Source organism: Helianthus annuus, chromosome 9 (assembly GCF_002127325.2).
Source record: "Helianthus annuus cultivar XRQ/B chromosome 9, HanXRQr2.0-SUNRISE, whole genome shotgun sequence".
NCBI classification, from domain to species: domain Eukaryota; kingdom Viridiplantae; phylum Streptophyta; class Magnoliopsida; order Asterales; family Asteraceae; genus Helianthus; species Helianthus annuus.
The window spans coordinates 178,413,812-178,485,900 of record NC_035441.2 but is presented as its reverse complement, the minus strand read 5'-3'; the positions used below and the strand labels follow the sequence as shown (position 1 = coordinate 178,485,900).

Below are 72,089 nucleotides of genomic sequence, written 5' to 3'. Positions count from 1 at the left end.
TAAAGAATTGGGTTTTTTCTTGTAAAAATCACAAATTTCTAAAAAATGAAACTAAAAAACTGCAATTCTAACTAATCTTATTCAAATCAGTGGGTGCCTTTTTCTACAATATTATATAGTCAAAGAAAAATAGTTAAATAGGTGGGGTGGATCAAACCGGTTAAAATTCATCTTAAAATTCGTCTAAAGTTTATTTTTAATCTAAATAAAATTTTTAGTTAATTATGTTATTAGTATCATATTAATGTATTTTTAATCATAATTTATGTGCTAATTATTTATAAATAATTGGAAAAGGGTTTTTTAAATCAACCCAGCCCGACTCGTTTTAAATCTTACTAAAAAACGACCCGTTGGAACATGTTACCCGCCCCACGTTGTCCGTTTCGCCACCTCTACAAACGTTATATCCGGAAAATGTAAATGTATTTCTTTTGGTTGCATGCAGCTGGATGATCTTGTGCCATCAAACTGTTCATCTGGAGAAATTTCTTACACTGAATTGCGAGACGGGAACCATACGTTTGAAGTGTGCAGCAACGGGTCTCATCTGACCCGTTGTGCTACTTATGACTGGACCATTGGTTAGTTAAGATTACCTCTCCTTCATCATATTAGTTTATTTTAGTAACTGTAATCATGAACAAAACTTTAACAAAATATACTCATTGGCCCTGCAGACACTGTTCCCCCGACAGCATACGTTACAGCATCAACATCCTTTACAAACGCTTCAATCGTTTCTGCGTTTATAATTTTTAGTGAATCCTGCAGTGGCAGTGGTGGTTTTGGGTGTTCATCTGCAAATGACTGCAGCGTAAGTAGGTGCTTCCTAGCGGTTTCGTTAGGTAAATAATCTGTATCTATAGGTTATACATTTTTCAACTAAAAGGTTCTTTTTTTTTGCACTTGCAGCTTCTTGTTTATGGTCAAGGCCAAGTTATTCCAAACACTCTAAAAACCATAAAGCCGAATCTTGAATATTCTATTTCAGTTAATTTATCTACAAACGTTGATTACGGAAGAGTAGTGTTAGTAACAGACAGATATTTGTGTAGAGATGCTGCTGGAAATCAGTTTACACGAACTACGGGTTCCAGTTTCTTGGTTCATTTTGGTAAGTAAAAAGTAGGTAGTTTGACTCAAAAAGTCAACTGTACTCACTTGTTGACTGATTTTGCAGACAGAAGACCTGTATATGTTGACCTGAGGACTCATATACCTGAGCAACTACTTCAACTCGATAACAATGTTAGATCGGTTCAAGTGACTAACAAACACAAGAACTTGAAACTGTATCTATATTTTTCCGAACCCATAGTCAACACATCAACCGAGGTCTTTAATTCACTCAAAGTTAGTCAAGGATCACTTGTTCCAGCCACCAGCAATAACGAAAGCCTCGGAAACCGACGATTCGGGTTTGAGTTTGTAGATATTCACGATATCGCCATTGTCACCACCACGCTCGATTCAGGATCACTCATAAGCAGACAAGGCACCCCGGTTTCACCCGTTGCACCAGTTACATTTCTTTTTGGTACATTTGAGAATTTAGTTTTAAAACATGGTAGCTTCAACTTAAAACGTTGAGCTTGTTTTAACGGATTTATCTTTTGTTGGAAACATGTGTAGATTCTCAACGGCCTTATGTGAGATTAAGCACGACGACCCATATGAGGACACAAGAGGAGCTTATCCCCGTCATGATAAAGTTCATGAAGCCTGTTTTCGGATTTAACTCGTCTCAGTTATCTGTTTCCGGAGGACATATGCAAGGGTGAGTCTTTCTTCTTTGAGTAATGTACACAGATGGTCCCTGTGGTTTACTAAAATTTTGGATTAGGTTCTTAGCTTTTTAAAAGCACACAGATGGTTCCTGTGGTTTGTACTCTGTAACACAGTTAGTCCCCAGGTTTTTCCAAAAGTACATGGATGGTCCCTGTGGTTTGCACTTTGTCACTCATTTAGTCCCTAACTCGGACATGCTAAAACCTTTGGATTTGTTGGCTGGGGACTAAATACGTTACAAAGTGCAAACCACAGGGACCATCCGTGTACTTTTGAAAAGCTAGGGACCAAATCCAAAATTTTGGTAAACCACAGGGACCATCCGTGTACCTTACTCTTCTTCTGTAAATTTGTATTTTGAAATTGATTATACGATCTCTTGTAACTTCTGTATTACATATTTTGTGCAGATTTCATGAAATAAGTAAGAGTGTCTACAAAGTCGACATTAAACCGACTGAAGAATGGGTGATAGTGCAAGTTCCAGAGAACGTAACAACAGATGTTGCCGGAAACAAGAATCTAGCATCAAACGTCTTACGGTTTTTTCATTGTATGAACCATCGGTTCTTGAATCTTTATACAGTTCTTGTTCTACATTATCAATATACACGACTAATAAACCTGTCACAGATTCTGTACCGGCTGCATCGTTGGCGCTTTCCACCTCCGCAACCGCTGCTTTCGTGTTGACTGCTGTGGTTGCCACCCTGCTGACCGTTTCCACCGCTTCCCTCCAGAATCACGGAGCATTTGCAACTCCGTCACCATTGTTAACTACGAGTCCCGCAAGGATTCTTTTTGTAAGTTGGTTTTTTAACTACTGTACACTTTTACTTTTAAAAAAGATGATGCTAATTGGTTTGTTGGCCACATGAAACCAGCGAATTGTATGCCACATTCAAATCTTTGCGTTATCCGGATGGTTAGCGGTACCTTTACCTGTCGAGTATAGTGAATTTGTAAAGGGTTTAAGATGGAGTATCCCGTATTTCAAACTCCCGTGGGAATGTGGTTACGTGAAGCCCGTTTGGCCTATGAATCCACATTCTTATGGTCCTAGAACTGGTGAATTTACGCGAAATAAAGCCAAGAATATTGACAAAGTTGACTCGGTTTTTGGATTGCCACTCACTGCAATGGAGTATAAGTCATTTTTTGAGGTTTGATGGTTCTTGTTTCTCAACATTGTTAGTTGTTTTTTTTTTTTGTTTGTCAAGGTTTCTAATGGATGTTTGTAAACGCAGAGCCAAAATGTGTTACCAGAGGCCGAATATATAGGAGATTTAAATGATTCACACGGGTAGGTTAGATTAAATTATATATATCAAGTCAACTTGTTTTATACCTTTTTATCTATTTTTTTTTCTCTTACGGCGACTCATTTCAAATGATCCATTTTTGTCACAACCTGTATTCACCCGACCACTTGTCTGTTTTGCCGCGCTTAATTAAATTGCTTACAAGTATCGCTTTGAGTATATCAATTGAACTTGGCTTATTTATTCAGGTGGACAGATTTCAAACGGAGTATGTTTTGGCTGGCGGTCATGAGCGGCAGCTTGATTATTCTGCATATATTGTTCCTCCTCATACTTAAACTTAGAAAGAAAAAAGAGAAAGAAAACACTTACGTCTCGGTCATTTTCCCAAGATTTGAAATCTTTCTGGTAATTCTTGCGGTTCCATGTGTTTCTGCAGCCTCAGCATCCCTACTCAAAGGTAATTTTGTACAGTCAAAGTTTTCACCTTTCAATTCCAAAATTTACATAGTTTTGTAACTACCTTACAGTGGTAACTTTCCAACTTGCTTATGTTTGCTATACGATATTTAAACACTCTCTTATAATTTCCTGAAACACTGGATTTGGTACCAATTTTTCGGTTTCGAAGATTAGTCTGTTTGACCACAAAAGTCAAAACTTTATATTCGTTTTTTTTCAGGAGGATCTGCTTTAGCGATTACAGTTGGTGCTCTAATACTAGGAACCGTAATTTTCCTAATACTAGCATTGTTCATGTTCCTTTCTGTCGGAATCTCACTCGGTAAGCTACTTCAATACAAAGAAGTTCATCACGAAGATCAAAAAATGCATTGGTACCAAGCACTGGTCAAGGTAACGTTAGGCCCCGGAAAACGCGGCCAATGGACCTGGATCGACCCGTCAAATTCCAAATGGCTAACCATCTTAGGCCCACTATTTGAAGACCTAAGAGGCCCACCAAAATACATGCTCTCCCAGATTTCTGGAGCATTAGATTTCAACACAACCCGAAGCAGCATAATCGCATCAGACGACGAAAACGAAGACGCAGAAGCACCCTTTGTCCAAAAAGTATTCGGGATCCTAAGAATCTACTACATTTTCCTTGAATCAATCAAACGGGTCATTTTAGGAATCTTGGTGGGTATATATGCAAGAAACGGTTATTCAGAAACACCCACGAAAACCTTACTATGTGTCACTTCATTCCAACTGTTTTTCATGGTCCTCAAGAAACCCTTCATCAAGAAAAAGGTTCAACTGGTAGAGATCATATCAGTTTCAAGTCAAGTTGCAATCTTTATCATTTGTTTGGTTCTTTTAAGGAAAAATCTCTCAACCCATGATCAAACCAACGTCGGGATCACCATGCTGTGCTTGTTTCTACTCGCATTCGTTGCACAAATCTTGAATGAGTGGAACTCATTGATCTGTCAAATAAAACAACTTGACCCAGATAATAAATCTTTATGTACAGGTTTAAAAATAGCGTCTTGGGGGATTCTTTTGCTTTTTGTCCCAATGAAAAGCATTGAAGGTAAGTTTCCGTTGAAAGGGCAGAGATATGACGGTGCTCCAGCGGCAGAGGCGGTGCTGGCGCGGAGGTTTACGGGGTTGGGTACACCGGAGCGGCCGTGGATGAAGCAGTTGAGGGATTTGGCTAAGGGTAGTTTTAGTAGAGATGGTACGACGGATCCGTCGAGTAGTCAGACAAAGTGGAGCGGGTTTTGGAGTGGGAAGAGAAGTGGGAGTTCTTCGCAGGCGAGTGGGACATCCATGGATATGAAGGCGAAACCGAAAGCGATGTATAAAGATTTTGAAGCTATTTTTGGGTTGAATAAGTGATTTTTATGTGTTTTGATGATCATACTTTGGTGCTTAATTGGATTGTAAATATGATTGGTTATGAAAGAGAGGTTGGTTAACATGTAACAACAATTTGAAAGTTTGTTAATTAATTTTTGGATAATTGTCGGTTTTCCTTATAACTTTATGTAAAGTTTTTGTGTTAGAATATAAATTTCATAACTTTTATACACAGTTGGAACTTGGAACTAAATGTGGGGTTATAATCAACAATACAAAGTGGGAATTTTAGAGAGAATCATACTAACTTCATACTTTAATTACATACAAATGATTCAGGTTACATCGGTATTTATAAAGTGGGATTCCTTGGGGAACAAGGCACCATAACCACCATTAAATAACTAACTTAGGATATAACTAAACTACTTCTACCACTAAAAGAGCTCTACTTACAACTTAGGATAGCAACTTCTGATTTTTTATGAAAAGTTAGGAAAATTATTATTATTATTATTATTATTATTATTATTATTATTATTATTATTATTATTATTATTATTATTATTATTATTATTATTATTATTATTATTATTATTATTATTATTATTATTATTATTATTATTGTTATTATTATTTTGCCAATGACCCTTTGGTGGAGTGGTGGAAAGGACTTGGGCCATGTGAGTGGTCTCAGGTTCGATCCCCATCTCCATCAAAGGTGAGGCATTGGGGTTATTCCCAACCCAAGGATGGCAAGGACCCCGGTTCAAGCCCGAGGGAACCCGAGTTTTCTATTACGGCGCATTTACTCCAGCGGGTCGCTCTGTCACAACAAGCGATCGATTCGTGTGGAGGGTGCAACTCCTATCAAGTGGCAGGGGGTCGGAAATTTTCTCGGGGAAAGCTATGTCCCATTTCTACTGAGGCGTGGGCCCCGTTAAAACAACATAGTCCTTGGGACAGAAATGGGGCGGGCCTGCATCTTACGGGTGTGTATTAACTGTCTGTTGTGAAGTACACCTTTAAAAAAAAAAGAATATTATTTTTAACTGGAAATTTTCCGTGTTTGATAAATACCACTTGTCAACTACGATAAATCCCCTCTCCCTTATGTTATATTTTACCAAATATTTACAAGTTAGATGAGTTTATGGTCCAACTAAAACCAAGTTGTGTCCATTTATAATCGATTATCTTATTGAAATTGATAGATACATACACTAACTTTTTGAATATAGTGCACATCTAGCACTGAAATCAATAGAGACATCAACTATGTAAGGCCAGGAGCTTTTATGACTTTTAAGTTTTTGATTTTATTTAAAAACTAAAATTATATAAAAAGAAGTTGTCAAGTAATTCTAGGGAGTTTAAAAAAAAACAATTAATTCCAACACAATCTCTTTAATCTGGACCTTTATCTTTTTCGTACATTGCTTATTTATTTTTGACAGTCATGTCCTAGTTGTTTCAATGTATTGTCCTTAATTGAAAGTAAAAGTTGAGAGAAAGAGAAATTGAATACTTTTTTTTTTTGATGTCTCTAATCGAGATCGATGAACACAAAATAAACCAAGATGAACACACGAACAATTGACAAAATAAAAAATCGTATTGATGATTATGTATATGAACGGATTACAAATGTGATGTCGTCAACCCTATTTATACATTGCCGGAGCATATGATTGAATCAACGCGGCACAAACTATAAACTAAATTTAGGCCCTAGCTATACTAAATGAGGTTAGTAATAAACTTAACGCACTAACAAGATCGGGATTAATTCCAACATTTTCATATCTTAACAAGTGAATCAAAATCCTAGTTATATAAGTTTTGTGATATTCTAAATAAAAAAAAATCTAATTAAATCTCTTGAGCATAGAGATACATTGGCTCTTTGATTACAACTTTGTTTAAGTTGTTTCTTCAATATTATCAACTTGTACCATTAACTTTTGCAATTCATCTTATGAAACAATGATGATCAAGTTGAAATGTATGCTTTCAAAAGCTCTGAAGTGGTAGGGTTCTTGAACTATTTGAATGGGTTCTTGGCTCAGAAATAGATGAATAAGAAACTGAGAAAAGTGTAAAGTTCCCAATTTTACATCAATCACTTTGACCAGGGTCCTAAGAACAACCCATGTTTTTAAAATGGAATTGATCAAAAAGTGAATCATGGGGTTTTTAGGTAACTTTTTGCATGTGTTTATGTATATATATGCCACTTTAACTTGTTACACTAAATCATCCAATAATGCATCAACTTAGGGGTGGAGTCCATTGACCCACTAAACTTTCTATTTATACAAGTATTTTAATTTTCTAAATTATCGTTAAAGAATAATTAAAAAAAGTTAAAGAAAAAAAAATCTATTATAACCCCATATCATAAAACATAAGGTACTAGGTATAACAACAACAACAAAAAAAAAGTTTAAAAAATAAGAAAACACTTCTTTTATAATGCTATAAGCTTGTATACAATATATAATTACATCAAACAGTTATATTCCTAATTTTCTAGGAATGCTATTAACATTCTAACATTTGTATCAGTCTCACAAGAAATCTCGGGTGTTCGGTCAGCCTCTATGTTTGTCACCACTCGTCTTTATAAAGAAGACTTTCCTTTTTTAGCAAGAAAATCTATGTAACGTTTCTTTTGTGGTTATAATATATATCGGTTAGAATCCGGGAACCATTTTGACAAGAGACAATGCTTCAGTTTTATAACTAAAGCAAAAACTCCATAGCATGGTAAGTGCAACAATGCCAGCAATAAGTACCTGCAAACATACCATATGTCAAAAGGTTTAGAAGCAATTTCTTGATGAAAACACATACAACATGTGTAGTCTTGTAAGAGAACATACCATATTGGAGAGAATGGGGATGACAGATCAAGAAAAGGATAAGGCCACCTATTAAGATTACCATCAATTTGTTAATAAAGCTAATCTTATAAATTTTTTGTAAATATAAAATGTTTCAAAGTATATAGAAATAGAAAGACAGACAGTATACCAAAGTGCTATGCATGCGTGAACGATCCATTGGAAAATGACGAAAATACATGTCCACAGGGTAAAGTATGCAATTCGAAACCACGGAAATCGCTGCAAATTTCGCATTTATAAGGGTCATTGTCATGAATAAGATGTCACAATTTGTGTTAAAAAATAAAAATACAAAAATAACTTACCAAGCTATTTAAGGCAGTGTCACCAACTAAAAACACAGCATTGATGGAGTGCATGTTTATAATCAACTGCATCATATAACACCCAAAAAAAAAAACATAAACGAAAGATAACGTTGTTTAATCGAATTGAACAAAGTATATGTCGTACTTACAAAATTCAAATTATAATCTTTAATGGTTAGAAATGGAACCATGATTAACCAGAAAACACAGTCTGTAAGCACAACCGCGCCTGCCAGCGTCTGAAACATGATCTGAAAAACATAGCCCCAAATGCCAGCGACTTGGCGAGGGTGTTTATGATCATTAGGACCCGCAAATTTAGCAGCATTGGGTAAATTGGTAATTTCAGCTTGTTCTTCATCTAATCCCTCACTTCTGTCACCACCAACTTTGTTGTGGTGTTGATAGCATCCATACATTGACAATAAAGATCCTATCTGTGGCAAGAAAGACACCAAGAACAATAGAACATAAATCAAGAAACTTAAAATTTATAAAAATAGTAGCTTTAATAAAGAAAGATAAAGAAAAAAAGGAATGAAACATATTACATACCCCAAAATATATAGTAACCAATGTAAATGTCCACCTGTGATAACCACCCAAAAGAACAAAAGGTGAGATTTCAGAATCATGATTGTAAAAACCATAAATCTAAAAAACAAATGCATGAAATTGAAGAATCAGAATAAAGCCATTCTGATATTAAGCTTTCAAAAAGTTATCTAGTTTTAATAAATAATAAATTAATATTAAGAGTTTGAACACCATAGGATTTTAAAAGGTGAAATTAAGCCAATTGTGATTCTTTCAATGAACATCTAAGGTAACCGGTTCCAGTTTCTTGCTGACCCTTTTTCTATTTTACGTAAAAGTTTCACCGTTCACAAAAATATAAGGTAACCAAATATCTAAAATACCCTTAAAAAATATTTTTACACAACCAATTATGTAATTGTGACATGGGTAAATTGAGGAAATCTTTAAAATCAAGTGAAGAAAATAAAGATTGATTTCATAATGGAAGATTTAAAAAAAAACTTACTGTGTGTAGTAGTAAAATATGCTACCTCCATCAACAATGGCATTTAGGATAATAAGAATCAAGAGCACAATAAAAGCTAATATTCTATAACTCATCAACCAAGCTGGATGTATTCCTTCCAAACATGGCTTCCAAATTTCATCATCATACAACACCCCTCCATAATCATCCACCTCATCTTCATTTTCTCTTTTTCTTGATTTTCGATTTGAAGCTCCTTCATATTTTGTTATAAGATATGAAGCTATACCCATTGCTGTCAATATCCATACACAACATAACAACCCTCTCCAGTTCAACCAATAACTTGAGGTGGTTGTATCAGGCCCCATCACAGGCTGCCACGTGTTCTTCGACCCTCCTGTCAAGAAATCCATTTTGTGACCAAAAAATGTGTTCTAACTTGTATCTTCTAACAAATGATGTTACAAAGTTACAAAGCTATGAACATGAAATAGATGTTTGAAGTTTCATATGAATTAGTTTATGGGAAAGTGAAAAGTTTAGCAAAGATTGTGTTGATGAAAGGAGATGATGATGATGATCATGTGATATATAGCAATGCAGGGGTTCCAAGAAAGGACAAAAAAAACAGCTCCCCATGCATTTTCAACTTCATTAATGGTTGAAATCATGAAGCATAACTCAAGATTCCAAACTTTAGATTTGAATTTCCACTAAAAGATAGATAGATAGATTAAATATGGGAAGACTATGAAAGAGGATGAAAAGATTTCTAGTTGTTAATTGTAAGCAAAGGAAAGTTGAGATACTCACAGGAGGAGGTTTTCAAGAACAAGAGTCAAGAGATGCTTTGCTTCTTTGGTTCAGTTATTTTTTTGTATTTATATACACATTAAAATAAAGGGTAAGGTTAAGGTACCCTCTTCAAGATTTAAAAATAAAAATTGGAGAATAATAATAATAATAAGTTGTGCTTGGAGCATAAGCTTTCTCCTTTCAAGGTTTTTTACATGAGAAGATTTTGGGGAACAGAGAGCTCTGTTTTGTGGGTGGTCTTATGTCACAATCTCAATATAAAAATATGCTTTTTCTCATGCAATTATTTTATTCTTTTACATAGAGGGGTTTTTTCTTTTTTGTCATCTGTGTTTTCTTCCATGAAAATGAAGAGAGAGTGTGTGTGTGTGTGTGTGGGGGGGGGGGGGGGGCAGGGGCATCATAAGAATGCTTTTGAATGTGGAGTTGATGGTCTACACCATATCTTCATTTTGTAATACCAACTATTTTTTAACAATTTAAACCTTACAATGTTTAATTATACAATCTTAATAAAAAGGTATGAGTTTAATAAACATTAATAATCTGTAATGAGCAAGTGATATTGTTACTCGTTAGAAGAAATTGACCTTTCAGTCAATGTTTTAAAAACCTACCGGCCGGTTGAACCCGTTAAGTTGGCCGACACGAATCATACCGGTAAACTAAGGGAATGGCAAAGAAGTTGTACCACCAGCAAATCGGGTTATACCGGTTTAAACTGATATACCGGTACCGGGTCAAAGGTTAAAATTTGGACTTTTAATTTTTTATGAGCCCAAAAAGGTAACAATTTACCTTCTTAATAAAACCTAGCGTCCAAAAAGCTACCAATAGTGACTTTTTTGATTATGGATTAACTTTTGAAATATTTTTTATGATAAAATGATGTATTTTTTGATTATTTTTTGAGTAAAAATTGTATTTTATGGATTTATAGGGTTAATTAAACCCAGTTGAACCGTCCGGTATAACCCTGTTCAACCGGTTAAATCATTTCTGAGCCTAACCCGGTACAATTTATAAAACTGGTTTTTAAAACATTGCCATTCAGCAGCAAGTTATAAAAATTATGATTTGATCCGAAAAGTTTTACAATTATTGTTTGAGACTTTTTATTGAAAATAATAATTTCCTTTTTCTAGCAATCTTTTTGTGCTATAGTTATATCCGATATTAAACATCGTAGATTTAGTTTCTAAGGGTGAAGGGGGTGCTCACCTAATAGGTGAGTCCCCTCTCTTACGCCAAACCAATCCCCGTGTGCCACGTCAAGTCCCCTCTTAAACTCCCCTAACACCCCAATTTGATGGCGCCACTCCCCTCTTAGGTGAATTGGTTTTTTTTTTTTTTTTTTAAAAAAAAAAAAGGAAAGCTGTGATTGGACAAGGCCTCTCTCTCTCCTCCCTCTCTCCTCTCCTCTCTTCGGTAAGCCGCCACCCATTTCACTCCCCTCACCCACTCACCTAAGGGATGGCGGCGGTGTTCCCCTTAGGTGAATGGGGTCACCGATTACATTCCCCGCTTACACCCCGTATACCCTAAATTAGTCAAGTACTTTAGCTAGAAATAAAAAAATATTGTTTCATGAAAAGTCTAAAATAATAATAATTCTAATTATCAGTCTTTATAAAGAAAATCACAAATTTTAAGATGGTACAGAAAGTTTCGAATAAACATTCATTGATTATATTGCAATTTAAGTTAAGTGTTTATGGTGTTATGTATTCAATTTTTTTATTTGTTTTAGAAAAAGAAATCCTTAACCGGCTAAGATGGTCTTGACTCTTGAGGCTGCTCGGTATGGTCTCCGGCTTTCCTCCGGCGCCGCCACGTCACCACCGTCCTCCCACGCCGCCCCCCCCTCCGTCCCCCTCCGTCCCGTCCTCCCCGTCGGAGTTGTGCCATTTGCGATGGACCAAACAGGTGGGCCTCCCCCCCGCGACGCCAGTCCTCCCACGCCGCCCCCTCCGTCTTCATCCCGTCGCCGGCTTCCCTCCGTCACCATACCCACCAGCCTGACGGATAACTGGAAAGATGACCAGCTGTTGATATATAAAAGGTCATTTACATCTAATCTAACAATACATTAAAAAATAAGACTGCGTGCACTTTTTTTCTCTAGTAAATTTCTTCATTATTTTGTTCTTATCATTATTTGGGGTTTTCTAAGTGAATTTAGAAACTACGTCTTTAAAAAAAGTGCTAGCCAATATTCTTAAGAGTTTAAGATTTACCTATATAGGTTTTTTTTTTGGTCCTAAACCGGCCAGTCAATCGAGGAGCAAAATTAAAGTTCGTTTGGCTATTCAAAAAAAAAAAATCGAGGAGCAATTATGGGGTCAAGAAGCTTTCTTAACTTACAAAACTACATATTCACTAAGAAGGCTTTTTTTTTCATGTAAGAAAACAAAATAATGTATAAAATCAGAAGGTAAGATATTACACATAACCAATATAAAAAAAGCAGTTGAACTTACAACAAAGAAAAATGTTATTACAAATAACATTGTTTAGCTATTAGAGTGCAGGGAGTGGAGTCAAGATGGTTAGGGGTAGGATGTCACGAGGTTGAGAGGGGCTGAGGTAGATAGTGAGAGACGATGACATGGGGTTGTATTGTTTAGCTATTAGAGTGCAGGGAGTAGAGTCGAGATGGTTAGGGGCAGGATGCCACGAGGTTGAGAGGGGCTGAGGTGGATAGTGAGAGACGATGACATGGGGTTGTGGTGCCATAGTGGAGAAGAAACAAAGAAAGGGAAAGGGAAAGGGAACCGGGAAGGAGGCTCGGGATTGAGGTTGATGTGGTTGGTTGGGATGAGCGGGAACATCACCTAACTCTCTTTAGTGACGTAGCGAGTGATCACACCCCAGAGATGGATGTGGTATGATTGAGCCTTTCTAACTCATTGTTTTAAAAATCAAACCCGCGACTTTGATCGTTGAATTTGTCAACTGGAAAAGCGAAAATACCATACTGGCGGTTTTACTTTTCGATAGGTTTTCTTTAGTTCAATCAAAGCCAACTAATTTGTATATGCCTGATTCATTAATTAGAAACGAAATCAATTGTAAATAATTTTCGGTTCAACTATCATATAGTTCTATGAAGTGAAAGGAAAACACAATTGCTACTTATAGATAAAAGTGGTGTGCTTACTATGTTGATCACAAAAATAACCCATCTTTTATCATTTACGTGTATGATTATGACAGTTATCGTCTTTAACTTTTAAGTTGTACTTTTTTTTCCCAATTTTAACTCTAAACTCATATTTACATTACTGTTTTTTTTTTCCTAATATACTGATTTTTTTTCTTGAAAATTTCCCAATATTTTACAAAAACTTAGCAGTGTTAAGGTGGAGAAAGAAATAAACTTTACTTGAGAAACAAGATTGCTAACGCGTACAGCATAAACTTCCCCCCCCCCCCCCCCCCCCCCCCCGCAAAAAAACAAGGGAATTTTCTAAACCTATGAATCTATAAAATCCAGGGTATGCTTTCACACTTTTATGTTTTTTTGTTTTTATGTTTCATATTTGTTTGATATTCTTGTACACTATAAGAAATTATATATTAATAAAAATATTAATCACATCAATTTGGTTGTCCATTTTTTTTGAAAGGTAAACTTCATAAAATAAATAAATAAATAAATAAATAAATAAATAAATAAAAACAGTTTAGATTTGTCCATTGATCAATTTTGTTTAGATAGACGTGGTGATAATTTGATAATTAATCAAAAGTTAACGATTTAACCGATAAAATTGGACATTTATGGTTTGTGACCAAACAGTTTGTAGCATAAGAGCATCATGGCGGGTGGTAATTGTATTTCTTCTTTAAGTGGTTGAGAGTTATTCTATTTTTTTTATTGTTTGCATCAACGGTATTGTAACTTTGTTCATATATATTTTTTACAGTTAATTTATTAGTGGCATGTTAAAGGCTGAATTATAAGAAAACAACAATGCATGTGTTGCAATTAACAATAAAACATGAATGGACCTGACGTCTCACATTGATTATATATTTCGCTAGGGTCTATAACCCGTGAATCCATGAGGAATGCATCTGGATTTTCAAGTTGTTGTAAACAGACAATTACTTCAATTTGTTTGCTTCGCTCAATCATTCATATAGAAATCACAAATTTTGTTTAAGCACGCATTAGTCATTGTTTTGTTATGCGTATTTGTTGTTAAGGGTTTTCTTTTGTTGAATTTCATCTCATTCGATAATCTAAATTTGTGTAGACATTATAAAATTACATGATTTTTATCATTAAATCCGTCTAATATATGAGTCTATAACCTACTATTATATATTATATGTTATATTATTATTATATTATTATGAATAGTACTGCGTTCCATTTATATGTTATTATTCTTGAAAAAAGTATAGCACAAAACCAATATTTTTAATCTCTTTAATTTAAATATTGTTTTGTTGTAGTATTTCTTTATATAAAAATGACATTTTTATATTGTGCAATGCATTAAGCAACAAATTATGTGTATAATAACATTTAGAATGATTTTATTACACAAAAGTTGTATAAATTAACTCAAAAAAAAAAGTTGTATTTTACATCAATCGAAAATCATAAAAACGAATACCAATATCGGTTCCGATAATATCGATACTGGTACCGATGTTGGTCAGTACCGCCTCAGTTCTTCGAGATATAATAATTTAGAATACAACTCTGTTTTAAATAAAACTTTGAATACAACTTCGTTTTAAATAAAATTTATATCGAAATGTAGAGAAAAAAATTTAATTCAACTGCGTGTTTCGTCTTTGTAAAAATGAAAGATATAAGAGAAAAAACAAAAGTACAAGGCTAAAAACGTATATTATTCATAATATAAGGTGTATAATAGAAACCTATAACAAAATCAATGTTACTATTCACGCAAGTTGGTAATTGTTATAAACTGTAATGTAATGTAATGTAATGTAATGTTAAAAAGCGAATATTATTTATAGTATAAGGTGTCTAATTAAAACTAAAAAGAAAGAAAGCAAAAAGGTCAAAAGTCAAAATTACTATTCAGAAACGTTGGTAATTTTATTATATATAATTTCCCGTATGCTTCTAGTTTTATACTATTTTTCTAATTATTAAGTATACTTTTTTTTATGTTTGTATTCAGTTTTTTGCTGGCTCTTTATATATAAAGTGTTGTTGATGTTCAAAAAAAATTCCTTAACCAGTAAGCTTTGTTTTTTTTTTTTTTTTAATCTATTCTTACTGGCAAGAGAATTTCATAAGTTGTCGGATCAATCAACCTTCGAAAATAATAAGTTAAGGCTATACATACACTTCTAATATACTAACCATACACCACTGATAAGTTATACATGTCGTATGATATTGCCCATATAACTTGTCACTAATAGTATCGATATACAAGCTTCGTATATACATTTTCAACAATCCTATTTGGCCCATATAATATGGCGAAAATATATACATACAGGCTTGTATAAGGTGTTATACGGACCTGTATAAGGTGTTATCCAAACTGTTATAGGACCCGTATAACTTGCTAAAATTGACTCATGATATAGTTGTGCGTTGTGTAAGAAGTTATGTAATCAGTCTGATATGCAAGTTTGTTTTATATGACCTCTATGATGCGATATGCATCCTCTTGTGTAGATTAGGGATGGCATACCTATGCTATCACCCAATGGCTAGTTAAATTTAAACAAACCATACTATAATTGATAATGAACAAAAAAAATTCGTAAAAAGTTAAGAGTAAATTGCCATTTTAGTTCCTGAGTTTTTGTCCAAATTGTCATTTTAGTCAAAATAGTTTTTTTTTCTCCTCTGGGTCCCTGACTTTTCCTATTTCTTACCATGTATTTTTGGCATTAAATTATTATGAGGTTTATAAATTATGTTGTAAACTACCCCTCGTTATCACTACACAACAGTTATGCCAAAAATACCCCTGGTTATAACTAGATTTTTAGACTGAGTTAGGTAATGTGATCAAAATGGCAAGAAAATGGAAAAGTCAGAGACCCAGAGGAGAAAAAAACTATTTGGACTAAAATGATAATTTAGACTAAACCTCAGGGACTAAAATGACAATTTACTCAAAAGTTAAATTTCATAGTCTTGTTCTAACTTATGCTCTACATAGTTTGCAATCACAATTTCCCATATTCAAATATATATAGAGAATCATACAAAGAGGGGTGGCATACCTTTGAATTTCATGGTAAATAGCCGTAATGAATGAGCAGATAGCTATGCAAATGACAATTGTTTCATAAATCAGATGATTAATACTAGAGTAATCTTAAAGAAGTCCGACACATTGAGGACAAAGTTACTTACCATATTGAGTAAACATTTTATAACACCAACTTTTGTCACATATAACAGCGAACTAAATTCCTAAAAGTGGAGCAAATGAATGAAACACTACATATGGGTTAAAGCTGAATAGCCCGATCAAGTATATATTGTAACAAGGACAAACAATTCGGCAATCAGTTTGTATGTTTTGTGCGTGTACCAAACTTGACGTGAAATACTTGAAATATAGTAACACGAATTAGAAGATTAACGCCATTGATTAAGAAGCAAAACTACATTAATCGCAAATCAAACCAACCTAATTAGTCAATACAACGATTCTTTACCAATGCAAAACATTTCTTACCTTCTTTAATAATACAGGTTTTTCTGCAAGATTTATGAGTTATATACATTACATGCTAAGAAGCTTTTAATTCGAAGAATTTTGTCCTGATGCTTCACACTTTGCATACGCCACATAAGTCAATCTGATCACAAAAGTTTTAAGTGTTCGTAATAGCATACCCTAACTGAAAGTTTATTTGTTTATCTATATTATTGCTCAGAAAACTATGCATGTACTACGTTCATACACATGTATAAGCTATTATTTAACAAATCTGACCAGTGAAAGTATTAACAATTGGCCATCAATATCATGTAATGTAAATGAACCAAATTGTTTTTTTCATAAGAATGTTATATATACAAAATTATAATAAAAAACAAATAAGGAGGACACAAAGATAATCTTACATAATTTTAAAAGTTTATTTTTTTTAAAGTTAACAATATTTCATTAACAATATTGGTCTCAAACTTGCTAAGTTATAGCAAAGGTAGACGGACAACAAGCTGCGCCGCCGCTCCTTTCTGAATTGCAAACCCTAATCTACCAAAGACAAAACCTTGCCCCCCTGGGGCTGAACAATTGCCGTGGATGACCCGTTGGGCCCTGGTCAAGAAGTGGATAGCTTCTAGCGCTAGGGAGCCAAATGTGTCAAAGGCAAAAGGGACAAAGAATGTTGGTTCTCTGCACATATGTAAAACATATTATTGACTTATAAACCAACTTCCTCCCACAATTTTTAAATGACCATAATACGCTAACATTTAGAAAAAAAAATACACCATAAAAAGGGACATTTTATTCTCTCTAAATTCAGTATAGTACTTTTATAATTTTTTTTCTAAATTAAAATTAACATATTACGTGTAGGGCTGCAAACGAACCGAACAAACACGAACAAGACTTTGTTCGTGTTCGTTTGTTAAGAAATATATGTGTTCGCGAACCGTTCACGAATACTTAGCGAACGAGATTTTATGTTCGTGTTCGTTTGTTAAGGAAAATGAACTTGTTCATGTTCGTTTATGTTTGTTTGTTAATTTTAGACAACGAACAAAAACGAACGTTGGCGAACACAAATGAGCACAAACTAATGTTCATGAACACAAATGGAAATATACGAACACAAACAATGAACAAAATATATAATACACAGACACTTATTAGATATTTAATTTGTTAGAATTTTGAAGTATTTAAATAGATATAAAAACTAAAAACACTAATGAACTATCGAATACAAATGAATACGTTACCGAACGTTCACGAACATAAACGAATGAACACGACCTCTGCTCATGTTTGTTCATTTAACTAAACGAACGAAATTTCTTGTTCGTGTTCGTTTGTTTAATAAACAAACGAACTTCCCGCCAAACGGTTCACGAACTGTTCGTCGAACGTTTGCTTCGTTTGCAGCCCTAATTACGTGCTTACCGGTGTCTGTATTTCTTGCGGCATAGTGCGGGCATCCTCTAGTGTGTGTATGTGAGAGTTTGTTCCGGTTAGATTTTCAATAAAAAAATCTAAAATCCAAACCAAAGTGAAAATATTTATATGTTAGTTAATTTATTTGCTCTCTACTTATATAAATTAGAGGTGATCCTGGAAATTATACTTCACACACTTGATCCTTTCTATAGGAGCAAAGAGAATTTGACCCAACCCCGACCAAACTACTAACCCATTTTACCACCTCAGTTTTAGTTTTTTTCCAATAAAAATCAGCCTATTTCTTTACTTTTGGGCTAGGCAATTTCAGCCCAATAAGCAACTATAATGCGGTGGTGTACAGTTTGCTACATTGCCATGACATTTTCATTTTCATTTCCATTTCCATTTCCAATACATACAAACATGAAACATAAGATGTGAATGTTGGCGGGAATAGTAGTCATTGGTGGTTGGTCAAAAGTGGCGGCCAACCAGCTTTGTTTTTTTTTTGTTTTTTTTTTATAAAATAGTTATTTATAGGTCCTACCAAATAACGATTTTATCCCCTATTTAAAATTACAATGTTGCCCCCGATTAGAAATTAAATTTATGCTTTGCCCCCAGCTTAAATTTACGATTTTGCCTTGGTTAAAAAAAATTGTACTTTTGCCCATAACTACAATCATGCCAAATTACAATTTTGTTCCCAGTTTAAAATTACAATTTTGCTCACAGTTCAAAATCAAATATTTTTTTTGCCCCTGCTAAAAAATATCGATTTTACCCTCAGTAAAAATATTACGATTTTGCCTCCAATTCAAAAATAAATAAAGGGTTTTGCCCTCGGTTCAAAATATTATTTTACCTCCATTTTTAAATTACGATTTTACCCAATCTAAAAATTGCAATGTTGCCATAGTTTTTTTGGGCAAAACTATGGTAGTGTTTTATTTTACTTGGTTTACTCAACCAAACTATCACTCGCTAATTGGTCCTGACAAATTATTGTTTTGCTCCCAACTCTAAATTACACGTGTTCCATCACTTATTTTTTTTTATCATAACTATGATAGTGTTTTTCTTTATTTGGTTAACTCGATTCATCTTTTTTTATATCATGTTATAAGTAGCATGTATAACTAACTGAAATAAATGCGTACATGTTATTAAACTAAGAAATATTTGGTTTAGCGCCCCGCAACGCGGGCGGCGCATAACTCTAGTTTATCTACAATAACAAAAAGCATGCGCGGGCAATAGGACTATGATCGGATTGGTTGAGTTGGGCGGCTACATGCCACCCACAATTTTTTTTGGCCCAAACTATCTACACACCAAGTGTGTATATAGCCACACCCAAAAAGGTGTTTTTTGTCCTATATGCACACCCTACAGTATCGAGCTGTAACTAAAGCACGTCGTTTTGGTCCGGTTAACCAGACAAAGACTGACGGGTCTGTTGACCGGACCAAAACCCCGAGCTTTGGCCGTGTTTTGGTCCTGTCAACTAGACAAAAACGCCACGCTTTAGCCACAGCTCGACACTGCAGGGTGTGCATACAGGACAAAAAAAACACCTTTTTGATATGCCAATAGGCAAATGGGTGTGTGAATAGGTACACCCTTTTTTTTCAAATTACAATTTTGCCTCGTTTATATTTATAGTCATGCATGGCACTCCCTATTGGCCCAAAAAATTTATGATTTTATCCCGTTTTAAAAATACGATTTTACCATCGGTTAAAAAATATGTTTTTACCCTCACTTAAAAATAAATTTTCGCTTTTGCTTTCAGCTAAAAATTTCAATTTTGCACTCGGTTCAAAATTACGATTTTGACCCGTTTAAATTTATAGTTTTACCATTATGTTTTTTTTCCTTAAAATAACGATTTTGCCATCTGTTCAAAATTATGTTTTTACCCCCACTTAAAAATAAATTTACGCTTTTGCTCCCAGCTAAAAATTTCAATTTTGCCCCGTTTAAATTTACAGTTTTTCCGTTAGGTTTTTTCCTCACACAGGCAAGTTACGATTTTGTCCTCAACTTAAATTTACATTTTCTACATCGTTTTTGTTTGTTTTCCTGGTTAAATTACAATTTTGCCCCCAGTGTAAAATTATAGTCATGCCGGCAGCTGCTTGACACTCCCCCATTTGTCCATTTAATTTACGATTTTATCCCTGAAATAAAATTACGATTTCACCCTTAGTTCAAAGTTACGTTTTCCCCGTCGTTTTAGTTTTTCTAGCAAAACTATAACAGTTTTTTGTTTTAATTGGTTGAATCGATTTAATTTTTTTCGTCTCAATGAGCTGCCTAACACTCGCTCATTGGTCCTGAAAAATTATAGTTTTGCCCAAAATTGCGGTCTTATCATTATTTTAGTTTTTTTCCTTGCAAAATTATAGTTTTTGATTGAGAATTATTCGGCCATCGCCCCGCAACGCGGGCGGGGCATCAACTAGTTATCCTACATATACAAAAAGGAGTTGAGGGAATAGTGTCAGGCAGCTGCCTGGCACTCCCCCATTGGACCAACACGTTTATTATTTTATATCTATTTTAAAATTATGTTTTTGCCCCCAGCTCAAAATAAAATTACGCTTTTTGTCCCCATCTCAAAATTACGATCTTGCCCTCAATTCAAAATTACGACTTTGTCTTGCACTCCCCATTGGGCCAACCAGTTTATTATTTTATATCCATTCTAAAATTACGTTTTTGCCCCTCTTTAAAAGTACGGTTTTGCCCCCAGCTCAAAATAAAATTACGGTTTTGTCCTCAGCTCAAAATTACGATTTTTCCCCCATTCAAAATAAAATTGTCGTTTTGCCCTCAACTAAGAATTACCTTTTCGCCCCCAGTTCAAAATAAAATTCTATTTTTGCCCCCAGCTAAAAATTACGATTTTGCCCTCTGTTCAAAAATGTCATTTTCCCCGTTTAAAAAATTGTCATTTCGCTCTCAATTCAAAATTACGTTTTTTCCACAGTTCAAAATAAAATTATGTTTTTGCCCTCAACTCAAAATTACGATTTTGCCCTCGGTTCAAAATAAAATTGTGCTTTTGCCTTCAGCTTAAAATTACGATTGTGCCCTTAGTTCAAATTTATATTACGCTGTTACCCCAAGTTCAAAATTACGAATTTGCCCCTGTGAAAATTTACAACTTTGCCCCTGGTTCAAATTTACGGTACTGCCATTACTTTAGCTTTTGGCAAATTAGGATTTTACCCCAGTCAATAAATACAACTTTCCCTCAGTTAAAAATTACAATATTGCCATTGTTCTAGTTTTTTTTTTAAACTATAAAAGTGTTTTGTTTTAATTGGTTGCCCCTATGAAAATTTACAACTTTACCCCTGGTTAAAATTTACGGTACTGCCATTACTTTAGCTTTTGGCAAATTAGGATTTTACCCCAGTCAATAAATACAACTTTCTCTCAGTTAAAATTTACAATATTGCCATTGTTTTAGTTTTTTTTTTTTAAACTATAAAAGTGTTTTGTTTTAATTTGTTTTAGTGGAGACGTATGTTCGATTCTCGCTTTGGCCATTTTTAAGGGACATCTGGTGAAGGATTAATCAGGGCTTTAATCCCAGGTTCGAACCTGATCTGGAGGGGGGAGGGTTTACGGATTCCATCTGATTCCTGCGCATCAGGGGGGGTCTCATGGCGGTCGAGGAGTCGACCTTGGACATAGCCCTGAGCAGCGTGGGTTTACACGTGAGATTCTTTACCGTTAAAAAAAACTATATTAGAAAAAACAAAAGAACAAATCTGATTGAACGCCATATAAGCAAGGGGTTTTATCATTAATTACTTGCACGGTGTGGGATAACATCCTTTTTAAAGCTCTTTTAACTATATTATAAAAAGACAAAAGAACAAATCTAAGTGGATAATGCCAGTGGGCCCCTCCTACTCTTCCTCTAATGCCCGTCATTGTTTTGGCTGAAGCCATGGATAGCGCCTCATTTGACTGAGGTGGGGTGGTGTTGGGGGCGGGGTGCCATCTAGCTCAAGTGGTTGGGAACGTTATCCACAATGTATAGTGTTATAGCTTTACACAAAAAATGGTTGCATGGATTTTAGAAAAGAAAAGAAAGAAGAAAAAAGATAACGTATGTATAAGCATTCACCTAATTAACTTTTTCTCTTTTTAAATTCATTTGTCTTCAAAATATTTTTTTTACATATAATAATACTATTGCAACTTATCTTTGAATCATATTTTGATTAATTGTTTCATATTTGCTAAACGATTACGTATATAACTCATACTAAACTAGTTTTATTACGTGTGTGACACTGACGAAATAACTAAACATATCGTTTATATTAAGAAAATTATAAATCGTCTTCATCATATGAAATGGGTTCAATGTCCAGTTATGAAATATATTAAGAAAATCATAATAAGACTATGGCTAAAACCGAATCTTATAAACACGGGTAAATGGTTAAAAATCGCATTTACAATAAAATATGGAAAACATGAGGTCCAAGTTTAAGAAACATGTGGAGGCGTAAATGGGAGATTACGGAGGGTCCGAGTGGTGAATAACGTGTGTGACACCCACAGATGATGGGTTTGGACCCACTATACATATATTGGATGGTGGTCAAGGGCCATCTATTGAATTAAAGCCCGGCAAACTTTGCTTTTCAACATCTTTATTTTCATCGTATCTTTCTTGTAAACAGCGAATATCATATTCTTATTTCTTTTAGATGTCCTTTCCATGAGTCATTTATTTTGGAGACATGAATTCGGAAAATGTATTTAACTATTTAGCACACATCAAATATTTATACAAAAAAACATGTGGAAACGAATGTATAACATTAATTAAGAAGGTGTAATTATAGATTTGATTAGAGAAGAAACAAATGATTACGTTATGTTTTTTTAAATATTGAATATTGTCTTTCTGTTTTGGTTACAAGTACTTACATGACTACCACCTCCACTGCCGTTGCGCCCCACTGCCTATGCTAGGTGGTGGCATGAAACAAAGGTGAGTCGTGTGAACCATTCTGTTTAAACCCTCTGGGTGAAGGCATGCTCATAAACTATTTTTAAACTTATGATGTGATATTAATCAACACATGTTTCCACTTCCGCCACTAGCAACTTAAAAATGAAATATTATTCCTTTTAAAAACGACACATTTCAACCTGATCCAAACTTGATCTATTAGTTGATCCTTCTCGATCGCTTTGCTAGACTTAGATGAGGACCTAAAGGTTAAAGCCCCTTTGAGAGAAGAGGCCCCACTCACTTTTTTGCTCAAAAGTGAAATTTTCTAGTTTAAGTAGTAATATCTAACCAAAGGGTTTGTTATTTAGCGGTACAAAAATGTACATAATGGTGTTCTCCCTAAGTGATAAAGGGTTTTAGTTCCATGGTGAATAATGATTTGGATTTAGGAATAAATTTATAGGATATATGAGTTTGCTATTTCAAAATAAATAGTAATCTCTAATAATATGTGTCAAGAACAATGGTATCAAACTGTAATCAACAAGAACTCGAACATAAAACTTCATTAACCAACAGACTTGATGATTACAACTGAAAACAAAGACCAGAACAAAGATACAACCAATATTAACTCTCAACCCTTAACTACAGATGTTTATCAACACGATAATCATCGATTCTCACAAGATCCCACAGCAAGATCACTGATACAAAACAAATCAGTGATTAAACGGACATAAACCCTAAGTGATGTTTAGAGAGAGAAACGAGAGAAAATACTGGAAACAAAATATCTTGACTAAACTACCAAGTTAGGCGATACAACTCTTTTATAGCAGACCCAGTTGTCCAGCCCAGTTATCCAATAATCCCAGCAATGAATCCAATAAGTCCAGCAACAAGCAGTCCAATAAGCCCAGCAACGAATCCAATAAGTCCAGCAATAAGCAGTCCAATAAGCCCAGTTAACATGTGACAAACAAAACACTTAAGAACAATAAAGTAACAAATGTAAGATATAAAATATAAAACTGAAATATTAAGATATTATTTTTAACAATATGCTAGGCCTCCTTTTTGGCCAGAAAAAAAGGAAAATCTTGAAAATAGAATTTAACAAAATGCGTCAGGTCTAAAAGGTTTTCAACCCTAACACTCTGTTCCAGAGGTTACTAACAGAAGGAAAGGAAAAGAAACAAAGAGAAAGTAAAAATATTTTGTGTTCCAGAGTTTCATTTAAGGAAGGAAAAGAAAGGAAAATAAAACATGTCGTGTTTCCGAGTTTCATTTAAGGAAGGAAAAGAAAGGAAGTGACAGGAAAACATGCTAAATTCTTTAATTTTTCTTTCCTTCCGATTTGGGAGGAAACGATGGGAAAGACATCTTTTTCTTTCCTTTCTCGTCCTTTCCTTTCTCACTTTTGCTTTCTTTTCTTATCCCTCATTAAGTTAACTCGGGAACAGAGCGTAAAGGACACATGTATAAAATGACACAAATTTCACATCATGTGATAATTAATTTTTTTAAAAAAAAAACGACAATAATTTGTACGAAAACCACGTCTCATGGCTCCACTACATGAGAAGATTACAAGTATTCAGCCCACTTAAGAAGACATTGCACCTATTCAGTTCCACTTTAGCCAGAAATTGTACCATTTCTCCCTCTTTGGCAAAGTTCTTATTTTGGTATTACATGTCACTGTTTTATAAAAAAAAAACAATGTGAAGGTTTAGTAGATAAAAAATAGTTTAATGATCATTTTGTCATTGTTTTATAAAAAACAATGTGAAGGTTTAGTAGATATAAAAATTAGTTTAATGATCATTTTGATAAAGAGATGATTTCCTGTAAAGAACCCGTCAGACACTAATCTTTCCACTTATAAATAACTTGCTTTTTTTCCCATTTCTCTTTTTATGTTTGTGTATTTCACAGCTTCTTGTTGCGTCTTGGTTTGATAATATAGCGTTTCCGTTTCCATTCCAAAAAATAATAATAACTTGCACTGTTTAATATAAGAAATGAAAGATTCCTGTTTTTCACTATAAATAACTTGCACTGTTTAATATACAAAATGAAAGAATCCTGTTTTTTTACTACAATTTAATACATATTTATAATGAATTGTTTTGTTAAGGAAAATCATTGATATATCATTAAAACCAATAACTAACTCTTTTCTTTACTGCTATTAGATCCAATTATTACTATTACTACACTTGGGATTATGTTGTTGTTCCGAGTTTCATTTAACAGAGAAGCGAAAGAAATTAAAAGGAAACAAGGATGGATTGGGAGAGAAATGACTTTATAAAACTTTAACTCTTAAAACTCTTTCACATTTCCTAAATTGCCTCTTTCATTGTTTTATTTTAATAAGAGTATAATTGTAATATTATAACTTTATATTCTCTTCCTTTCAATACGATAACATATAAAATCCAGGGACGGGCTCAAGTTATGGCTTGGGTGAGCGGATGACCCCCTTAAAAGAAAATTTTCTAGTGCCTTTCATAAGCAAAAATCCGGTTTGCACCTCTTGAAAATACGGCTGAACCTCTCGTTCGCACCTTCAGAAATTATTAATTTTCTCTTCCTTAATTACCATTCCTTTCTTTTATTTCGTTAGTTAAACTCAGGAACACAATGTTAGAGATGATAACGAGTCAGTTATAAAACAGGTATTGATAATCTTAGTCTCACATCCGACAACAACCATTACTCAAAACCTAATGGGGTCCAAAAGCATAGAGGAGGAGGGTGATAAATTGATGAAAGGGGATAAAAACAAACAAAAACAAGCCGAATTAAAAGGAAAAAAAAAGTTCTAAAAAAGGAGGAGAGTTAGTTGGGGATGTGCGACAATAAATAAGCCCAAAAACAAGAAAAAGAGTGATGAAGATGAATTAAGAATAGTCAAAATAAGAGTCCGCACGTCGCTAACCGTATGGAAGAAAAAAACAAAAATTTACTGGTGGGAAAACGAAAACAAAGCTGCCACAACAATGGAACGAAGAATTCTTCAACAAGTTCTCTCTTTTTTACATCAACAACAACAACAACAAACGGAATCATCCTCATCATTCTTCACCCACTCCTTCTTCTTCTTTCTACCCCCTTTCAATCCATAGGTATTATTTATTTATTTATTTCCCCTCTCATCATTCCCTTTCAACTTCTTTATTTCCGATCGTATCAATCTTGATTTGTGTTTTGTTTCGTGGGTGTTCAAGGGTTTGGTAGAATTTAGGGGAATTTGTGTTTTTATGTTGTTTGGATGTAGATCCAAGGGTTTGTTATGAAATCTTGTTGGGTTGTTATTAAGATTGATTATTATTATTATTCGGTTGCTGAGTGTTTTGATGTTTGTGAATCAGATGATGGGTTTTTCTTTGTGAATTGTTGAATTCTGTTGTGGAAACTAGAAAGATTTTATGGGATTTTGTTTACTGATTTATGGTGGAATTTGGAAACAGTAACATGTTTGGCGGTCTTACAAATGGTCATTCGGGATATCCGGGCTTCCCCGAGGAACATCGGTCGCAATACGACATGAGTGCATTGCCCCAGCTTCAACTATTTGGTAAATGTGAGTTCCAGATTCTCACTTTCTGTATATGTAAGATTTTTGCAGTTGAAATTGATAATGCAGCCTAAATAATCAGAAATTAATGATCATAATCACTTATCTATACGCGTGTGACAATTGGCGTTGGATAATGTTATATTGTTATTGCGTTATCTTTGATTGCTTATTTGAAGTAACTTAAGTTGACGTTGTATGGTGCAGTTCCAGGGGGTTGTGCAATCGACAACATAAACTTTGTGGGAAATGATCAGGGCCATGGAATGGCTTCTGGTCGGCCGGTCAAGAGGGCTCGTGACCCAGGACCGGTGTCCACACAGCAAAAGCTTCGTATATCTTTAAACAACAACTTTTGTCAAGATGATGTAGGCCTTGCTAGAAACAACAACATGAATCCAAATCATGTATCTACAGGTCTGAAACTGTCGTATGAAGAGGATGAACGCAATTCTTCTGTGACGACTGTTAATGAAAACTTGAAAGCTCTCCACCCTGCCACGTGTCCACTCACCAATGGTATCAAACTTGAAATGGATCGCCAAAAAGAACTCTTTGATCATTATATTAAAGTTCAGGTATATCCCTTTTGCGGTTTCAACCCGTTTACTTATGAGGATCAATTTGGGTTGTAGTTAAGTCAAACGGGTCAACTTAAAACGTCCTTTATCGACCCATTGACGCGGTTATGTGGTTGAAACCTTATTCCGTAATCTGTTCTAATCAACTTTGGAATTGTGTTGTTTTCAGGAAGAAAATTTCGTGACGGGTATAAGAGAATTGAATCAGAAACACACGGCTTTGTTACTAAACACATTGGAGAAAGAAGTAACAAAGAAGTTAAATGAAAAAGATGTTGAAATAGTCAACATGAACCGAAGAAACATGGAATTAGGGCTGAAAATAAAGCAAGTTGCGATGGAAGCTCAATCTTGGCATTACAAAGCAAAATACAACGAGTCAGTAGCGAACACTCTCAAGAACAATCTTCAACAAGCTATCGCACAAATGCCCACACAGGCAAAAGAAGGGTATGGAGATAGTGAGGTAGATGATGCCGCTTCTTATACAAATGTAAACGATGCTTTGGGGAACCCAATACCAAATCAAACATGTTCTTTAAAGCCGTTAAACTGCAAAGCCTGCAACGTTAAAGAAGTTTGTGTGTTGTTACTGCCTTGTAGGCACTTGTGTCTGTGTAAAGATTGCGAAGCGTTGGTGGAAAATTGTCCTGTTTGTCAGACATTGAGAACCGAAAGTGTACATGTTTTCATGTCTTGAAACGAGTCGTCTAAATGACGTGTTTTGTCCGAGTGCTTTCGAGTGATTATGCATAAAAATGGAATCTTGGTGATTCGAAATGAAGTATTATATGCTTTTGGGATTGTTTATGTATGTAACCTCTTCATAATGGGCATCTCTAGTTGTCGATACATCTAGCCGTCAACATTTCAAAACTTAATATAGAGTGAATTTCAAGTATTGTCCTTTATCTTTATACCTATTTTCAGGCGCTGTCCTTTATGTTCAAAATTGACGAGTTTTGTCCTTTATGTTTTCATATCATACACGTTTTGTCCTTTAGGCCTAACCCAGTTAGTTTTTTCAGTTAAATTTGGTCATATGCTTTGTACATGAGAGCACTTTTGTCAATTCAAAGGTAAGTTTAACGGCAGATTTACAGCTCAAAGCTTCTGCAACCTTTGAATTGACAAAAATGCTTTGCACATGACCAAATTTAACTGAAAAAAAAAACTAATTGTGTTAAGCCTAAAGGACAAAACGTGTATAATATGAAAACATAAAGGACAAAACTCGTCAATTTTGAACATAAAGGACAACGCCTGAAAATAGGTATAAAGATAAAGGACAATCCTTGAAATTCACTCCTTAATATATAAGTGAAATGATTGTTTTCCTCACAAGATTTTTCTCAAACTAAGCTATGTTTTAAGGCAAATGTAACAGACTTGCTTTATCAGTTTGACAGAAGACCCTACCAAATGTGAATACAGTTTTAGCTCAAGTTTTAAGCAAATTCTATTTTAAGAATACCCCTAAAATAAAAATGAAGGTGGTGAACTGCTCAACAAGATGTGGGGACAGTTATCCTACCATAAAGGATTATCAACTTTGTAAGATATAAAAAATAATAATAAATGTATTTATAGATTAAGAGTTTTTAAATTCATACCGACCCCCCAAACTTTTCGCTCAGTATTGTTATATATGTAGTTTTCGTATAAAAAATTTTGGGTACCCCCCCCCCCCGAGTGAGGATGTGAGGGAATGAGAGAAAGTTTGGGGATTTTTGGGAGAATGGTTGCTATCCAAAGGGGTAAGTCGGCTGATGTGGGGAGGGGTTTTATAATCCGTATCGAGTGGTGCACCGTAAATGGGTTCCGAGTGGGCTTTAGGGGTGCATGGCCCAACCGTTTACTATTTACTCGAGATCGAGTGGTCTCGAGTCGGGTTCATGGTCTCGGCTCACTGCATACATATATATATATAACTATACAATGTACGTACACATTATCAACACATAGCACATCAAGATAAATCACAAACTTTCATTCAATAATATGTACACGAAATACTGAAACAAGAAAGTTGCTCGGGAAAATCTAGAGTGTCACATTATCCCCAAGTTTTGAGAACTTTCGTCCCGAAAGTTAAGGCAGCCACTGTCAAGCTAGTGAGAACGTTTCAACGGGGTGTCACATCATCCCCCCGTTAGTTTGGAATTTCGTCCCGATATTCGGTTATAGCTTCAGTGCTGGGAGTTTCATTTGGGAACAACTGGGGATACTTGCGCTTCATCTGGTCTTCCCGCTCCCAGGTAAACTCTGGGCCACGACGCGAGTTCCAACGAATTGTCAAGCTTCGCCACTGCGTGAAACGTTTGGTCTCTGCGATGAGGAGGATTCTGGACCAGCTTGAAAAAACAACTTAAACTTGTTGTCATGTTTTAGAATCAACTCCAACGTAAACATACTGTCTTCTTCGAGTAATGTATGCGAGTGCTGACAGAAAAAAATAACTAAAGTTTGACAGTACAGTTTAAAGTGATTGCTTGTAATTGAACCTTTTTTAAAGTATTTTGGTAAAAGATATCATGTAAAGAATGAAAATCTGACAGGTTTAATGATGCACAACACCTGCATGATGAAATACTTCAACTAGAAGTTAAGTTTTCGGTTCAACCAAGGATTTTTAACATGTTAGAGTGGTTCAACTCTAAAGCTATACGTACCAAACAAGTTAGTAGATATATTTCTGTTTTTCTTAGTCTCATATGGATACATAAATGATAAATATTACATGCTCATAACAAAATAAAGTGAGAAAACCTATTAACAAAGTAGATATATTTTGAAACATTAAGGACAAAACTCATCAATTTTAAAGGTAAAGGACAACGCCTTAAATTTGGGACAAACATAAAGAACAAAACTTGTAATTTACTCAAAAAAAATACTGTATTCCATTTGAAAAAGTAAAAAAAAAAAATTCTACATCTCGAAGTTACATGAGTCATGACTTCATCTGTATTAACAATTCCTTAGATTGGAGTTATGAAGCTTACCTTTTTTTTATTAAAAAAATAGAAAAGGCTTTTTCAGTTTAGAGACATCTTTATCAACTGTAATCTTATTGAGATTGTCTGCTACATCATGATCACTATCATCTCTTTGAAAAGAATATCTTTGTTCATAGTTGTGCATTAAAACACACACAAGTAGTAGAGGGGTGTTTGCGCGATGCGACAGGAACACATACATTGATAATCATGTAACATGCTAGTTTTTTTTTTTAATCAATAAAAGTTTATAGCAATACCACACTTAAATTAAAAAGAATCATTATGGTGTAATTTAAAAAAATATATTAATGTATGAAAAATGATGGCCGTTTAAAAATTATGAAAGAAGTTGGTTTAAAAGTCAACAATATGTTTTAAAGGATTGTACCATGTCTTTTAATTACTTAAACTCTTAAAATTATTTAAAATTACATTATTGAAACATAGATAAAAATAAGTACATATTCAGAATCTTATAAAACATTACATTATACTATTAGAGTAACGAAAATGGTAAACGATGTCATTTTATACAAAAAGAAAAGCAAAACCGTGAGGTAAATTTGATTACGTGTACGTTTGTATTTTGCCTACTTGTACATTACTACTCACAACTCGGTTTAAAAAAATATATATATAACGAGACGTAGATGTAATTACTAATTAGGCATATCACAATGGTACATTTGAAATATGCTTAAAATTATCTATAAACAACCCATTGTTTACTGCCTTTTTTATTTGATTTAAGATTTCAAAGCCTTTTTTGTTTGATTTATTTTAATTTGAAAAAGATTTCAGACATATTTTAATTTGGAAAGGATTTCAGACATGTATGAAGAAGATTCTTAGTTTTACTTTTCATGGATAAACTATAGATGCTTTATCTTTTAACATATTAAAGCTTTGCATGTTTAAACTAAATACCTTTTAAGTTATCATAATAAGAGAATCTTAACTACCTAAACAAATCTAGGTTCCATTATATGCCTTCTGCCCTCAAGTAAATAGAGTCAAATCATGTAAAAGACAAGATATCTAAAAATTTATGTATTTTATTTTATTTTATTTATTCACATTGTAAACCATAGAGACACTTTAGGTGGAAGGCCAAAAGGTGAAATGAGTTGGTCACTAAGAGATTTGTTTCACAAAAAAGATGGCCACAAATTAAAATAAGCATGGAGGTACAAGTTGAGTCAGCTGATAATATGTAGTGGAATGAACCCTTTGAGTTCCACTAAGAAATGTACCCTCAATTATCATATTATTGAGCTAAAATTTGGTTGGGGTTGGGGGTGTGGTTCAAAAGGGGGTTCAATCAAAGCAATCATGGTACATTTCACATTCAAAGAAGATAAAAACACACTTCATTTTGTCAGTCATAACAAGTATTCAAAAGCAAAAGTGCATCTTTCAATTTCACCCCAAGCCACTCAAGGGTCTCCTCAGTGTCCCTATTCACCCAAAGCTAGATTACAATTTTGTAAAGGTTTAAGTGATATCAAGATTGTAGAAATTTGTACTAGTTGTGTCTACCTCTTATTTATCGGTTTAATGTTTAGGAATTCAAATACAAATTGCATACCAAAAACCTCTTAAGTGGTGGCGTGGTGGTAGGTTTTTGAGCGCATGTAGAAGAGGTCTCAGGCTTGAATCCAGATTGCACTCGATTCCTGCCTTTTAACCTCATTGAAGGCCACCTACCCAATGCAAGCTATGTTAATCCTAATTATCCATTAGCATGGTACTTGTGGCTTTCCGTGCGTCTTTTAGTAACGGGTTCGATGGCTTTAAGAAAATTGCATACCAAAGTATTCATATAATAAACTTCAAAATTTAATGATATGTGTTCTGCCCAGCCTATGCATACATACATGAATACTTCATTACTTTGTATATCATACAGACACTCTTTCGACAAAGTACTAACATTCAAACGAAACACAATACCTATAAAATCATGATTAAAACACAAGTACACAACCTATGAAGCACCGTTTAGCAAGAGGATGAACCGTGACTCGTTAAATCAAGGATAGATGGGCACGGGCTGGTAGTATTTATGATTTCTAGCCCTTATCCATGTTATTTAGGGATCTTGTCAACACGTAACTCGTTCAAATGTGGACTGTCAACCTGTTGTGAGATACGCGGACTATACGCAGGCTTCGTATCATCAATTGGAGTTTGGGTCAAACCTTTTACTTTTAAACTGTTGGTGTGGCGAACCTCACCTCGGCTTCTTGTCATAATTTCATCAAGAACTTCTGCACTATCGACTTGTGGGGTTCGGGTTCTTGAATGAACATCATCCTCCTGCAAGAACACAAAACTTCTGTTAGTTTCGAAATGTTTTAACTAGTTGACTTTTTCTAACAAGTTGACTTACACCAAAGGTCATATTGTAGGTAGCTGAGGCTTCTTCGTATTCCGCTGCATCCAAATCTTGAAGATGTGCACCTTTAAAGAATTTCGGAAGTAAATATTGCCTTGCTGGAACTAAAAGCATGATCATAAGTGGGAAAAGAACACCGGCGATTGGAATCCACGTTATTCCAAAACACGCAAGCAAATAAACCGTTTGAAACAATGTGAAAGCCGCAACCGTTTTGAAAGGTACGGTTTCCACAAATGTAGCATGATGTTCTTCCAAGACCCTGATCAAGATTTTCAGAATTATTACCAAAAATCACAACTTTAACTTAAAACTTGTGATAAAAAGATCACACTTACTTGTATCTTCGACTTGGAGCGGTGAAAAGTAATAATATTCTTTCCCAAAATTGATTTCCGGGTAAACTTTCAATCGCCATAAAAGCAAAATACCCCCAAAGAACCGAAGTTGGAATCTTCTTTATGAACGGCATAGCAGCCAAACACCCACCAACCATTAACGCTTGTAACACATTACTAAGGCGTTGCTCTTTGACCTCAACGTGTAAAAGATCATCAATATCCTTGTCAATGTCAAATACAGTTTCATCAACCGGTGCGTTTATGCAACCAGTACTAGAAGCTTGTTGAATCGTTGACTCTTTTAGCTCTTTCAATCCCTGTGAAAAATAGAAATGGACACGCGATGGATGTTAATAGTTTAATACTAACGAAAATTGGATTAGATTAGATTTAGAGTAAAAGGTTATTTACCAGACTTGATGGAATTTGATAAGCGAGTGGTGTCTGCATTTCATCGTATGCTTGTTGCATATTCTCGTATAGTTCACTCAAGTTTGAATTTTTACTTATACTTTGTCGAGCAGTGTCCACAAGTTTACGTCTTAGAAGCTGTTTCACAAGGAAAAAAAGTTATATATATATAAAAAAAAAAAAAAAAAACTAGATTTAATTTGATAATTTAGACGTACCTGATGTTTTAAAGTGGCTAAGCTCTTAGTGTGCATCGGAGATTGTGGAATAACACCATTGGCCGGAGGAATGCCAAGTAGCCCGCATAGTAACGTCTGACAAGAAAATAGTAAAAATCGTTAATTGACAAGCTTGTTTATACTTTATATCATTTGGATCTATTAAAGCAATGATTATTCTACCAGAAAGCCCAAAAGAAGGAGATCGTAATGATACGAAGAAGGCTTCTTTAAGTTAAATTCTTTTTGTTGAGCAAGTTGAGATGCGACGCTATGATCGAAATAGTAAAGCACTGCGATCATGGTTGCGGGAATGAAAGCTCCAAAGATATACACAATTGGCACATTCAACATTTCCTGCAGGTTTTTTAAGTATGAGAATGTGGTCTTATAATCAAATATCAGTTAAACTAAAAAAATTGTATGCGTGGAACCCACCTTTGCAACGGTCCAATTTGTATATGCACCGGGAGACCATGGATTGGGGCTAAAAAGCCGCCTTGGTATCCCTTTTGGGACATCGTTTACTGGCATATATGAAACACCGGTCCAAACAACCACCATAACAGGAACACCATAATCCGCAATGAATCCCCGTAACCACCCTTAAGAGAACAAAAACAATGTTATAAAAAACACAAAAGAACTACTTTTTTTTTAACTTTGAATAATTGTTTCACTTCATCAAGATCAAGAGGTAGTTTTTTAGCCGATTTTGGATTAAGGGTATGAGTTTGATACGAATAAGTTAAAAGGTTGTGTTAGACCGTGCTTTACGGCTCTTCAAAGCAGTTATAAGAAGGCCAAATGAAACACTAACCGGCCCCGTAACGCCAAGACCGTGCTTTACGGCTCTTCAAAGCAGTTATAAGAAGGCCAAACGACAAAACGAGTGCAAACATTCCATTCCCGAATCGCCAAGAAGGTTGAAGCGCTAGCTGATTGGCATCCTCGATTTTTGGTATACCAAATTCCTCTACAACTCCCTACGAAAAACAATACACGTATGTTAATCTAATAACCAACGATTTAATCAATTGTATTGCAAGTAAAATGTAAAAACTCACTTTAATAGCCTGTTGCATGAAGAGCATTGCAATCAGAAGACCGAACAATTCACCAGCCACCCGCGTGAACCGATTGATAATTGAGCAGGCACCCAAAACCGATAGCAAAACCAGCAAAAGAGCGGTCCACACACAAACCCTGTTCTCAATCAAAATACACAACTTATTTAAAACTTTTTTTTCTTTCAAAAATTATACAAGGTATGTTAGTTTAGTACCATCCAGTCCAGGCTAGAAAAAGGGGCTGCCCTAAATCCTTCTGATCTTTTGCGAATTTGAACATAAACGTGTACATTAACACCGTAGGCTCAGCTACACCTAGTATCAGTAACGGCTGTCCTCCAACTATAGAGTGGATAATGCCACAAAGTGCTGTTGACGCTAGCGTTTGAACTGCAGTTAAACTCCCCTCTGTTGAAAAAAAAAAACAAACATATTAGCAGACGTTCAATACAAGAAACATTATTTTAACAACTGAAAACTTCCAAACCAGTATCTCTTTCTAGTTGCTCCCCAAAAGATATAACTGGAATCGCTGAAGCGAAGAATATATACGTTGTTGGAGCCAGAATCCTGATCAAGATTACATCAAATGTTCAAATCATATGCACACAACATAATTCTCGAAAAGAAAATAATAATAATAATAATTCAAGCTTTAGAGAATCATTTAAACCTGATACCCGCACGGATGCCACCTGTCCAGTCTTGCTTGTAGCACAACAGTCTTCCTTTAAGATCTTTCTTGATTCCACGAAACGGAACAAATGTTTCTTCCATCTTGCTAGTTGCCTCGTGTGCTTATTTTTTTTTTTTTTTTTCGAATCAACTTTGAAATAGGAATGGAAACACAAGCTCAAGAGACTAATGCTATAACAACTCAAATTTGTATGCGAACCGTATGTTTAGGAATGGGCAGAAAGGCAGTGAGTTTTACTTTACTTCATTGTGATCGTTGAATTCTTATGTTGAACTAGAAAATTTGTTGTATAAGACTATAACCCTCCCTGATGTAGTTCATGATGGAAAAATCTATAGACACTTACTAATGATTACATCTCAGGGTGTCATTAGAGAATAAATATCAGCAAATACTATAAAGAATTATCAGAAAAATCAATTAGTGCCGAATGTAAACTAGATTAGGATGAAAACCAACAATGTTAACGACACGAGTTCATCATCATATCCTCCATCTACCTAACTCTTTCTCTCAGGCAATTCATCAAACAGTATCAATGCAATAGCAAGTTACCAACCAACGTAACAATTACATGCTTGTAGAGCAAAACACCAGATATCTGAAACTCAAATGGACTTTAAAACGTCAAAAGAAAGTCAAACAACCGAATTTAACGAATACCCATTTATCAAATAGGAGCAGAAACTGATGGGTATTGCCAGAATCGAAGCAAGCTTCAATCTTTAACTGAAATTAACGAGAACCCATGAGAAAAATATGGTATGGAAAGATTTAGATAAGTTTTAGCAGATGAATGGTAGCTAAAGAGGGTAATAGATGGAACAAATTGCTTGCTATGAAGTTACATTACAATATGAAGAAGAAGAAGAAAGCAGCGAAATTTATGTGAAAAAGGTAAGTTAACGAGAAGAAAAGTATGTGGTGAACTCAAGAAGCTTGTGATTTACATGAATTTGAAATGTATGTAAGGAACTGGATTGAAGAGGAAGAAGGTGAAAGAAAGAGAAGGATTTTTGGCGTGAATGAGAGAAATAGTGTGTGGTGAGTAGGCTTATAAATAAACACATCTCGTCCTGCTAATAAGCTAAAGAATAACACCTACGAATACATGAGAGTGAAAGGGACACGTGAATACGTGTAAAACTACTACAATTTGTATGTGTATATCGGTTAGACACATCGTGTATGCGAGGATAGAATGTATGTGTCTAATTAAAACCGACTACAAGTGTTAAAAGAGAAATGAAATTTGGACTCCCGTTTGTAATATTTGACACACCTTAAATTACATGTTTTAAATGTATTGTTATATGCCATGTGATCAACATTTATAAAGGGTCCTTTTATATGTATTTATAACTTAAAGAATATCTACATCCTACTCTATCTAAAGATATAAAATTCTTTGTTCTATGATATATTTTGTTTTTGATATATGAGAACTATATAAAAGTTATTTGTGTTTTGATAAAAATGATGGAACTAGGTTTAAACTACAAAAAGCCAACAATGATGACTTTGTTGTTCCATACCGTCCCCGTAGTTAACTTCTAATTAGTTACGAGATTGTCAACACTTTATCTTAGTCATTAATTTGATTTGATGAGCAAACCACAATTATCATAAGCCACGGAGAAAGAAATGTTTTCTTTTTGTTTTTCTCAAAAATTTACTACAATTTGCTTTTTGAATATATGTGTTAATGTTCCATGTAATGCATTGAACTCTTAACATGTCTTTGAAAAAAGAGATGCATTTACACAAATCATCATGTTAGAACTCTGATTGCAACAGACTGTATATCTTTGGTCTTCGATTGCTTGGTTATCAGGCGAGTCTTTATGAGAACATAGACATGAACAATATCGAGACTTACTTAGGGGTTGTTTGGCAACTTCTGAATAACTAAGTGCTGAATCAGTAAGAGATCTAAACCATTAAGTGCTGAACCAGTAAGAAGTCTAAACCATTAAGAGCCAGTATAATGCTTAACCGTTCAGAGGCAAATGTATGACCAATTCAGATTAAAGGTCTTAACCATTCAGAGGCAAATGTCTGAACCATTCAAACATCTGCTCGCGAAACAAACAGTCTGAACAATTAAGTGTTGAATCAGTAAGAGGTCTTAACCATTAAGAGTCTCATTAAGAGCTAAACAAACAGCTGGTACAAATGTTTAACAATTGGCATAAAAATCTTGATATCCAATTAGGGATGAGAAAATGGTATAAGGTACTGGTACCGGTATCGAATTTCCCGAACTGAGTTGATTTTTAGTACTAACATTTAGTGTTTTCGGTACCGATATTTACCGAATTTTACATTCAAATACCGGTCTGTACCGGTACCAATACCGAACCGTACCGTACCAGGTATTTTCGATACCGGTACCCTTTTTTGGGATTTTTGATACCAGTATTTCCTTCCTTTAAAAGGTTCTGCAACACCAAAACCCTAAAGATCAAATTGGCGTTCTTTCTTCCTATGGTTCGTCAATTGGTAATAGCAAAAGAACCCACAAGCCTTCGAAGAATGAAAAAAAGGCATTTACATCTTGCAAACTTGAGTGTGAATGACCTAGTTCAAATTCGAATATCAACCTACAAGGGAAGGTTTCGGCTCCAACTCCCATCATTCTCCATCCGCTGCTTTTGTTGATGCCCCCATGGATGTTGAAGAAGCTATTTCGGTACAATCTCCTGCTGTTGGAAGTCCGAACTCGTTTGACGAGGCGGTGAAATCCACCAATCAAGGTAATTTCTCGTCTAATACTTGTTCTACACCCTCTAAATCCCCATGTACAACAAAACTAGTGTTGGGTTTTGATGCGGTTGATAATGGGGAGGAGAGGGGTTGGATAACTGAAGGAGAGGAAGAGATTTCGGAGTAGGAATCCCTTCTGCTGATTGAAAACGCTGGTAATGTGGAAAGCCACCCTATCTCGTTCCCTGTTGTGCAGAACAATGTTATGGGCCGACCCAGTTTAGCCCAGTGTTGGGGGGTCAATACCGTTGCTAATTCAGAAGGTAGTGAAGCTGTGATTCGGAATACCAGGGCGAGAACAAGGAAATATCTGACAAAATATTGGCAAAGCTGGGCTGTCCATCGCTGAGGGTGAAGGGGGTGCACACCTAATAGGTGAGTGCACTCTCTTACGCCAAACCAATCCCCGTGTGCCACGTCAACTCCCCTCTTAAACTCCCCTAACACCCACATTTGATGGCGCCACTCCCCTATTAGGTGAATTGGGTTTTTTTTTAAAAAAAAAAAAAAAAAAAAGGAAATCATTGATTGGTTGAAACAAAGCTGGCCCCACCACCTTTCCCCTCTCTCCTTCGGTAACCCCACACCCATCTTCACCCCCGATTCGGGACCCCGCGGGGATGGCGGCGGTGTTCCCGATCGGGGAAATGGTTCACCGCTTCCCTCCCCGATTGCGCCCCGTATACCCTGATAGAATCAGAATTACCAATGAACAGTGTGTGGAGGATGATGAGTATACGGTTATAAGCAGAAAACAAAAAGGTAAAGCTGGGAATATTTTGAACAAGCAAAAAGTACAGAGTTAGGGTTTGATTTTGGAGAAGATTGAATGGGAGGAGTGAATGGTTCAATACAGGGTTTTGAAAATGATGAAATCTATCAATATCGGTTATAAACAATGAAATGACCAAAATTCCCTTCGAATTATAACTAAAAAGACAGTTATACCCCCGGTCAACTAATAGTTGATTAACACAAGTAAAAATTTAACACAAATAAAAATCTAATAAAAGTAAAAATTTAACAAATAACAAGGTATACAAAAACACTCAACTAGTTTATCGTGATTAACTAAGCGGGAAGATAAATCGTCGACCGATTGAAATATACACTTGTTCTATCAGAAGTTTGAAATTGAATGAACCGATGGAAGCAAAACGCTGGCGAGTTGGCATCCTGGTGAGTTGCAATGGAGAAATCGAATAAGTAATGTCAATGGGGGGGGGGTGATTAGGGTCTTGTACTTTTGAATCGAATGGCAAGCTGAGACTTGAGTATTGGACAATAGACTATTGGTATTGGACTTCAATTCTAATTAGTAAAATGAGCTCTGTTTGGCTCTTGAACCAAAGGTTGTTAATGTGGGTCTCTAGTCATTTCATTAAAAATGATACACACACACATATATATGTATTAAAAATAAATCGAGCCAAACGAGCCTAACCGAACTGAGCGGACCTTTGCTCGTGCTCGGTTCGTTTACAAACCGAACCGAAGTTTTTTCAATCGAACTGAATCGAACGAGCAAATTTCGAGCGAGCGTCGAGCGCCGAACAATTTGAACAACCCTAATTAGGTCAGCCAACTGTTAATAGTTGAGATTAACTAAACCTCATTTTTAATATTAATCAAATATATTAAAGTATATGTGTAATCAGTTAAGTGTTATAATTTTTTGAGATAACTATTTTCGTAAACCCTATGCTCTAAAAACGGAATGCGTATTTTTTTTTTTGAACGGCAAAATCGCTTTATATATAAATATAAAGAGCCAGCAAGCAGCTGAAAACAAACGGACAATACAAAAAACAAAAACGAAAACAGAACCGAAACCGGAACACTGAATACATCAAGTCCACGGTGTCAAAAGATCTCCACCTCTCCCAGTTTGACGGCCGAAGCTTCGATCTATTTTTGAGCCAAAGAAACGTATCTTCTTTAATTAAATCCGTGACCACCGAGACCGGGGTAAATTTGCCTTCAAACGCCATGTTGTTTCTGGCGATCCATAGCCTCCAAACAGTGCCGATAACGATCATATACACGATTTTTTTCCACCTAGCACTCCCGGGGCATTGCTTTACGAACTCAACGAAATCTTTCAGGCTAGTAATATTCATCGGAAAAGATATCCGAACCCATGTCAAAATATTCCACCAAACACATTGAGACCACAGGCAGCCAACGAATATATGATCTGTATCTTCTTCCGAAATACCGCATCTAGGACATAGGGTATCGAATAAATTAATACCTCTATGCACCAAGGCCTTTTTCGCCGCAATTTTGTCGATTAAGGCCCTCCAAAGCAGATGATTAGCTTTCGGGGGAGCCCAGCTATTCCAACTAAAAACTTCGTCGATTGGCTCGTCCGCTAGCAAGCCGTCTTCAATCTCTTGCCGCACCGCTTTGACGGAAAAAGACCCTAACGGGTCGTTATGCCAAGTCCACCGCTGACCCACTTTTATGAGATTCTCTTTTAAAGGAATCCCAGCTTTGGCTAAAGTCGCCTCCACCGAGGATATATCCTTCCAGATTCCGGGGACTGATTTTTTCATCGGAATAAAAGGAGGATCAAAACCTGCTGAACGTCCGCTGTGAATAGCCCGAACCACTTCAGCCCATAGTTGGTGAGGGTTTTCTTTGAAGCGCCACCACCACTTGGACAACATCGCAAGATTGAAACCCGAAATTCCCCCCAGACCCATGCCACCCTTCTTTTTAGCCTTCAAAAGGAATTTCCAGCGAAGCCATCTAAGCTTGTGTCCCGACGTGGACTTACCCCACACAAAATCCCTCCTTATCTTCTCAAGCCTGTTGATGATGCACTTGGGGGCGGCGAAGAGGGACAGATAATAAGTCGGGAGGCTGCCAAGGACCGACTTAGCTAACGTCAAACGACCGGAAAAGGAGAGAAATTTCGTTTTCCATCTGGACAGTTTGGAAGTGAATTTATCAAGAATCGGCTTCCAGAACGTCGCCCTTTTCATATTAGCGCCGATAGGGATACCCAAATATATGAAAGGAAACGAGCCAACCTCGCATTTGATCAAACTCGCCATCCGGGCCACTTCGTTATCACTGACTCCAACCCCATATAATTTGCTTTTAGCGCGGTTAATTTTGAGGCCCGAAACCAAATTAAGCCATCTCAGAATGCGATTTAAAACGAGAATATTTTGATCCGACCATTCCCCGATGAAAATAACGTCGTCGGCGTAACAAAGATGGGAGATATGTGGGCCGTTGTTGGGGAGATTGCACCCACGAAACAAGCCCAAATTGCACACTCTTTTCATTATCATACTGACGATTTCCATTGCAATGATGAATAGAAAAGGGGATAGGGGATCCCCTTGTCTAAGCCCGCGCTTGAAATTAAACTCCTTGGTGGGCGATCCATTAATTAAGACCGAGCCCCTCCCTGACGTAAGACAACCTTTGATCCAACCAACCCACTTCTCCGGAAACGACATATTCTCCATCATCCGAAACAAAAATTTCCAATTAATAGAGTCGTAGGCTTTTTCGAAGTCAACTTTGAAAACGGCCAGCTTGATTTTTGATTTCTTAGCCCACGCTATTATCTCCCCCACAATTAGAGGGCTATCCAAAATATTACGCCCCCCGACGAAGGCCGATTGGACCGGGGACGAAACCTCGTTTATGACAGCCTTAAGCCTGTTAGCCAGCACCTTGGCTAGAATTTTGTACAGCGAGCCGACAAGAGAGATAGGCCGAAAATTGGATAGGTCTTGCGGGTCTTTTATTTTCGGGATGAGAGCAATAAAGGAGGAGGTGCACCCTGGATTTAAATGACCCGACTGGTAGAAATCGTTCATGAACCCCAAAATTAAAGGTTTGAGTTTAACCCAAAAAGACTTGAAGAATTTCAACGAAAATCCGTCGGGGCCCGGGGCTTTGTCCCCATCACAGCTCTTTATAGCCGACCATATTTCTTTCTCTGAAAAACTCTCACAAAGGAAAGTACCGCTGGGGGTCGAGATACTAGGCAAATCAAGACTGAGGAATTCGGGACGGCGTCTAATCGGTTCCTTAAACAATTTTTTGAACCATCTCCATGTTTCGTCTTTGATCTCCGAAGGCTCCGTAATGTACCTATTTTGAAAAAGCAAACCGTTAATTCTGTTTCGAGCCATATTCACCGCAATAGCCCTGTGAAAATAAGCACTGTTCTCGTCCCCGTGTTTCAACCAGTTAGCTCTGGATTTCTGCTGAAGATCTTTAACCTTGATCGACTCCAATTTGGTTATTTTCAGCCGACACTCCATTCTTAACTGTTTGTCCTCCTCAGTTAAGATCCCTAAGCTGGCTTTATTTTCAATTCGTTCCAAAACAGATAACAACTCCATCGACTTCTTTTTTCATTGAGACTCCTATCCTTTCGCCACTTCTTGATGGCATCTTTAATATTTTTAAGAAACCAAACCAACTCTACTCCCCAGCTGCCAGGAGCAATATTCTCAACATTCCCTCCGTTACAGCAAGCCATCGCCTTATCCACCAACTCTACTAGGGCTTGATCTTCGACCCACGAATTAAAAAATTTGAACGGGATGCGGCCGAAATCAATATCCAGGCAAGAGAGGGATATCGGGCAATGATCGGAAAAGCTTCTTCTAAGAACGGCCGACCTAGCGTTTGGCCATAAGCTCATAAACAAATCGTTCACAAGGAAACGATCCAGTTTACTCATCTTGACATCACTATGCCCCGAAAAGTAAGTGAACTTACCGCCTGTCATCGAGTATTCGAGGAGACCTGAGCTGGAGATAAAACCGTTGAAAGCGTCGGACGAACCACGATCGAACCTCGAGTTCACCCGTTCTTCTTCAGATCGAACTTCGTTAAAATCCCCCATCAAGACCCAAACTCCACCATCCTGGTTGATCATCCCACCTAACTCAGCCCACAAAGCTCTTCTATTGGTTGAATCATTAGGAGCATGAAGGTTCACCACATTAACTCTATGCTCAACACCCGACATAGACCCAGAGAGAATCAAATACCTTTGATTTTTAAAGATCTGATCCACTGAGAGAACGTCAGGATTCCATATCGAAACAAGGCCCCCTGATCTGCCGACAGAGTCTACCACGGCCGCTTCCATATTCGAGTTGTCCCACAACCTACTGATGGTAAAATCGGACATATTAGATAAATGGGTTTCTTGTAAACCGAGAAAGTCGGCCTTCAACGAGCTCTTAACACTTCGGATCCAAAGACCTTTACGCGAATCCGACAACCCATTAACATTGATGGAAACAAAATTCATTTGCCAAAGTTGGTCTCCATTTCCCCATTTACTAAGTTTTTCACGTGATTTTCGAAACCGGCAACTCCGATTCCAATGGCAGCTCCGATATCCAAGGTGCGGGCAACTTCCTCTTCAAAGTGTAATCGGACCTGCTCTTCAGCCTCTGAACCCCCCGCCGCGTCTGCCTGAGCAACTCTGTTCACCGAGTTTCTTTTATCTCTCAAATCCTCTTCCTCCATCCTAAAAATCTCATTAATGTTAAAAGGGTCCGAGGTGGTTGGGTTCTCTACCTCTGCGTTTAGATCTGGGACATTAAAAGATTGGGCTTTGCCACAGGGCTTGGGTCTACGTTTGGATCTTATTGTGATAAGGCTGGGCCTTTCCACCTCCAAAATAGGGCTTCTGATAATCGGCTGAGTGGAGTCCACCTGCACCTCGGGCCCCACAACTTCTCTCTCTTCATCATTAGTAAAAAGCGGCTGAGACAAATCCCCATGATTCACCTGCACATGCGCCGCATAATTGGAATACTCAACCGACTTTTGCTTCCCCATGCACGTAGATGGGGGACTGCTCATGCAACCATTTGACTTCCAACCGGAACTCGCCTGAGACCGATCAAATTCCGAACACCTAGCCGATGAATCCGACCCTGAATCGTCTGATTTCAAAAACTCCGGACTCCACTGACCGGAGATTTCCTCCACCCAGACATTAACCACTTGATCCTTCCATTTAAGGGAAAATTCTTTAGAAACCCTCTTACCAGAGTTCACTAAAATTGCCAATCTGTCTTCAGCCAAATTTCCGTCAGTCGCCTCGACATCGGACTTAACCAGTAAACGACCACATCTCTCACCAATCCTGTTGAAAACGTGCCGATCCCAGAGTGTTACCGGGACACCCAGGATCTTAACCCAGGCAACTCTCTCGTAGATAGGAGGAATACCGTCCCAGACATACACCCGTGAAAACCACTTCTCCCACTCCTCAACTTTACCGATTCGGAATTCTTCTGCTTTCTCGGGACTTGAGAAACACAGTAGAACCTTCAGCCCGCCCAGATACCTTAACTCAAAACCCTCCTCCATGAAACCTGTTAGGTAAACCAACAGGTTGTTAAGAATATCCAGATCCTTGGCTTCTCCAATAAGAGAATTGAATTCCCACTTTTTCTTCGTCTCAGAGTTGATCGGAGGCAGGTCTATAATAACATCAGAATTACAGCCCATGATAGCCGAGTTGGGATTAACTACTGAACTGAACGTCCTCGATCCAGGTTGGAACACGGTGTTCTTGCCAGGCTCCTTGTCCGTATTGGAGGCAACTATTCTCTAGTGATAACTAATAACGGAATGCGTATTAAGTGATAACTTTTTGAGATAACTATTTTCGTAAACCCCATAAACTAAAAACGGAATGTATCCAAAGCTAAAAGTTAGACACGATCATGTTCAAATCATTATGATGCAATCAAATTTTACTTTTCGTGCCTAGTTGATTTTGATAAGATATGTTATTTTGTAATATTTTGATACCTCACCAATAATCAAATTGATCAGCTTTACAAGTTCACCTGTCAAAATAGTTTCAAAAGCCGAATAACATTATAATTATAATTATATTATAAATAATTTAAAAACTAAAGATACATAAATAATTATAAAATTTAAACAAAATATGAAATTAGTAATCTATTTGTGTGGATTTGCAATGTAAAAAAATTGAAGCCACAAATAAACAAAATATGAATCTCAGAGTGGTGAATGAACTAATCAAATTATTTTTGTGAAAAATCGGTCCTGCCATTGATTAAGTTGGCTGATTCGACCGTTCCAACCCATAGTGAGCGATACAAGTGAAGATTATTTATCAGCACTCATCCAGGTCGATTATGTCACAAGACATGTCATTAAGGTTATTTGAGAAAATCTTAACTTTTAAAATAATGATAGTTTAAAGTTTAAATATTAAATAGTACACTATATTTGCTAAAGGAAAAAGTAGGGGCGCGAATGAGACAAGCCGAGCCTGGGCTTGTTTCGTCTTGAGCTCAGATCATTTTAATTTAAGAGCGCTTGAGCTCGGCTAGTTTATAGATCTAATTATAAAGCTTGAGCTCGGCTCGTGAGATGTTTTTCAAGCTCGGGATTGTTTCATTGATTATTTTATATTGTTTTATTGTTTAATATTTATCATTTTATAATTATTTACATAAATATTCATAATTATATCTTTATATATATATATATATATATATTTGTGAAAGTGTAAAATACAATATCCCTTAACATACAATACGTACGAGATAAAATAATAACATGCGTGATTAGGGTTTTACCCCATTCTTGATTTTTGATTTTGTACATGCGTCATTATGTTCATGAGTGATTATGGTTTTCAACATGCGTGATTATGTTTTTTCAACATGCGTGATTAGGGTTTTGAGTTTTATAACGTGCGTAATTTATCTCGTATGCATCGTACATTAAGAAATATTGTACGTTAACCAACCCCCATATATTATTCGGTTATCTTTTCATAATTTAATGTATATGAAATATTAATAAAAACTATATAAATTAAAAGCTCTATTAGGCTTGCGAGATGGCTCGACTCTCGAGCTTGAAATATAAAGCTCAAGCTCGTTTAAACTCGACTATATTCAAGTTTTAGTGAACCGATCTTGAATAGTTCATAAGCGGCTCGGCTCGTTAAAAAAAATCATTGAGCAATATATAGCATGTATTTAAACTCCTAATATATAAGACTATCTCAATAAATAAAAAAAAGTGGTTTGAAAATTACAAGTGTTTTCTATATATAATTCTTTTTTATCAAATTGAAAAAACTCCACTGAAAAGTACGTACATTTAATTAAAGGTGATAATAAAAAAAATTATGGAAAAGAAAGCTGCAGCTTATAGCAATTGACGACTACCATGTCTAAAAAGGGCATGCATATTTCATTTTCAAATATTAAAAAGTACAACTAAAGTTTTTTATACCTAACTTATTTTGGCCAACAGATTATCAACACAAAACTGATTTTTATATTATCTTACAAAATTGATCAGATCAAATATCTTAATTAATCTAGTCTAATAGGAGGTTCCGTAACAAAGCAAAATGCACACGCATGATGTGATAAATTAAATAAAAACATGATCTACGAAGAAGATCTTCAGCCAATGGTTCCTCACTTCCTCTGATCGTATATTGATACATGATTTTCATTTATGATACATGTTCGGCTTCTGGTTTTTCTTATATCTTCTAGTAATCGTGTAAGTTTTACAGTTGCACAGATTAAGGCCGTGGGGTATGGGGCGGGGGTTTGGGTTGGGGTAAAACGCCCAAGTCACCACCCCGGGGGCTTGGGTTGGGGCGTGGGTTTTGGGCGTGGCCCTATTGGCGTGGGTTTAAAGCCGGGCGTGAGGCGGGCTAGTAAGTGACATGGCAGGCTCTCAATGGCCAAACCAAACTCATGCCCCTCAACCCAAGCCCCCAACCCAAGCCCCACCATACCCCGTGGGCGTGGGTTTGAGTGGTGGGGGGCACCCATTCCACGTGTCAACCAATGCCCCAACATACCCCATAGTCTAAATTATGAGACAAACAAGAAGTGGTAATATAAATCTTCCCCTAGGTTGAAAGAGAAAGCTTCGATCATGAATCACAAAATATTACTAGTACAAAAGATAAATCATAAATGGGCCAAACTGATGTTATAGAATATTTGAGGAGCTATAAACTTTACATCTGCAAAATGCAACAAAGAGCATGAATAAAGTGATGCTTATATTTTATTTTGGAGCAAATTTTATTAAAATGTCAATGAAGTTTAAGCGGTTCAATTTGTTAGAAATAACAAATAGATGCTTACTTTAATAGCACAACATATCTTGTTATCTTATTAAAGCTCCATTCAATGATATTCATGCTCTATAAAATATCATTAAATATCACAAAATAATCTTTATGTATCCACTAATGGAAGTGTCACTCCTTATCCGCAAAAAACGGTGTTCTTTGAAACACTGAATTGATTTTGCATGTTTGATTAGGAGTTCCTAGATTTCGTAGAAGGCGAGAGGAAGAGGATTAAATTAAGGTTTTAATCACGTTGGATATCATGCAGGAAAAAAAAAAAGAACAAAGATTCCTTGTATACATGTTAGGAATTCTAAAATCTTTATCCATTCTATGATCGAAGCTTTTATAAGGCTGTGGTTGGAGCCCCTAGGGGCTTTATCACGTCACGTAGGCGCTACCTAGGATCCACCTCAGCCATGGGGCTTTATCACGCCCCTCTTTAACTTGCATGGTGTGGATGGAGCCCCTATTAAAAAAATAAAAATAAAAAAGATTTCATTGGGTGAAATGACATGGGCCCCATCTGATAAAGTCCTTCAAGCTCGTTACCATGATGAAGCCCCATCAATGGCGCCCCTTCTTAAAATGGCGGGTGTGGGTGTATAGCGCCGGGGGGGCGCTATAGAGTGTGACGTGACGAGAGTGGCGCCCCCACACCCTCTAGCCTAAGTATATAACAATTTACAACCTAAGTATATAACAATTTACAAGGGGTACTTGATTGGTTGCTCAAGATGATGGAACCATTCAATGGTCACTAAGTTCTTTTATTTTTGTCAGTGCTTATTGTGTGTATCTAAACAACAAAAGGGTGCGGGTTGCGGCTGAGATAATCGGACAATGATTACCGTTCTTCGATTGTCCTTGCCTCACTTCACTCTTTTTTCCCTGTTTACCCTTTTGCTTGATTAGAGATTTTGGGTTGTGATGAGTTTACAGATATGAGTAAACTCTACTGAAATCTCATCTTGGCGTGACAAGGTTGGATGATGGTAGATAAACACCTGCAACCATGGTGGTTTCATTTTTTCGCCAACTTCTGAGCCTAAGTGTGCCAGATTAGAGCTGGATAAAGGTTGTTGTTTCTTAAACAGAAACCCTATTGTTTGATTTCTATTCAGGGCCTTTCATTAATGCCGCAGTTTCTTATGAAAACCCCAATCGAGCAAAATGGTCAATGTTCTTTTTCCTGATTTGGAACATGTAAGAGCCCTTCATGAGTGAGGATTATTATATCTGTATTTTTTATGATTGGAACAAGTTGTATTGGTTTTGTTTTGTCTTTCTTATCGGGATCCCTGATTGATTGATATGTTGGTAAGTTGTTTATTTGTGGTTCGTTTTGGCCCTCGTTTATGACTCCTAGCCACTGCTTTCTTGAGTTTTTATGTCGTGCTTATAATATTGCTAGGCAATTATGATGCTCGTGGATGACACGGTTTTTTGGAGGCTTGCATCTGAAACGCAAGATTGAAACTAATGGTCTAATTGCAAATCGTTTGTTTCGTTTTGTATGTTATACATATGCGTATTTTGAATACAATTGCCTACCTACTAGTCAGTCACCTAAAAATGTTGGCTCTATAATTTGTGCATATATGTAGTTAATTTTATGAAAATTTACTCACATCCAGGAGTGGACCTACACCGGCGCTGGGGTGGCGGGCACACCCCTTGAAAAAAAAATAAAATGTTAGTTATGGGTGTAACACCCCGTAAATATTAGATCAAATCCTAGCATGACACGTGTCTAGAAACCTTCCACATAATTCACATGTTGAAAGGAAGGATTAAAAATCATAAAAATACTAATAAGAGACTAAAAATATAAGTTGAGGGGCTAAATCTGCCTTAAAGGAAAAATTCTGATTCATGAGGTCCTTACGGACCATACCCATAACCCCTTACGGTCCGTAAGGGGTATTCAAAATTTTAGCACCCAGGGTCCTTATAGACCGTAAAGACTAGTCCTTGTGGTACGCAAGGATGTCTGGAATTCAAAGGCGGTGCAGGTCTCTTACGGACTGTAAGCCACACCCTTATGGTCCGCAAAGGGTCCCCAGACAACCAGAAACTCGCTGGCAGCAGCCTTTGCTGCAATTGTGACACATAAACACCATATTTTCCACCTTCAATATGGTGTTGACACCTCTTATGCCACTAATCATCTTCTTAACATTAGGAGGACACTTGTCATATTCTTAAACCACCTTGATTAATATAAATAGCCCCATAAGTTCACTAGTTTATGCACACCTTTCATTTCTCACTCTAAAAACACTTCTTATGGAGTTGCTTCGGCTTAGGAGCCTCCTAGTCTGAGTTCTAAAAGTGTTCTTCAGCACTAGTAAGTGTTCCTTCTAGTCTATTTCAATTTATTGGCTAGTTATTAGCCGAAAGTAAGGAAATTTACTTTTGCTTTAACTTTCGGTTCTAATCATTTTGGTCAAGTCAAAGTTCGATTTGAACTTTACAACGTGATCGTAATAATGAGGGTATTAATTCCCTGTGATTATACCCTCTGATCATCACGCTTAAGAGTCGAAATAACGAGTCAATCATGTATAAAATAAAAAGGTCAAAAATGCAGATTTTCGCAAATTACGACGAATGATCTTTAAGTATCTAAACTATAAGTTTTAGCATTAAAACAATTTATATAACATTATAGAACTTATTTTGACACGTCTAACTCGTCATATTCAGTTTAAATTCAATTCTATACCGAAAGTCAAGCAATTTGACTTTTGCTTTGACTTTCAATTCTGACCCGTTTGGTCTACTTAGAACCCAATCAAGGCCTGAATTGTGACCATAATATTATAGGGTATAACCCTCTAAGGTTATACCTTATGGTCATACCATTTGAAAGGTAAATCAACGGGTCAACTATATATACTTTTAAAAATGTCAGAAACGCCCTTTTGGCGTAGAAATGGTTTTTAAACCAAAGAGGCATATAATTTAACCTCAAGACTTATCATACAATGTTTTGAAATATGTTTTGACTTAGCGGACTCGTCATAAACCTATTTGACCTCCCGATGTCGTATTTGCGCATATGACTAGTTTTATAAATATAAAATATATAAACTAGTCGATTTGGGTTTAAACCTTTCAAAGTCATTCCTGTAACGCCCCAAAAACCGGTAGTTAATTAAAGTAAATGGAAATGAACAAAAAGTAACCTAGTTAATGGGTTATGATAAGAAATAAGTTAAAAATTTGAAGTAATGCTTAAATTAAATACTTATCAATTTAGAAGGGGGTTAATGTGTAAGATTTTAATAATTAAGGTTTTATAGTGGTAAACCCACAAACACACTCCTGTGTGCGTACCTGGGTGCGATCGAACAGAAGAAACAAGGGTGAAAACCCTTGTTCATGCTAATCTACTCAATTAATCAAGAAATTCAAGTCTAAATCAGTTGCATGTCTCAAGTTTATCGATTATCTATGCATACATAGTGAAGTGGTAAGTTTAATTTTGAAAAGATGAATTCTAGAGTAAGGGTTTAAACCCAAATTCGATTTCTTGTATCTATTGTGGGAAATCTGAGTTAGAAATGCTTCCTAGGACAAGAATCATGTGTGATTTTAGGTTGCATGAAAGAATGTAGTGAAAACCCACTATGTGAAGTTTGTGTTATGAATATGAAGATTATAGGAATGATGAATATATGTAATTTGGCATGTAATTCAGTTTGTAGTATCCGAATGCTAGATAAATTGATATTGATTAAAGGAATTGTAAGAATTAGATTGAGTAATGATGACACATATAGGATGAATTAGCAAATCGTGCTTTGGATGCTTGTACACTATGCTTTATTAATGTAACGCCCACTAGGTGTTTGATGAAATGCTTGAAAGAGTAATTATGTGTAAATTGAAATGTGATGGAATGAAAGTTAGAGTACTAAACGAATGAATGAATATGTTGATCTAGGTGTGAAGGAAGAAGGTTCGAATTCTAAGAAATCGGAAGGAATACAAGACCGAGGTGTCACACCCCAACCAATGGCGGAAACATCGGGATGAGACGAAGTGTGAAGATTGCTAGAGTCATCATAACGCTATTTGTGACAATATTTAATAAACCGATTTCATTTCATAATTCTTTTGTCAACATTACAAAGAAATTAAATAACATCAAGTTCAAAGGAAATACAATACAACATAATCAACATTGATACAACGATTAAACCTAAACGTCTATATGTGTATCTAGGCATCAACGCTACTTCATTTCATAGCATCATCGTCCTCAACCTGTAACATGTTTAAAATAAAGTTCAATGCACAAGCAAAGGCGAGTATACAAGTTTAAGCATAAGTATAAGTATAAAAGTTTAAAACGAATCCACATGGCAACTTAGTTTATACGAGATCAACCTATCGTGGCATGCAATATTTCTAGCCAACCTCTGTTTACGCAAGAAAGTTTAATTAATTCAACATGACCCAAGTTTAAGGGGGGCGGTGCGTTACTCCTATAGCGCTATACATGTCGAAGGGAGGCTCGTGAGAGCTAATGACTAAAACATATCACATAAGTATGGTCCACGTAAGCATCAAGTATCATAACATAGTATTCATGTATAAGGATTGTTTGTGCATTGCATAAAGAATAAGTTTAAGTGTAGTTTAATAGTAAAACATGTTACACCCCAAAAAGTGGTAAACATAAAAAGGGGGTTGCGAGTATACTCACAAAGTTTGCATATGTTTTCCGATTATCCAATGTGACAAAGTTGCCGAGGTTGGAAGGTTGAATGCGTAAGGGTTTAAGTTCAAGCATGTTTAGAGTCGAGATTTGGAATGAAAGTGACATGAAAATATTATATCAAAATATTCATCTTCACACATAACACTTGTATGACACTTGGTAACCTCATGGGTTATAATGATTTTATGAATTGAACACCCATAAGAATCATAACAAGGTTTAGGTCCTTAGATGATAACCTACTACTTTGACAAATGAATATGATTTCAACATCAAAGATTCGAGTGTACATAGATAGTATGTAGGTCGTATATTATACACATATTATTAAGTCCAAATGTTCAAGTATTCAAGTAAGAGGTTACATCTTCATTTAGGTACCTCAAGTTGAGTCATGGGTGTCATGGATGGGGTAGGAAGACAAGGCTTCCATTTAGGTACCCCTTTGATGTTCACCACTACACTTGATGTAAAAACAACCAAGGAGGGTCATGAACTAAGGTCTTTACATGTATGTAAAGTAAACTAACTAATAGAAATCATCAAATCATGTGAGGATTGTATGTTTGGACAACCCAAGTTGTTCCATAATCACTCATGTATCAAAGACTATGTTTGACATGATTTGTGGGTTGAAACCCTAGACAAAACACCAAGTTTATGAGGTTTAATCCTCTGATTTCAAATGTCTCAACCTTGTTTTTAAGCTTAACCAACCATGGGATAAGTTGTAAGCATTAGGACATAGGCATGAGATGTGTTAGACACAAGTTGCATAGGTTTAAACAAGTTTTGAAGAACATAAAAATCAAACAGAAAGTTTATGGACTATTTTGGGGCATTTCCAGGTCTGATTTCTCCAAGGAGAAGTCTAGGAATCGAACCCCATGATTATCCAAGCAAGTAGGAAAAAGAATCAAGTGAATCGGATAAGAATTGAGTGAGTTATGCTCATTTTCGTGAAGGGGTGTCAATCTGCTCGAACCTTTGCTTTCAGCTACGGTTTGGAGGATGTTTTGAGAGTTTTTAGTGTTGCAAAAGTGGTAGGGAGGCTGGTTATAAGTGGTATTTATAGGGGGAAGGATTAGGGTTTCAATGGGTTGGGCTTTGGAAGTGTTTAGAAGGGGTTACACCTTGAAACTAGCCCACAAAACCTAACTATATGGGGCTGAATTTTGCTGAATTGGGGCTGCCATATTTCTTTATTTTTTTTATTTTTTAAAACATTATAATGAGTAATTTTGTTAATTAAGTTGTGTAATAATATGCAACAATGTTTCCCCTAACTTGTAACAAGGTGAAATATGAAATAAAACATGATTTAACTAGGTAAAAAGTGTAATGTACAAGTATGTAACATGTTTGTAAGTGACAAGTATATGTCACATATTAGATGATTAACCGTTGTATAAATAAGCATATTATTAGGGGTTTTTAGGTATCAACAATATAAGGACAAGCATGGACATGCATCGTGAATAAGTATAAGTATGAATTACAAATAAGGATTCGATGTACAATGAATTCAAACGTATGAACATGTATGAATATGTAGATGGTGAATTTAAAGAAATACGAATTTTATTTATGATCCAAGTCTCGGATTTTACAACGAAAAGACGACTACAATAATACAAGATTTCCAAAAATAGCATTACAAGGCGAGCTTTCTAATTATGGAAAGTATGAAAAAGCAGGGCGTTACACGAGGTATGTCCGTTACATACAAATAAACTTTACTTAGAATTTTGTTATAACATCTTAATTAACTATTGTCAAAATGTTATGGTGATTAGTAAGTAACTAGCAAATCCCTTGCGGATTTAGTTGTTATGAATGTTATATTAAGCTATGCAAGTCGACCGGTTCTAGTGAACAAGTCGATCAAGAATAAGCTTCCATCCGTTTTGAACGGTTGGTTTTGAATGCTATGATAAATGTTAGAAGCTTAATCCGTCATGCGGATAAAAAGGAAAAGTAATGTCGAAAGCTAATAACCCGATTAAACGAGTTGGATATGTATGCTTAACTCTCATCGAGAGTGTTTATGCTAAACCCAAGTATTGGGTAGTCGAATGCGTAAGAAAGATAAAAGCTCACGTACGGATAGAACTAAAACGAAGGAGTAGTAGTTTAACAAGTATAATGACTAATTTTTAAAACCTTGTTGTTGAATGTAGGTAAATCCTCACTTTAGGCGGTCTGGAGCTTGGAGCGAGCACATGTTTACGTCTTGTTATACTGAACGCTTCCGCTAGCTCATCCGCATCTTTTGGTCCATGACTTGTTATTTTGTCTAAGTTAATTAGTAGACGTACATGTGTAAAACTTGTTGTCTTTGTTTTTGGTAGTTTTTATATCCAACGGTTCGTAGAAGGTTACTTGGTGTATCAAGTATAAAACAGGGGGCTTGTTAGCGTTTCGAACGGGTCATGCCCAATTTTTGTAAAATTTTTGTTATGTAACAAGTTTTATATTTTGATGTCTGTTAAATTACATTAGTAAGTAATTTTATAAAGTAGGAAAAAAATGCGGATCTAACAAGTTGGTATCAGAGCCAAGGTTTGAGGGATTCGAGCGTTAAACGCGGTGCTTGAACTCAAACCGATGGCTCGTTCGAAAGAGTGCTCGCTCCAAGATCGCCCAAGAGGTAACTTTAAAGTTATAAATAAGTTACAAGTGTGTTTTTTTATGAGTTTGATGGAAATAATTAAAAAGATATATGAGAAGGTCAAATGATAAGTTCAGGAGCTGTAGAACCTAAACGGAATGGAAAGAATCGAATGAGAATGCTTAAAAATGGACCTGCAGCGTTTCTGCAAAACGGAAGCCCGTCGCCGACGGGTTAACCCCCGTCGCCGACGGCATCCTCTCGTCCGACGCCCTAACCTACTGTTGACGGGTAAACTGTCCGACGGCCACTATTAAGAGCCCGTCGCCGACGGGATACTAGCCGTCGCCGACGGCTTACGCAAAGATCAACTTGCTGATTTCTTTTGTTTTCACCTTTTGTGTTTCCGGGTTGTCCGAAAACTTATTTCATGATTATATGAAGGCCGTAAAAGGGTTAATAGGTGTATGTAATATCAGTTAGTGATTACAACAAGAATAAATTGTAAGAATCATAAGTGATGAACCGAATGACACAATAGGGATTAAGTAAATGCTGATTAAAGAATAAGGATATACTAAAAGTTGTGAATTGCATTAAATAAAAGCATGATATTGTGTAGATGGCTGATGCAAGAAACGCTAATGATGACGACGATACCGCTCGTCAAGAAGCAATGTACAATAAAGTCACGGAAGTGGCAGAAGGGGTTATGCAAGCTAATCTTCCACGATTAGCTCAAGAAGTAGAAAGCCGGGTGTTGGGAGTTGTGGATGCCATGATAACTAGTAAGATTGAAGAACTGAAAGAATGGATAGAGGGATCTAAAAACAAAAGCAAAGAACGACGGTGCACGTATAAAGACTTTATGGCGTGCAATCCCGCGACGTACGATGGTAAAATCGACCCGATCGCATGCCAAAGATGGGTGTCAAATATAGAAGCAGTATTTATCCGAAGTCGTTGTGATAACGAAGATAAGGTGATGTTCGCTACTGGCCAACTCACTCTTCAAGCGAAGGATTGGTGGGACGCACACAGTAAAGAAATAGGGGAGGATAGACTCCAAGTGATGACTTGGCAAGAATTTAAGGAACCCTTTATGAGATACCATTGCCCTCAGTCGGCTATTGATAAGATTCAGGAAGATTTCTTGCGCCTCCGACAGAAAAACGAGTCGATAAATGAAATATCAAATACTTTCATGGATAAAATGAAGTTCTGTGGGGATTTTGTGAAGACTGAAAGGATGAAGATCAATCGTTTCTACGGGGTGTTAAAGGCGGAATTTAGGGAGTTCATTACTCCTTCGAAATGTGATACCCTTGATGAGCTCATCAATCTGGCAAGGGATAGAGAAATCGAGATTAAGAGGCAAGAAGAACGTGGGGAAAAGAGATCAAGCGAGAAAGGTGCAAGTTCGAGTCCATCCAAAAAGGGAAAGTATCTAGAGCAAGGAAGGAAAGATAAGTCGAAGGGTGGTATCACTCCTTGTAAGACTTGTGGAAAGCTTCACACTGGGGAATGTCTGTTAGGCAAGAAGGGGTGCTACAAATGTGGTAAGGAGGGACATTCGTCCTATCAATGCCCAAATAACGTGAAGACTTGTTTCAACTGTTTCGAAAAGGGGCATGTTAAATCGGAGTGTCCAAAACTCCAACAAGGATCAAAGAAGGAAGGAAAGAACGAAGAAAGCTCTAAAGCGAAAGGGAGGATGTTCCAAATCACCTCCGAAGAAGCTAAGTCTCACCCGAATGTGGTTTCAGGTATCTTTCTATTAAACTCCATACCAGTTTATGTTTTGTTTGATACCGGAGCCACTATGTCGTTTATTTCAAATGAAATCATACAACATCCTTCATTTAAGATCGAAAGAATGCCGATGCCTCTAGAAGTAGAAATAGCCGATAGTAAGATTTATATGTTACACGAGATTTGTAAAAATTGCAAATTTACCATAGAAGATGAAGAATTTGATATCGACCTTATACCTATGGTTTTGGGGGAATTCAAAATGATAGTGGGTATGGATTGGATGACCCGACACCAAGCGGGAATTAATTGTGAAACCAAAACAGTACATGTCCAATCTCCAAGTGGAAAACGAATAACTATACAAGGAGAGAGAAGGATAGAAGCGAAACTTTGTACCCTCGTTCAAGCCGCTAAGTATACACTTAACGGGGGTAGGGCATACCTAGCTTACGTGGTAGATGCTCAACGAGATTTCCCGAAGCTTGAAGACGTAGAGATTGTGAATGAATTTCCGAATGTATTTCCGGATGAATTGCCGGGACTTCCCCCCGAAAGAGAAATATAGTTTTGCATCGAACTGAATCCGGTTGCGAAGCCAGTTGCGAAGGCTCCTTATAGATTGGCTCCCACTGAAATGCGGGAGCTAATGACACAATTACAAGACTTGTTAGACAAGGGCTTTATACGTCCGAGTGTGTCACCTTGGGGAGCGCCCGTCTTATTTGTTAAGAAGAAAGACGGGACAATGCGCATGTGCATCGACTACAGAGAATTAAACAAGCTAACTATCAAGAACCGCTACCCTTTACCAAGAATTGACGATCTTTTTGATCAATTGCGAGGGGCGAGTTGGTTCTCCAAGATAGATTTGCGTTCGGGGTACCATCAAGTTAGAGTACGGGAAGAAGATATTCCGAAAACCGCGTTCAGAACCCGTTATGGGCATTATGAATTTTTAGTCATGTCTTTCGGATTGACGAATGCGCCGGCTGCGTTTATGGATCTTATGAACCGGGTATGTCGCCCCATGTTAGATAAATCTGTGATCGTGTTCATAGATGATATTCTAATCTACTCGCGAAGCAAGGCCGAACATGCAAAACACTTGCGTGAAGTACTTGAAGTTCTCCGTAAAGAGAAACTTTACGCGAAATTTTCAAAATGCGCCTTTTGGCTCCGAGAGGTGCAGTTTCTGGGTCATGTGATCAATTCGGAGGGTGTCTTAGTAGATCCATCAAAGATCGATGCTGTAATGAAATGGGTTCCTCCGAAGAACCCGACTGAAATAAGAAGTTTTCTAGGCCTCGCGGGATATTACAGAAGGTTCATACAGGATTTTTCGAAGATAGCTTTGCCCTTAACAAAGCTGACAAGGAAGAAAGAGAAGTTTGTGTGGGGTAAAGAACAGGAGGAAGCCTTTCGAGTATTAAAAGAGAAGTTATCATGTCCACCGGTCTTGACATTACTGGATGGGACTGAAGACCTGGTGGTCTATTCAGACGCGTCACACCAGGGTTTAGGTTGCGTATTGATGCAAAAGGGAAAGGTTATCGCTTATGCTTCACGACAATTGAAGCTGCATGAGGTAAACTACCCAACACACGATTTGGAATTGGCAGCGGTAAAATCCATGAAGATGATAGTTACGCCACTATTACTCGAGACGATACGTGATTCCCAGATAAAATCACTCGCAGTGGAAGATGTAAAGAAAGAAAGATTGAAAGGTGTAACCGATAAGCTAGAAGAAAATTCGATCGGACTCAAAACAAGATTTGGCCGAATTTGGATACCTCGTTTCTGCGAGGTCAAGACTGCGTTACTTGAAGAAGCTCATAAGTCACGATATTCGGTTCACCCCGGGGCTACGAAGATGTATCAGGATTTGAAGACCAGTTATTGGTGGCCGGGCATGAAACGTGATATCGTTAAATATGTCTCGAAATGCTTAACATGTTCCCAGGTGAAAGCAGAGCACCAAAGACCATACGGGGAGTTGCAACCTTTAGAGATCCCGGTATGGAAGTGGGAGGAACTAACAATGGATTTGGTAACCAAGCTCCCTAGAACGAAAAAGGGGCACGATACAATATGGGTAATCGTAGATCGGCTTACGAAAAGCGCTCATTTTCTACCTATCAAAGAGGCTTACACCTCCGAGGTAATGGCAGAAATATATATGAATGGGATCATATCTCGACACGGGGTGCCTGTGTCAATCGTCTCGGACCGGGATACCAGATTTACCTCCCGCTACTGGCAAAAGTTTCACGAGAGTGTGGGCACGAGGTTACACATAAGCACCGCCTACCACCCTCAGACTGACGGCCAGTCAGAAAGGACCATTCAAACGCTTATCGATATGCTGAGAGCGTGCGCATTAGACTTTGGGGGAAGCTGGGCTGACCATCTACCCCTAGTGGAATTCTCTTATAATAATAGTTACCATAGTGGCATTAAAATGGCTCCTTATGAACTCCTGTACGGAAGAAAATGTAGAACTCCCGTATGTTGGGGTGAAGTGGGGCAAAGAGAGCTTGCGCCAAGTGATCTAATAGCAGTAACAATGAAAAGATAAAATTGGTAAGAGCTCGACTGAAAGCAGCCCAAGATCGGCAAAAAGCTTACGCAAGCAAGAAAAGGCGACCCATTGAATTTCAAGTCGGAGATTTCGTTCTGTTGAAAGTGTCCCCATGGAAGGGTATAATCCGTTTTCGCAAGCGGGGCAAATTAGGTCCTCGATATATTGGACCATTCAAAGTCTTTCAAAGTCTTGGCTCGAGTTGGAAGGGTCGCATATCGATTAGAATTACCGCCTACTCTAGACGGGATTCATAATACCTTCCACGTGTCGCAGTTGAGGAGGTGTATCGCGGACGAAACAGCATTAGTACCTCTCGATGACATCGAGTTGAAAGAGGGGTTAAATTATGTCGAAAGACCCATAGCCATTAAGGACGTTAAGGTGAAGAATCTCCGCAACAAAGCCGTTAAACAAGTGTTGGTTCAATGGCAACACCGAAAGGGGTCGGAACTCACATGGGAAGTGGAAGATGAGATGAGGAAGCACTATCCATTCCTGTTTGGTATGTGCACTTAAAAATTTGTTATGTGCCTAGGTTTCGGGGACGAAACCTCTTTTAAGGGGGGTAGACTTGTAACGCCCCAAAAACCGGTATTTAATTAAAGTAAATGGAAATGAACAAAAAGTAACCTAGTTAATGGGTTATGATAAGAAATAAGTTAAAAATTTGAAGTAATGCTTAAATTAAATACTTATCAATTTAGAAGGGGGTTAATGTGTAAGATTTTAATAATTAAGGTTTTATAGTGGTAAACCCACAAACACACTCCTGTGTGCGTACCTGGGTGCGATCGAACAGAAGAAACAAGGGTGAAAACCCTTGTTCATGCTAATCTACTCAATTAATCAAGAAATTCAAGTCTAAATCAGTTGCATGTCTCAAGTTTATCGATTATCTATGCATACATAGTGAAGTGGTAAGTTTAATTTTGAAAAGATGAATTCTAGAGTAAGGGTTTAAACCCAAATTCGATTTCTTGTATCTATTGTGGGAAATCTGAGTTAGAAATGCTTCCTAGGACAAGAATCATGTGTGATTTTAGGTTGCATGAAAGAATGTAGTGAAAACCCACTATGTGAAGTTTGTGTTATGAATATGAAGATTATAGGAATGATGAATATATGTAATTTGGCATGTAATTCAGTTTGTAGTATCCGAATGCTAGATAAATTGATATTGATTAAAGGAATTGTAAGAATTAGATTGAGTAATGATGACACATATAGGATGAATTAGCAAATCGTGCTTTGGATGCTTGTACACTATGCTTTATTAATGTAACGCCCACTAGGTGTTTGATGAAATGCTTGAAAGAGTAATTATGTGTAAATTGAAATGTGATGGAATGAAAGTTAGAGTACTAAACGAATGAATGAATATGTTGATCTAGGTGTGAAGGAAGAAGGTTCGAATTCTAAGAAATCGGAAGGATTACAAGACCGAGGTATGTTCGTTACATACAAATAAACTTTACTTAGAATTTTGTTATAACATCTTAATTAACTATTGTCAAAATGTTATGGTGATTAGTAAGTAACTAGCAAATCCCTTGCGGATTTGGTTGTTATGAATGTTATATTAAGCTATGCAAGTCGACCGGTTCTAGTGAACAAGTCGATCAAGAATAAGCTTCCATCCGTTTTGAACGGTTGGTTTTGAATGCTATGATAAATGTTAGAAGCTTAATCCGTCATGCGGATAAAAAGGAAAAGTAATGTCGAAAGCTAATAACCCGATTAAACGAGTTGGATATGTATGCTTAACTCTCATCGAGAGTGTTTATGCTAAACCCAAGTATTGGGTAGTCGAATGCGTAAGAAAGATAAAAGCTCACGTACGGATAGAACTAAAACGAAGGAGTAGTAGTTTAACAAGTATAATGACTAATTTTTAAAACCTTGTTGTTGAATGTAGGTAAATCCTCACTTTAGGCGGTCTGGAGCTTGGAGCGAGCACATGTTTACGTCTTGTTATACTGAACGCTTCCGCTAGCTCATCCGCATCTTTTGGTCCATGACTTGTTATTTTGTCTAAGTTAATTAGTAGACGTACATGTGTAAAACTTGTTGTCTTTGTTTTTGGTAGTTTTTATGTCCAACGGTTCGTAGAAGGTTACTTGGTGTATCAAGTATAAAACAGGGGGCTTGTTCGCGTTTCGAACGGGTCATGCCCAATTTTTGTAAAATTTTTGTTATGTAACAAGTTTTATATTTTGATGTCTGTTAAATTACATTAGTAAGTAATTTTATAAAGTAGGAAAAAAATGCGGATCTAACAATTCCAAAACATAATTTTTGGTTAAATAACCCATATCCAACGAGGCTTCGCACTTAGAAGGGTATGAACCACATTCTAACCGGTCAATGCTTAATCTAGCGAAACCGAACAATATTCTAAGTAGCGAGTCATGTCACGGCCCCCGACCCGGTTTTACCCGTTTTAGGAGCCGCGGGACAGAAACCCGTGGTATTTATTACTTTGGCAGCGAAAATTTTAACAGGATCATTTAAAACTTGAAAATGCCCAATTTATTTTATTTCATAGTTCGGGATAAACCCCGTAATTTACAATAAGGGTAATTTCACTGGGAAACCCCTGTTTTACAAAACATGTTTATTTATTTTACTGAGCCACCACTTCAAGCTTGTTAGTGCTCCGTAGCACTTTTCCCTTGATTCACAGTATGTCACCTGAAACATGTTTTAAAAAGGTTTTATCAGCAAGGAAATACTGGCGAGTCTCTCAAGTTGCACAGAACGACACATTGTTATAATATACAGTATTAAGGGTGATTATATTGTTTCTATCTACCAATTACCCCAAATCGGTATTTGTCACTCGATAGTATCTGTGACTATAGTCAGATCACCCATTGGCTAACCTGTTGCCCAATGGTGACGGGTATCAAGTAATGTATATAAAACCCCACATACCGTCAATAATTGAAGATTACAAAGACTTAATCCCTTTAATTATAACTTTGATAACAAGTAGAGTTTTAGGAGAACAATTTGATAAAAAGAGAACGAATAACATTGCAGATTTAAACGGGCAGCGTTTAGCCTACTGATTTTTTTTGCCTGGTTAACCTAATTCAAATAACAATGCACACGAAAACTAGGTCAGTAACTTAATACAACTTTTACGACAACTCACGAGATTCAAAACCTTCACGACGAATGACAAAGTATAGCCCAACTACGGGCAGCACTTAAACATCCATCGGATTGGTTTCTATCGATCGGACATTAAATCGTAGCAGTGATCGAGTTATTACCCTGTTATCGCGACAGAATTTCGTGGTTGTGTGTGTTTTTGAAGTAAACAGACGATATCTCAATGTAGGAAACGAGTTTTTATGTCGAACCAATGCCAAACTTCAAGTGCCACACCCCTCTATTTATACTGGAAAAACGGCTCCCTCGCGTGGCGCAAGGGCACCCCCTCTAGCATAGGGTAGCCTCGTGTCTCACTAGCTTAGGTGAGTCGACGGTTCGTTAAATTTCGAATTCTATCGTAAACTGTTTAGATAATATCAACTAGGGTTTACCCCCCCCCCCCCTGAGTTTTAGGGGCCCTGATCCTGATTCCAACTGTTCTGAAAATTTTAGGGGCCATCCGATATTGCTTGGGGGTCTCAATTAGGGTTTCCTATTGGACAAAATAAAATAAGAAATAGTAATTTTGATGAGAGTTGTGACAAGTCAAGTAATATAACTTACAAAAAGACTCGTGAACATTCTAAAGGATATTTATATCTGTTTTACTCTAGACTATAGAACCTTCCAGATAATCGTGCCTAGGATAAACAACCTAAAATACTGCTTTGCTTCAAAGAACTTATTTGAACAAAATATTTGCTAAGCAAAGGTAAATACTCGTAGCCTAGTTTTATTTGAAAACTTGGAATACGACTTTAGCCGCTAGGAGCGGGTATTATATAAATGGGCAAATGCTTTCATAAATATAAGAATCCAGTTTAATATATTTGCTTGAATAACATTAAACACTGGGGGTAATGGTACCGTGTCCGGGCGTCCCGACTCATCAACTAGGAATGGCCATATAAAATACGCGCAGGGTAGTAGACATACTCACAGAAGTCGTATTAAAGGTGGTGTGTACCATCATCACATACCGACGTAGATTTCTGTTACCCAGCTGTATTGACAAGCATGTAAAACTGGTGACAAGAAATCTATCCGAAAAGAATACTAAGTGATTAACCCACGGGTAATCATAATCTGTATCAAATGATTTATGAAAATTATTTTTAAATGAGTTGGTTAATTGTATTTACCAGCGAAAGCTGACGTATTTTCAAAAGACTAAACCGCAGGTAGCGAACCCTGAATATAGGGTGGAATGGTTCGGTCAAAGAATAAGTTTTGGAATTTACGGCTCCACTACTTAAAGGCCTATGATGTCCTAAGCTCGCTTTTCTTTCGGATCCTACCTTGTGGGACTTATATCGAACGAAGTATGAATCTTATTTAACAAATTTCAAATCTTTATGATTATTACTTTATAATTCTATTTTCCGTTGCATATTGTGAAACTGTTATCAATCGTCACGTATAAACCCACCGACCGGGCTCACCGGAAACAGGGGCGGACCCAAGCCCACTTCAAGGTGGGCGGGCGCACCCCAAGGGAAAAAAAAATTTTAGTGTTAAATTCTGTCGAAAATCCCGTCCGCACCCCTTGGAATTTTTCGTCCGCACCCCTTGGAATTTTTCGACCGCACCCCTTAGGTAAAAAGTGTTATCAATTTATATTTTAATTTTTTTAGTAAACTCTTATTTTTAAAAAAATACTACCTAAATTATATAACTTTTAATACCTAACTAACTAAACCCAAATACCCATACATTTACCCACTTATAATTCCTAACTAGCTAGCCCACTAAGTCTTAGCCCATTAACCAAACTCAACAATATTTCAAACTATAATAAAATAATTAAAGCTCAGAACCTTTAGAAATTCTCTCCCGCTCTCTCCCTCTCTTGCGTCCCTGCACTGCCAACGAACAACATCACCCAGCGACAGCAGTCCAGCAGCCGGTGACCACCATAATCAGCCACCATACCACCGTCGTTTGACACCAAATCTAACCGGAATCCTAACACGGGTAAGTTTCTTTGTTATTTTAATGATTTTGATTGATATTATAGGAGAAAAAAAAGTAATAAAGTTGTTAAATAGGTTTGAAATTTTGTGTGTTTTGACATTGTTTATGGTTGTTTAGATTATTTTTAGGGTGATTATGTTGTTTATATATTTTTAGGGTGGTTACAACTAATGTTATGATTTCTAGGCTTGAGTTTAAAATTAAAATTGAAACATTATGTTATGGAGCGATGAACTTATGTTATATAGAGAAAGAATTGTTTAAAAAATTAGTTTTAAAGATGTTTTGGATAGATTTCAAAAAATGAAAACCCGTAGGGCGTCGACATTTTAATTATGTTTGTAACAAAGTTTACATGTTTTTGATTATTATATAAATTTAGTTTGATGTTCGTTTGTTTTACATGACCCGACCCGACCCGATACGAACTGATTTTTTTACTCATATACCTAGGGGCCTAAAATTTTTAAAAACGTTCCGCACCCCCATAGAAAAATTCCTGGGTCCGCCACTGACCGGAAATCGGGGTGTGACAATAGACAAAAATCCCTACCGCACCCCCACCCAAAAGAAAAAAAAAATCAACCGCTCCCTAAAACTTTATATTACAAATTTAGTTACAAAATATATATAAACACTAGTTAGTCAACTTGAGTTATATAAATTACATGTTAGTCCAATCCATCGTCCAATCTCCAATTAAACATGTTCAAGTCCAAGCACATTACATTAGTCCAATCAAACATATTTTTAATCTTAATTAAAAACATATGCTGGCTTTTGATATTCTAGTTCCCACATCTCAGTTCCCACCCAAACCGTTCTGATCGTGATCGCCTAGGCAAGCCACCACTCTGCTTGCCAAATCCTTCCACCCCTGACCTGCTGTCCAAATCCGACTACCCCTGCTCGCGCAGCAAAGCCACCACCCCCGCTCACCAAGATTTGATTTTTTTTTCCACCCCGAACCCATGTTTTTTATTTTTTTGTTCGATTTGATGACTAGAGAAATAGGGAGATTTAGAGGTTATTTATTGTTTAAAGACTTTGTTATTTTATGTGATTAGAACTAGAAATAAAATGTTTGTTTACGTGATTAGAATTTAAATTGAAAACAAGGGTTTGAAAATTGAAATTGAAACATTGTTTTTAAGTGATAGTTCATAGTTGTATATGTTATATTTAGAAAGACCTGTTTAGGAAATTCTCGCTAGACAATGTTATGGATAGATTTCAAAAAAATGAAAACCCGTATGACACAACTTTAAATATGTTTGTAATGACGCTTGACGTGCTTTTAATGATTATATTTTGTTTTTTTTTACATACTACATCCATCGAAAAGTTCTATGTTTGTCGCAAATAACTATGTATTGTCTTTTTGTTGTAAGATGACGAAATGAAATTTTTTTCTTCTATATGCTACAACAAGCCCATTCTTAGATATTTTAGTGTAATTGGGGATTGACTTGGTGATCAAAACGAATAATAATACACATCAAGCAAGTTAGGAGGTGCGGGAGTACACGCTTGTTTGAGTTATTATAATTCGAAGCGTATGGGGGTTCCAAGGGGGCAGCGCCCCCTTGGCGGGGGTCTGGGGGCAGCGCCCCTAGGAGCAGGGTCCAAGGGGCGGCAGCCCCTGGCGGGGTCCAAGGGGCAGAGCCCCTGGCTTAGAAAATGAAATTTATGAAAATTCGTCATAAATTTTCAGACAAAAAATCATGGCAGTTTTTAATGCAATTTGATTAAAAATTCGAAAATAACTGCCTCTGGCAGTTACCTGCAAAAATCCCAAAATCCGTATTGAGTTTTTTGGTCACAATCCTCTGGTTCAGACAATTCACGCAAACACATACACTGGTTCATTTTCTCAAAATCAGAGTTGTATCTGATTGAATTATTCGGGTGAACCACCGAAATAATTTGATCTGAGAGTGATTACACGCCTCTCTGATCATCCGGCAAACTGAAATTCCCCAACACCCATCGTGAATATCCCCGCGCAATGGTCGCGGTTGGTATCAAATTAAACAATGTAACGAACTACCTAGAAAAATCCCGTCTGGAATCGATAACTAACGAATTTCACTACCTTTATATGCTAAATAGATATCGGCTGAATTCCGTCGCGAAGCACGGGTAGACATAGTCTATATTAATATAGTCAATTTGGAAAAAAATAATATCAGATTATGTTTGTGATTAGGTACCACAAACCCTTTCGGCATAGCGCCCATTTATTTGCTTGCTTTTAGTTGGGTAAATTCGTTGCATCTTTATCTATTTGTCAAGCTGTGAAGAGATAACTTATTTATATATACACTTTTTCTTAACGGTGAACAAAAACTTTATCATTTAGAAAGCGGATACACCAAATAATCAAATATATAAAAAGTCACCATATAAGGCACACCAAAAACCAGAAAAACACAGTTACATTAACCAAAAACATCGAACCTCCTCCAATTTTCCAAAGTTATGTCCGATTCCTTTGAGCGATTTTTGACCCATAAGTAGCTCATAGCCTTGATTTCCTCCAAGATGTCTGTCACCATCGGGTATTTACCATTAATCAACTCGCTTCGTGCAACCCAAAAACTCCAAACTATAACGTGTACAATTGCATTGAAAGAGCATGCGGCAAAGCAAAGCCTTTTAAAACGTTTAATAAGTGTGAGATTCTAGGTTCAACTCTCGTAAAAAGCATGAAATTTGTTGTTTAAAAAAATGTTAGCTTGACTTTTTTTTTATTGAGATTGACATTATTTATTGTTTTGTCGTTTGAAATTAAGTGCTATAACTTATAAGTTATAACCAGTAGTTTGCCGTTTAAAAATGATATATGTAAACATATGCCAAAAGATAATATTAGATATACGTGTAATATATAAAAGTTCATACTTATATACAAAAATAATTGTTTTTGTAACTATATAAAAAGAAGTTTCGACATATCTTAACCTTAGCAACCGGAATGCAACTACATGAGCTTTTTTCTACACTATCATTCTATTTCTACTGAATCTTTGTAAGACTCAGTGGCGGATTCATGAATTTTTTCGACCGGGTTTCTTTTGACAAATTTTCACTAATTTTTCCAAATCATACAAGGTTCTGACTATTTTTTTCTATTTTTTTCAAACCTAATGGGTTCCTGGGAACCCACAAATATAAGCTAGATCCACCCCTGGTAAGACTCATAATACAATTACTTGGAACATTACTCACTTTGTTAGCTAAATGATGGAACATGTATAACAACCCGTTCGCTAAGGTTTGAAAGTTTAAAAAGCATAATCTAATGCTTTGAACCTGTTTTATACAACTTGTTTTCAGTAGGGGTGTTCAAAATCGGATAATCCAGTTTTCGGATAGTGAAATATTGACATCCGAACCCGAATCCGAAATTTCGGATATCCGATTTTCGGATATCCGAAATTTTGGATTCGGGTTCGGATATCTAATCGGATATCCGAAGATCCAATTTTTTATTTAATTTTTATTTTTTTATTATTTTTTAATATTTGGAACCAGATTTTTCGGATAGTTTCGGATATCCGAATATAAATTTCGGATATTTTTCGGATATTCCGGATATTTTTTCGGATATTTTTCGGATACTTCGGATATTTTCCGGATACTTCGGATATTTTTTCGGATATTTTTCGGATACTTCGGATATTTTCGGATATTCGGATATCCGAAAAAAATAAAAATTAAATTTTCGGATAATCCGATTATCCGAAAATTCTCAAAATCACTATCCGAATCCGAATCCGAATTTTCGGATATCCGAAAATTCGGATATTTCGGATACGGGTTTTCGGATATTTCGGATTCGGTTTCGGATTCGGATTTTTTTGAACACCTCTAGTTTTCAGTATACATCGCAAACCAAACCATTCACTATTGTTTCAATTTTTGAAATCAACCGACCAAGAATTCTATAAAAATCGACGGCGAAACCAACCCAATGATCGGTTTAGATGATTTCACAGTTTTCATCGGACACTGATCACCCCTAGTGGTGGAAGTGGCCCCATCGAACACTGATCACCCCTAGTGGTGGAAGTGGCCACGGGGCGGGAGGGGATGTGTGATGTGGTTGAGCGGCACTGCTAGGGAACACCTCCCCACCCCCTTGTGGTACGGGAAAGGATAGGTATTTGCGGGACTTGCCTAGAGATGTAGGAGTGGGAAGCATGTGTAATGTAATACCAAACAACCTTATTGTGCAACCTAACTTTATTTAAAAAAAATAATTCAATTTATGTAAATATGATTCAGATCAATATAAATTAATCGTAAATAAAATATAAAAGTAGTTAAAAAAATTTATAAATTTTTTTATGCAAAATTTGTAACTTTTAAATTTTTATAATTACTCTTATATTTGTACTTTATTAAATTATTGTCTTAAAATAAAATACTATCTGTATTTAAAAGATTAAATAAATGTTGAGGGGTAGCTAAAGATATGAAATATGAGCATTTTCATGATTTAGAGATTGTTAGAACATCAATAATAAACTAATTTTAGGGGATAAAAATGTGCACATACATATGGCGCCTACCCAACATCTTTTTTTTTTTTCATGTACCATTCATACACTTACTTTCTCCTTAAAATTGGTCCTCTCTTTCTTCTAAGGATGGCTTTAGGGAGGGTCGGGTGAGCGACGGCCTAGGGCCTGATCTCTACGAGGGCCCGGATCTTTTTATAATTGGTTATATATATATATATATGGGTGAGGTTCGGCTAGAAAGTCCAAGTTTCCTAAAAAGTGTAAAAATTCATAAAACACAATAATTTCAGGCATAAAACACACCTAAAACTCACAAATAATAGAATGAATATTATTAAAACACCATATTCAAACTCTAATAGTCCATAAAAACTTCAAACGCACCATCGTATAACTATGAATATAAAACACAAAATGCTAAACAACATAAAACACAATAATATTTGTCATTCCATAATCAGAGCCTTAACATCTAAAACACAACACAAAACCCACATACATGATGTTTTAGTAATCTTCATCATATTATTTGTGGGTTTTTTGTGTGTTTTATGGTTGACATTATGGTGTTTTATGACTTTTTACACTTTTTAGGAAATTTGGACTTTCTGGCCAACTCCTAGCCATATATAAAGATATATATATATATATATATATATATATATATATATATATATATATATATATAGGGGACCGCTAGAATGAGAACCACCTCGAGTTGTAAGAACCGCGAGAACCACACCGTACGGGGCGAGGTGGACCAAATTTTTTTTTTCAAAAACGTAGATGCATGTATTATAAACACATTCGTAAAAAAAAAAATTAAAAAAAATGCCGTGCGTGTAGTTTTTTACACCACAAGTTTGTGGTTTACGAGTTCCGTAAATTTACGGAACTCGTAAACCACAAACTTGTGGTGTAAAAAACTACACGCACGGCATTTTTTTTTTACGAATGTGTTTATAATACATGCATCTACGTTTTTGAAAAAAATTTGGTCCACCTCGCCTCGGATCAAGTAGTTCTCGCGGTTCTTACAACTCGAGGTGGTTCTCATTCTAGCGGCCCCCTATATATATATATATAAAGAGAGAGAGAGAGAGAGAGAGCCGCTAAAATGAAAACCACCTCCAGTTGTAAGAACCACGAGAACCACTCTCCACCAATCACAAAAAAGGGTAGTTTGGTCATTTCCTTTATATGTCTAATCTCTCCTCTCTCCTCTTTTAAAGTTGCAGACTTTCTTCTCTCATCTCTCCTCTCTCATTAGTCTTCATATTCAAACCTTCTCTCATCTCTCCTCTCTCATTAGTCTTCATCTTCAAACACCCCCACAAACAAACATCATCCTGCTCCGATCTCAACCCACCACCACATCGCAACCACCGTCCTCCGATCTCTGACTCTCTGCTTGTACGAGGTCTCGATGACACCACAATGCCACCGCTGTCTGTGGTGGTCTCATCTCCGTCTGTCAATGTTGCAGCCGCCAAACACCGCCGCTGAGACACCGTGCCGCCGTCATCACCAACACTACCGCCGTCGCCGTCTCCTCCGCCATCTCGGTTAAGGAACCTCATATATATATGTTTAGTGTTCCTCGGTTAAGGTTGGTTCTCCGACGAGTCCATTTACGTTGTGGTGTTATGTCGTTTCTGCTTCTTCTGCTTGAAGCCGACGCCGGGTTTGGTAGGTTTGGTGGTGTGGCAAAAGTGGTGGGTGACGGTGATGGGTAGGTCCAACGGAGATGAGGGAGATGATTTGTATCTAGTGGTGGTGGGTTTAAACAGGTTCAGGTTTGTTTCGGTTGTTGATTTATTGGTTTGATCTGCTGGTTCAGATTTGTTTCGACTGTTGATGTGTGTGTTGATTTTGTTGGTTTAATCTGTTGATTTGTATGTTCTACTGTTGTGACACTTCGGGTTTTCCCGAGCAACCATTTCTGTATTCAACCTACTTGTATATATATAAGCGCGAGTTATATTAAATGAAAGTTTGCGAACATCGTGGCGTGCTAATTGAGATAACATGTACGTATTAATATGTGTATGTATATATATATATATATGTGTGTATGAGTGTGTATATATAATTGATAAGGGAGTCGCAACCATGAGTCAACTCGAAACCCTTGGTCTCGAGTGAACAGTACACATATTACGGGCCGGTTGCCGGTTTGGATTGGGCCATATGGAAGCCCAAGTCGCAACCACACCCTAACCCACTCGTGACACTATATAAACCGACCCTCCCCTCCCTTAACCATTTTTACAACACTCCTCTCACACCCTCCTCTCACACTAAAACCCTAAAACCCTAACCAAGATCACCTCCCCCTCCTCTCCTTTTCCCTCTCGGATCAACCAACAACAAGAACACCTCGGCTCTAGCTCGGAATCACCAACCGGAAGCTCACTCATCGATCCATCATACCCTCACACCTTGAATCTCTATTGGTTAGTGCTTTTATGATGTTTGTTGTGTATGCTTATTGATGCTTCATTGTGTGAATCAAAAAGGTGTAATTTGGGTAAACGGTTAGTGTTGCTTTGATATCTTGTTTGTGTGCTTTAAATGCAAGAATGGTTGTGATGTTGAATGGTTTGGTTATCCGGGTAATGATAAGGGTTTGGTTAGAGGATTTATGCATGATTTAGGGTTGAATGTTCATGAATTGTGTGTTATCCGGCTCGTTATGATTGATTGGTTAAGTCCTCATGATAGTGTTTTAAAATACATGTTTCGGATGTTTGAATAAATGAAGAACATGTATGAAGATTTTATGAACATTCAAATATGCTAAGTTTGATCCGAATTGTGCACAAAACAGACAGGAAAACATGTTTAAGGATTCTTATTGGATAGTACAAACTCACACAAAAATACAATCCTATTGGTCAGTACATATTGCAGGTTCTAGATGATTGTTGTGCACGTAATCACGGTTGCGAGTCGCAACCTTTGGTTGCGACTCGAGACCACATCAAGCTTTGTCGAGACCTCCCAGTTGCGAGTCGCAATCAACGCGTGTCGAATCCGGTTGCGAGTCGTAACCATTGCTGCTAAGTCGTAACCAAAACGTGATGAACCGTGACCTCGGTTGCGAGTCGTAACCTCGGTTGCGAGTCGCAACCACCCTTGTCTCGACTAGGCTACTTTGTTATTGGGTTTTGACTGTTGGGCTTTCTGTTGACTGGGCTACATGTTGTTACTGCTGATTGTATGTTTAGGGCTGGCCCAATAACCCAACTGTTTGTTGTTACGCATGTTATACGTGTTTGCTATATGTGTTTGCCGTACGTGTTCGCTATGTGTTTATTAGTACCCAACTTGACCCATACTTGGTAACCATGCTAGGACGTGGTGACCAACATACTGGACCGGGTAAAATAATCTACCGAGCAACCCAAGGTGAGTTCACAACTTAAAAGCATGCGTCCCGGTGGTTTGGGACACGAGACGAAAACAACCCAATCCCCTTGTAAAGGGGATACCATTCACTTTCCTTCCCTA

General features: G+C 36.6%; 6 protein-coding genes across 8 annotated transcripts in view; 3 read left to right on the top strand and 3 right to left on the bottom strand.

Annotated features, from left to right (window-relative positions):
• Positions 1-5,044, top strand: part of LOC110879799 — a 5,868-nt gene extending 824 nt beyond the window's left edge. Inside the window, exons 2-12 of the mRNA XM_022128328.2 lie at positions 449-584; positions 681-817; positions 916-1,117; positions 1,184-1,540; positions 1,636-1,780; positions 2,202-2,344; positions 2,425-2,594; positions 2,676-2,954; positions 3,039-3,094; positions 3,302-3,513; positions 3,736-5,044. Coding sequence (XP_021984020.1) covers positions 449-584; positions 681-817; positions 916-1,117; positions 1,184-1,540; positions 1,636-1,780; positions 2,202-2,344; positions 2,425-2,594; positions 2,676-2,954; positions 3,039-3,094; positions 3,302-3,513; positions 3,736-4,901 — 3,003 coding nt within the window. The 3' untranslated portion in view covers positions 4,902-5,044. The remainder of the gene's footprint in view (positions 1-448; positions 585-680; positions 818-915; positions 1,118-1,183; positions 1,541-1,635; positions 1,781-2,201; positions 2,345-2,424; positions 2,595-2,675; positions 2,955-3,038; positions 3,095-3,301; positions 3,514-3,735) is intronic.
• Positions 5,045-7,316: 2,272 nt separating this feature from the next.
• LOC110879801 lies at positions 7,317-10,099 on the bottom strand. 2 transcript variants are annotated; one of them, XM_022128330.2, is made up of 8 exons: positions 9,902-10,098; positions 9,125-9,485; positions 8,635-8,668; positions 8,229-8,516; positions 8,077-8,142; positions 7,899-7,990; positions 7,748-7,795; positions 7,317-7,660 (listed from the first exon to the last, which is right to left on the bottom strand). In XM_022128330.2, exons 2-8 carry the CDS (start codon positions 9,454-9,456, stop codon positions 7,543-7,545), a joined length of 978 nt encoding a protein of 325 aa, XP_021984022.1. In that variant the 5' UTR covers positions 9,457-9,485; positions 9,902-10,098; the 3' UTR covers positions 7,317-7,542. The 2 variants fall into 2 exon arrangements, with proteins under 2 accessions (XP_021984022.1, XP_021984021.1); XM_022128329.2 differs by having other exon boundaries at positions 9,125-10,099.
• A 15,702-nt stretch (positions 10,100-25,801) lies between these two features.
• On the top strand, positions 25,802-28,079 carry LOC110879802 (E3 ubiquitin-protein ligase BOI). 2 transcript variants are annotated; one of them, XM_022128331.2, is made up of 4 exons: positions 25,802-26,145; positions 26,491-26,603; positions 26,805-27,175; positions 27,348-28,079. In XM_022128331.2, exons 2-4 carry the CDS (start codon positions 26,495-26,497, stop codon positions 27,876-27,878), a joined length of 1,011 nt encoding a protein of 336 aa, XP_021984023.1. In that variant the 5' UTR covers positions 25,802-26,145; positions 26,491-26,494; the 3' UTR covers positions 27,879-28,079. The 2 variants fall into 2 exon arrangements, with proteins under 2 accessions (XP_021984023.1, XP_035833816.1); XM_035977923.1 differs by having other exon boundaries at positions 25,897-26,145; positions 26,392-26,603.
• A 3,903-nt stretch (positions 28,080-31,982) lies between these two features.
• LOC110879803 (boron transporter 1) lies at positions 31,983-36,354 on the bottom strand. The gene is made up of 12 exons (XM_022128333.2): positions 35,292-36,354; positions 35,106-35,188; positions 34,834-35,026; positions 34,616-34,754; positions 34,369-34,534; positions 33,987-34,153; positions 33,732-33,905; positions 33,549-33,644; positions 33,331-33,468; positions 32,917-33,236; positions 32,573-32,840; positions 31,983-32,499 (listed from the first exon to the last, which is right to left on the bottom strand). The coding sequence occupies exons 1-12, from the start codon at positions 35,393-35,395 to the stop codon at positions 32,269-32,271; spliced, it is 2,079 nt and encodes a 692-aa protein (XP_021984025.1). The 5' UTR covers positions 35,396-36,354; the 3' UTR covers positions 31,983-32,268.
• A 6,051-nt stretch (positions 36,355-42,405) lies between these two features.
• LOC110876845 lies at positions 42,406-43,377 on the bottom strand. The gene has a single exon (XM_022125005.1). The coding sequence runs from the start codon at positions 43,375-43,377 to the stop codon at positions 42,406-42,408; it is 972 nt and encodes a 323-aa protein (XP_021980697.1).
• An 11,820-nt stretch (positions 43,378-55,197) lies between these two features.
• Positions 55,198-56,895, top strand: LOC110876846. The gene has a single exon (XM_022125006.1). The coding sequence runs from the start codon at positions 55,198-55,200 to the stop codon at positions 56,893-56,895; it is 1,698 nt and encodes a 565-aa protein (XP_021980698.1).
• The last annotated feature ends 15,194 nt before the right edge of the window (positions 56,896-72,089 follow it).

Coding starts and splice junctions, on each gene's coding strand:
- LOC110876846 (XM_022125006.1), top strand. CDS start 55,198: ATGGCTGATGCAAGAAACGCTAATGATGACGACGATACCGCTCGTCAA.
- LOC110879803 (XM_022128333.2), bottom strand. CDS start 35,395: ATGGAAGAAACATTTGTTCCGTTTCGTGGAATCAAGAAAGATCTTAAA. Junction 33,469..33,548: donor TAGCCACTTTAAAACATCAG/GTACGTCTAAAT, acceptor CTTGTGAAACAG/CTTCTAAGACGTAAACTTGT. Junction 33,237..33,330: donor ATCAAATTCCATCAAGTCTG/GTAAATAACCTT, acceptor TATTTTTCACAG/GGATTGAAAGAGCTAAAAGA.
- LOC110876845 (XM_022125005.1), bottom strand. CDS start 43,377: ATGAATTTTGTTTCCATCAATGTTAATGGGTTGTCGGATTCGCGTAAA.
- LOC110879801 (XM_022128329.2), bottom strand. CDS start 9,501: ATGGATTTCTTGACAGGAGGGTCGAAGAACACGTGGCAGCCTGTGATG. Junction 7,796..7,898: donor CACGCATGCATAGCACTTTG/GTATACTGTCTG, acceptor TAATCTTAATAG/GTGGCCTTATCCTTTTCTTG. Junction 7,661..7,747: donor TCCCCATTCTCTCCAATATG/GTATGTTCTCTT, acceptor GTATGTTTGCAG/GTACTTATTGCTGGCATTGT.
- LOC110879802 (XM_035977923.1), top strand. CDS start 26,471: ATGGTGGAATTTGGAAACAGTAACATGTTTGGCGGTCTTACAAATGGT. Junction 26,604..26,804: donor GCTTCAACTATTTGGTAAAT/GTGAGTTCCAGA, acceptor TGTATGGTGCAG/TTCCAGGGGGTTGTGCAATC. Junction 27,176..27,347: donor ATCATTATATTAAAGTTCAG/GTATATCCCTTT, acceptor TGTTGTTTTCAG/GAAGAAAATTTCGTGACGGG.